General features: G+C 32.9%; 4 protein-coding genes across 5 annotated transcripts; all 4 read left to right on the forward strand.

Annotated features, from left to right (window-relative positions):
* The first annotated feature begins 13,279 nt into the window (after window positions 1–13,279).
* On the forward strand, window positions 13,280–19,211 carry LOC100806656 (ATP-dependent zinc metalloprotease FTSH 10, mitochondrial). Its single transcript, XM_003539614.5, has 8 exons — window positions 13,280–13,697; window positions 13,798–14,020; window positions 14,149–14,220; window positions 14,863–15,002; window positions 15,821–16,294; window positions 16,493–17,257; window positions 18,131–18,358; window positions 18,606–19,211. The coding sequence occupies exons 1-8, from the start codon at window positions 13,647–13,649 to the stop codon at window positions 19,083–19,085; spliced, it is 2,433 nt and encodes an 810-aa protein (XP_003539662.1). The 5' UTR covers window positions 13,280–13,646; the 3' UTR covers window positions 19,086–19,211.
* A 4,923-nt stretch (window positions 19,212–24,134) lies between these two features.
* LOC100807717 (uncharacterized protein C24B11.05) lies at window positions 24,135–27,607 on the forward strand. The gene is made up of 9 exons (XM_003539616.5): window positions 24,135–24,418; window positions 24,852–24,933; window positions 25,039–25,104; window positions 25,352–25,449; window positions 25,558–25,595; window positions 25,694–25,784; window positions 25,896–26,195; window positions 26,824–26,889; window positions 27,222–27,607. Exons 2-9 carry the CDS (start codon window positions 24,873–24,875, stop codon window positions 27,369–27,371), a joined length of 870 nt encoding a protein of 289 aa, XP_003539664.1. The 5' UTR covers window positions 24,135–24,418; window positions 24,852–24,872; the 3' UTR covers window positions 27,372–27,607.
* Window positions 27,608–35,156: 7,549 nt separating this feature from the next.
* Window positions 35,157–45,617, forward strand: LOC100807188 (ATP-dependent zinc metalloprotease FTSH 10, mitochondrial). 2 transcript variants are annotated; one of them, XM_003539615.5, is made up of 8 exons: window positions 35,157–35,485; window positions 35,586–35,808; window positions 35,937–36,008; window positions 36,650–36,789; window positions 37,614–38,075; window positions 38,274–39,038; window positions 44,526–44,753; window positions 45,008–45,617. In XM_003539615.5, the coding sequence occupies exons 1-8, from the start codon at window positions 35,435–35,437 to the stop codon at window positions 45,485–45,487; spliced, it is 2,421 nt and encodes an 806-aa protein (XP_003539663.1). In that variant the 5' UTR covers window positions 35,157–35,434; the 3' UTR covers window positions 45,488–45,617. The 2 variants fall into 2 exon arrangements, with proteins under 2 accessions (XP_003539663.1, XP_006592191.1); XM_006592128.4 differs by lacking the exon at window positions 35,937–36,008.
* A 9,270-nt stretch (window positions 45,618–54,887) lies between these two features.
* Window positions 54,888–57,983, forward strand: LOC100812375 (ATP-dependent zinc metalloprotease FTSH 3, mitochondrial). Its single transcript, XM_006592130.4, has 4 exons — window positions 54,888–55,813; window positions 55,914–56,136; window positions 56,574–56,713; window positions 57,538–57,983. Exons 1-4 carry the CDS (start codon window positions 55,577–55,579, stop codon window positions 57,895–57,897), a joined length of 960 nt encoding a protein of 319 aa, XP_006592193.1. The 5' UTR covers window positions 54,888–55,576; the 3' UTR covers window positions 57,898–57,983.
* Window positions 57,984–63,884: the final 5,901 nt, after the last annotated feature.

Genomic DNA, 63,884 nt, shown 5'->3' on the forward strand with positions numbered 1-63,884 from the left:
AGACGGTTTTTTGCGTAATCGACTTAGAATTTGATTTTTTTTTGTGCTATCATAGCTTATACTACTGGCTTTACCTCGGTCCATCAATCCAAAAGATTTGGAGGAATAAAAAGTATGATAAATACAATACACACACGCTTGCGTAGTATACAAAATTTATGGACCTCTATTGTGGTCTCAATTTCCTAACTAGATAATGTAAGAAGTTCAAACAATATATTCAGATTCCTCTAGCATAATTGTAGAAACACATAAATACAGGGAGAGAGAGACCTGCAAGGTTTTCCTGAAGCCATTTTGAATTCTTTGGTAGGTGGATATCCCACCACCAAGAATACAAGTGTCGGGACTCGGAATGAGACAAAGTTGGCATGACTCTTATACTCTGCTGAATCCTCAAGCCAAGGGAAAAAAGGGGGGACTTTTTTCATCCTTCGTCAAAGAATATATAACTCACCTCTGTCCCCAAAAGGCATAGTAGGGTGCAGTAGTATACACAGAGAAATCAATCACCTCCACGCACATAAGATCACTCACTTTGTTCAGCAACGCTAAACCATGGGTGCCCTATAACAAATAAAAAAAATAAAGTAAAACCCTAAACTTAAAATCCTAAACTAACAATTCTTATAATTCCCTTTTGGCCTCTCTTTATTACTTCCTTCTTTTATCAATAAATGTTAATAATAATTAGTTTTGGCAGAAGATTCGAATGTGACATACTTAGGACTTGTTCTACCGAGAACTTTCTAGAAAGCTCTTTACATAGCATCCTACGAAGAAGATCCTTGGCCGCAGGTGAGATGGAGCAGAAAACACGAGTCGGAAACCTCAAATTGGCTCGAAGCATGGCCTCGAAAATCTCCATGGGAGAATCGCCCCAAAATGGCACAAATACGACCAACATTTGATACAAAACAACGCCGGATACCTTTCACTGAAAAAAGAAAAAAAAAACTCTATCTATCATCCAACAAATGCAATGGCTAATAACAAACACAACAATGACATTGCCGGAGTAAAATGCATGCGGATGCGCACTTACCAGGCTGTCGACAGTCGAAGAACACAACTAGACTCACAGGAATGATGCGCCTAAGTAGTCTTCTCCACGCAGTATGTTTGAGTGCAGCAGCTCAATGTAGCTCAACGCAGTATGTTTGAGTGCAGAATGCCACAACAAGCCACCTGAGTTAATTAGGGTTACTTAAACGAAGACGGCCCTTCAGTAAACCCATCTTTGTTTAAGTTTCCCATAATTACAAAAATGTCATGGACTACCATTCTAAGACGATTATGTATGACTGTCTTAGAATTCGCGATGTAAAAACAAAAAACATTGTTCCTAATTACAAAAATCACACCGTGCCACATTCTAAATCGATTATGAATAACCATCTTAAAATATGCGTCGTAAAAAGATAATTTTTTAGTAGTGGTAAGTTTTTGAGGTAGCCAAAAATGCAGCTAAGTTAATAAAATAAAAAGTCATAATTAATTTGATAATTCTTAAGATTGATATAAAGTCATATAAATTTAAATTGTTTTATGATTAAACTTAATTTAAGTGGATTTTAATTTATATATGTTTTGATGTAATTGATTTTAAAATTAAAAAGTAAAAAAAAAAACTTTATTAACTATAAGTGAGAAATCTCTACTATTGTATTTTAAAATATAAATATCAATCTCTTTGAAATTACAAATTGGGCCCTCTCGCACTTTTACATCTGCATTAGTAAAAAAAAAAATTATGGATTCTAATCCTATTATTTTCCCCAAGGGGCAGTTAGTCCTCTGGTTGATTTATCACCCAAAAAAAAAGAGAGAGGATAAATAATTGAACATGGGATTAAAGTTAAAAAAAAAAAAGAAGAAGAAGAAAGATAGATTGAGAAAAAGGGTGCTGGTGGAGAGGATCAAATTCCTAGCTTTTACTGAACTCGTCCTAAAGTCTGCAATCAAGTTTTTTTTTAAATAATAAAAGATATATTGGCGAAAGAAGAATTCTAGTGACACTATGGATCTGTTTGACGCGCAAACCCAGTTACAGCACACGAAGAACAACATAGCACAAATCCAAGAGTTATTGGACAACTTTTTTGTTATATGAATTATTTAGTAAACAATAAATAACACAAACAAAAGAATATAAAAATCACCAAAATAATATTTTTATTATTAATTATCTTAATGTGATTCATAATAATAATATTATAAAATAACATGCATTATGAAATATATAAATATATTTTATAATATATAATTAATATAATTATTATATATTTAGTAAATTATAAAAATCACATATATAAACATATAATAATATATACTATATATAATATTTTATTACATATATATAGTAATATATAATATTATTATATTAGATGAATATAAAAAAATATGTTTATTATATTATACTTACTAGAAGCAGTAAACATCATGAATAAAAAAAAGGCCATAAATAAAACTGAGATCTCCAAAGAAAAAGAAAAACTGAGAACCGAAAGAATTTGATGGAGAAAGTGACTGTTATTAAAAAAAAATAGAAAGAGTGCACTCGTGAGATAATGGGGTGGGAGAGAGAAAAGAGAATAAAAAATGGATGTTTTGATCTTTTAAGTAGTTTGTATTGGGACAAAAAATTGTCCCATGAAATCAAGTAATAAATTATCAGAGTTTTGTGGTGTTCATCAACATTTAAATTGTGGTGTCCCATGATATATTTTAAAATCAAACATTGAATAATTAGAATTGTTCAATCTCACACTTTTTTGTGAATCAACCCGACCTTACGTCCGACACTTTTTTTTCAAAATAAAAAAAAAAAAGTTTATTTCTCTTCTTTTTTCTTATTTTTTCCGAGGTGTAGACACCCTTATAAGTATGCCAAGTATATTTTCCCTTCTAATGATAAAGGGCACATGTTTTCCACAAGTGATTTTGGGTTTTGGTGAGCATGTTGCATTGGGATTATACTATTTATATACATGAGGAGTCCACATGGAGACATGTGAGTTGCAAGTAATGGTGAGGGAATGACTTTGGCACCACACTCTTCAGAGGCCAAGTAAAGCAATAATTAGCCGTGACATACATTAAAAAAATATATATTTCTTTTTTATTAATATTTTATTAGTATGAAATATCTATCAATTACATAAAATTAACCCTTCTCAAAAAATCTAATAAAACTTTACTTAAAAATATCAAATTTAACACCAATTCAGATCACCTACAACTTGTTGGTACAGATACAATACACTACATTAAATTAGTTAGGTGTCCTGTTTTTAATTTTCTTCTTTCTTTCTTAGTTTCTTGTTTTTCTGTTAATTTTGTGGCTAATACTAATTAAGATATCTTGAGGTTGAGTGTTTCAGGGTTGATCGCACCATGTCATGACATATTCTGTAGGATCGACGTTTAAATTTGGCAATGGGAAATGTGTTCTTTGACCAGTGATCAGTGCATGGCATCACTATATAAAGCAAAGACCATAAATATTTTTTTATTAGTTATACTCTGATTTCTGATTTGTACCTCCATTATTGTAGTATTTCTTTTTCTTTTAGATTTTCATATTTTATATATATATATATATATATATATATATATATATATATATATATATATGAGTAGTGATAAACATAAATCCAATTTTTGGTGAATGGATAAAAAATAAAGGAGAGAGATAGAGAAGAGGAAAAATAATGGAAGAAAAAAAAAGATAAATGTAACAAATGATATGATGAAAAATAAAGAGAGATATAAAAGAAGAAAAAAGAGAGAAAGTTAGATGAAAAAAAAGTCGATATATGTTTAATTTTTTTTTTCTTTGGCAGTTTACCTCCAACTCTAGGGAACATCAATCAACAAGCACAAAGTCCTACATATAAATCGAGCCAGAGAGATTTGTTAAATAAGGTTGTTCTATTTATAATTTTTTCAATATATATTTATGAAAGAAAAAAAAATCAAATTCAATTTAATTCCCATACATTAAAATCAATTTGTGCACTTAAGTTTTATAGAAATTCTCTCGTTTATTTTCTCTTAAATTGTTGAACAAGCAGGCTCATGCAGACTTGCCCAGAGCCTCCTTCCTCCCATATCTTCTCTGCCACCAAAATGTGTTGCATTATTCTCCTTCCACTACATTATTTAGATTACAAAAAGAGAAAATATTACACAAATTCACTATTATAAGAAGATTGCAAGATCTATTGAACTTTTCACTATTGAGGACAAGAATTATTTTTTAAAATATTTTAAAATTAATTTTTATTTTTCAATAAATATCTATGACTATCTGCGGATACCCACATATGTATAAGACGGAAATTTATCTAATAGGACGAATATTGAGTAGCTACTATCCATGTCCGTCCCACCTCGTCATCCCTACGAATAAACAGTAGGTCTAAGTTAAATTAGACTATAGATTAAAACTTTCTAAATCTTATTTAATTAAAAAAATAGATTTAGATCATTTAAAAAAATTAAACTTAAAAAATTGATTTTGTTAATAATAATAACAATAATATAATATTTTGATATTATATATTTATCAATTTGTTTAATTTTTTAATTATTTGGCCTACCTAAGTTTAGGCCCATTATTAGATCAATTAAAATTAAATTTTTTATACTAAGTTCTTAAATAGGTTTTTAGGTGAACACAAACTTTCAATTATTGACCGTATGTATGGATACCACAACACATAACTTTTGTGTCTTTCGATAAAATTGACGTGAAAATTAGGATGTACATGATTAACATGTTATCAAACATTTATTGTATGTATTACTTTAAAAGTTAAACTCAAAATCACTAATTAAATTAAAAAAACTTCATACTAATTGATTCACACATTTAATGTTATTGAAATCTTTCGATTTTGTCTCATGACAAAATTACATTAATTAGTTCTCCAGGTAACATTTTATTATTTTAATAATATTTTGAATGACAAGAGAAAAAAATGGGACACGTAAAAATGTCTCAAAAGATACAAATATCGTAAGTAGAACATTTTCTTGTTATTATGCAAAAAAAAAAAAAAAATGGTAAGGGAAGAGAACCACCACAAAAGTTATCTTGTGCACAAATTTTACGTCAATCTGTGTCCTGCTCATGAAGATCCAATAGGCCGAGCGATCGATTGGGCCTTTTCAAGTCCGCAGGCAATTTATTTGTGAATTTTGCTTTGCCCACTAGTCAATTTACTATACCTAGTATGAGATGAACAATTCTAAAATTATCCTTTCATAAAGTTAATACGTACTGTTAATCTGTAATAAACATACCAATTGTTGATTCATAAAAAATTAATTATAATAAGAACAAAAAATATATTAGTAGATTTATGTTAATAATATATTTTTTTACTTATATACATTTTTATTAAACTTGTGATTTTTATTTATAATTTATATATATAAACAAATTAATTATTAGATCAAAAATATTTATCACAAAATTTATTATGTAAATTTACATGTACATTAAATATATATTATAAATTTTAGTGTTATATATAATAATATTAATTATTTTATAACATAATTGACCTATTAGCTTGATTAGTTAAAATGTCATACTAATAACCTCATAATAATATTATTAGATAATGTCTTAATAATATTTTTTTCGAATATTTTTTATCAGATAATAATACAAATAATAATAATATTATTGTTAGGTAATGTCATAATAATATTTTTTTCTCAATTAGACAAAATTTGTATTAGAACTTAGGCCATGTTCGGTTGTTGAAGAAAGAAATGAAAATGTGGGGAAAGTTTCAAAATTTTAGCATGATCCCACATTTTCATACATTAGTATAATTTAAATTTTTCTTCTCCATTTCAAACTCTTTTTCTTTAGGTTCTACCGAACTACATTAGAAAAACTGAAATAGTAAGTTTCTTATACTGTACGGTTATTTTAGATGGGCTCTGATTCTGAGGGTGTGGAATGAATTGCTTTTTTATGACAGCAGAGTGATTTTTGAATGACATTTCAACAACTTGTACAGTACACGCATGGCAACAGCTACCTTACCTAGCACATCCGAAACTACTTCCAATGCGAATACTGTGCATGATCCATTACCAATAATTGAAACTACCTTTTACTTATTACAGTATCTATTTCATGAAGCACTTAATTTTGTTAATGCTGACGTAGAGTAGAGATGTTGGCCTATTTTACTGGTTAAACAGATACATGAATATCTTTTTATTTTAAATATTTTTTAATATATATATATATATATATATATTTATTATATCATAAATTTTATAAAATTTATATTTTTTTATTATTGTTCTCTCTTACTAGGTGTTTAATAGCATTTTTTTTCCGCCGAATGGACTCGGACAAGCACCCCCAAATCACAAATCAATTAATGATCATTAGAACAAGCATACATAAGTTGTCACCTTTGACAGAGGCAAAAACAAAGTCTGGAACATAAGGAAAAAGAAGAGAATCAACCCTAAGGTTAATACCATGTCTAGCGAAAACATCAGCAGAGGTATTAGCCTCACGTATTACATGAGCAAAATAAATAGTGACAAAACTGCTATCTCTTGATTTCTTGCACCAGATGGAACAACAGGTGGTTATCATATGAGTGCTCCATAAGGTGATTAACTGCTTCCGCAGAATCTGACTCCATTATAATGTGTTGAACCCCACAATCTTCAGCAAGTCTCATTCCATAAAATATCGACCAAAGTTTTGCTTCAAGGATGGAGCAAGAAGCCATACGACGCGAGTAGGCTTGAATAAAATTAGTCTTTTCGTCTCTGATAATTCCCCCACATACACGTTGCAATTGCTTCATGGATAAACACAACACCATCACAGTTAACTTTGAAGACCCCTGGACATGGCGGCGACCAATAGGATTTGCTAGTTGAATCATTCACCATCATAGAAGATTGCAGAACATCCAATTCCTCATTCAACCTCCTTAGATCATGCATCATGGCCTGAACGTTGTTGATTATCCCTTCCTCTGAGGTCCACTTTTGTCCGAAAACATAATCATTTATCCTCTACCAGATCCTATCCAGAGTTACACCAAAGCATTGAGACCAATTCGAAATTCTATTATCATAGTTGCCTTTTGGATTAGCTGTCATCCATGTATTCATATCACCATGGAAGAAAGTAGGAGGTTTTCTACCACTCCAAAGCGAATCCCAAACCTTTCGCACTCTATCACAATCGCGAAAGCAACGAGTGAGAGTTTCAATCTTCTTCTTACAAATAGGGCAGAGACTTTCCTGAGTCATATGACGGTGATATCGAAGAGCATTGGTAGGTAAAATATTATGCACAATCTTCTACATGTGAGTGTGTATCTTCTCTAGCGCTCTCCAACGCCAAACAAACTTGAGAAGACAACTGTTATGTGATTAGAGATAGTCTTGTAGACTTCTTTAGTCGAAAAACTCTCATATGGGGAAGAACCCCAGATCACTGAATCCTCATTTCTTGACCCAGTTGGAGGATAGAGTTGCTGGAATTTTGAAACAACATGCATGGGAACTTGACATCGAAGTCGATCCAAATCCCACTAGCCAGACGCATTAACGAAAAAACAAACAGGAATATCATCGTTATGAACTACAACATTCAACCTTTGGTCTATAAGTATCCCTTCTTGAAGGACCCAAACATCCTTCCAAAAACGAACCGATCGGCCATTGCCTATCTTTCGAGCAATATTATCATGAGTAATCTTATCCCAACCATGAACTATACCCCGCCAGAAGTTTGTTCCAGTTTTCTTTGGGTCAATTCAAGGAAGAATATCCTCCCCTCATTTATATTTGCTTCTCACAACCCGCACCTAAAGATCATTTGGTTTTGTACACATGTTCTAGGTAGACTTCATAAGGAGAGATTTGTTCATATGACTCAACATTCGCAAACCAAGACCACCACTTTTCTTAGGGGAGCATAAGGCTTTCCAACTCATCCAGTGAACTTTCCTACTGTTATTTGAATCTTCCCAAATAAAAATGCAACATCTCTTATCAATTTCGTCACAAACGGAAGCTGAGATATAATTAGACTGCATGGCATAAGTAGGTAAAGCTTGAATCACAAACTTTGTGAGGGTGACCCTCCCAGCAAGAGAGAGGTTCTTAGCCTTCCAATTGCCCAGAGGCTGGTCCACCTTCTTCGTGATAAAGCTGAAGCTCTTGGAGGAAACCCTTTGAAGATGCATAGGAATTCCCAAGTAATTGCCAAGATCAACAGTTCTTTGGTAACCCAACTGAGTAGCAATGCTATCTGGAACCTGCCAATGAACATTATTTGAAAAAAGAATTTTGGTCTTTTCAAACTCACTTTCTAACCAAAACTCTCACAAATAACATCAAGATACCTTTAATAATGTTTTCCTGATCTATGGAAGCCTCCGCAAAGAAGAGCAGGGTTGTCTGCAAAAGCAAGATAAGACAGTCTAGGACCTACTCTAGATAGTTGAATGGGCTGTGTCATTCAATTTGCTCAACAAAAAGAATAATTAAATGGAGCAATCTTTCAATGCATAACAAAAATAAATAAGGAGAAATTTGGTCACCCTGTCTGATTTCCCTAGATGGCTTAAAGCTCTTCAATGCTTTTCTATTCCACATGACTTGCATCTTGGAAGAGGAAATGCAAAATCCCACCTTATCAATGAAGTTGTTGGGGAAACCAATGTCAGTTAGAGTTTCAACAATGAAATCCCACTTTAGCCTATCATAGGCCTTTTCGGGATCTATTTTGATGGTCATCGAACCCTTGCTGCCTTTTTTATTTTTCATGGAAAATAAACAACCTCCTGGGCAATGATAATGTTATCTCTAGTGCTACGATGTAGGATGAAGCTACTCTGACAAGAGCTATCAGGTCCTCCATCACTCTCCTAAGCCTCGCAGTCATAACCTTTGTAAATATCTTGTAAGATAGGTTACATAGGATAATAGGCCTAAAATGCTTCATAGAAGTAACAAAATCCGAAGAATCATCAACGAATGGAGAAGTACCAAGAAACTAACCTTTCAAGGTCTGCACCGTTCGTTACCCAGCTGTTTTTAGCATCTTGAATAACTTCATAAGTGTTTTTATGTCTCCTTATAGCAGTGACCCCATGAAAGTAATGTGTATTTTGAACACCAAAGGAAAGCCATTTAGTTCTAGACCTTAGGAACCAAAGGAGCTCCTCGTGTCTAAGAACTTCTTGGTAGTCATGCCAGATAGACCTTTGTCTTTCCTCTAGGTAGTGCATACCTTGGTGAGTAATCTTATGAGAAATAGCATCAAGATCTCTAAGAAGTTTCTTCTTATACTTAAAAATGTCCCCAAACACATTTTCATTCTAACTATATAAGGCACCTTGAAACTCACAAATCCTTTCATTCCAACCGAAATTTTGTTTCCATAATTGTTGAAGAAAATGACTAAAGTCCTTATACGTCATCCATTCCGCCACGAACTTGAAAGACCTTCGTTTCTTATTTGGAACATAAGACTTTGTCAGCTTAATAAGCAAAGCCCCTATATGGTCAGACTTAAAGTAAGGGAGATGGAGGACCAAGGCATTAGGAAACTGAAGGCGCCACTCAATATTAAAAATGGCTTTATCGAGGCGCTGAACCAAATTTCCTCTCATCCATGTAAATGTTGGTCCCTGAAATCAACATCAACTAAATCATAAACCTGCATCATATCACGAAAGTCATGCGCACCTCGCCAACAAGGGTTTTCAGAGCCACCAATTCTGTCATGAGCATAGAGGACAGTATTAAAATCTCCAATCACCATCCAAGCCTTCCTCAACAATGTTACACAGGGCTTCCCAAATTAGTTTGTGTTTTTGAAACATGGGACTTTCGTAAACCACTGTTAATAACCATTATTCTTGATTTTTCCATCCCACACATAAATGAACATATTGATCATCACTACGAAGAATTTCCACTTTCCAATTCTCAGATTTCCAGAGGCACCAAATACCCCTTGACTGAACACGGGTCTCCTTGACAAAACTTACATTGAAACTTGTTTTTGGAATAATACGAGTAGCAACTGCATTAGAAGCATGTGTTTCAACCAAGAACATACGGGATGATTCGTATTTCCTGCAGAGATTTTTAACAAGACCAGGAAATCCTCAGGAATTTGTACACCTAAAATTCTAAGTTGTGATATTCATCTAAACCTGAGGGGGTTTTGTGGCTTTTAACAAGCCCATATCATCAGTTGGGAAATTCATCACGTCCAAAGAAGCTTTTAATGCCTCCTCCGATTCAAGAATCTTATTGGCATAGTCCACTGCCTCCTAATCCACATGAACTTGGATGATTGGAAATTCACACTCTCGTCGTAGCTAGGTTTAACTTCAGTTATTTTTCCTTTTGAACTCGCATTTGCCACAACCTCTGCATCTGCTCGCTCCTTATATTTTATTTAGGAGTGTTTATCTTTTTAAAATTAGCCTTTCCACCTTTAGAAACTTCAATGGCTCTACCTCCCTATGAATTCTTGCCACCATTTGCATTACATACTTTCACTTGCTTCATTGTATCTCCCTTGTTCATATTAGCTTGCACCATATGAGCTGTTAGATTTGGTCCTAGGCCCACCACTTTTTTTCCTCCTGAAACTTTTTTGAGCAATCATCCACACCCCAAATTGGTTATCTTTATCATTAATGTCATTATTGTCATTAATAATATATGGATTTGTTGTCTCCTTAGGGCTTACGTCAGCCCTCACCTCATGGCTTTTCTCCTCCTCCTAACCACCCTAAGCATCTTTGGTCTCCCTCGATTTCCCATTTTGACTCGCCACTGGCAACAATGTTATCTCTAAGCATTGAACTTTTTTGTGACCAAAGCGCCCACATTGAAAACAAATGGAATGAAGGCCCTCAATTTGTAGCTTATGTCTTCTGACATAAATATGGAACTCTAGCGGCTTTTCCAAATCCAGTTTGACACAAATCCTTATGAACTTCCCTCTTGAATGAATCAATGTCAGTTTATCCACCTTAAGAAATTTGCTTAAATTGGATCTGATTCTCTTAAGAAAGACATCATTATAAAGTTCGATAGGCAGTCGTTGAATTCTTATCCAGACTGCGACATTTCTCATTTTCTCCGAATTGATAAAAAGAACGGCCTCCAACGTTGAACTAGGAGGTAATGATCCGCTACCATCCACGGGCCTTCAAATAAGGCAAAATTGTAGTCCTCATGGCCGCTAAAGACAATATGATAATATCCATCATGAAGATCAACGATTTGGATAGTATCGTTATGCGCTCAGTCCCTTAGAACCTTCATTTCTATTGTGTGAAAATTCACTCTTCTTCCCAGGACATCAACCACAAAGGTGTTGAGCCATGGAGACGACCACCTTAACAGTTCCACATCAGACAGTGGTATCCTATGAAGCCCGGATACGTGAAAAAAGGAAAAGTATCGATGTCGCACCCGTATCCGATACCGATACTCCACGGATATGGCCGGATACATATACTAGGAGTATCCAATTTTTATTTTTTATTTTTTATTTTTTAAAATACAAGATACCGGGACACGACTTAGATACGGCTTCCTAAGACTAGACACGGCTTCAATACAACTCCAATACGGCTCGAATACGGGACTGTTGAGCAGCTTGCAGATCCTCGGACACAGCTTCTGAAACGCTGCCACCGGCACCACCTCCCCTCCTTCGCCGCCACCGCCACACTCCACCATCTTGGCCATGCACACCGCCGCCCCCGCCTGCACCCCTTTGTTCTGCTCCCCCATTGCCTCGAACAGCGGCTTCACGAACAGCCCCACCATCGTCCCTACACCTCCCCCGCCACCCCCTCTGTCGTCTCCCTACAAATACCGCGCGGCGAGGGCGCCCACGATGTCGTGGCAAGCGTTGCGGACTGCGGAGTCAACCCCTTGGGTGCTTCATTGTGTGAAGTGAGTGAGTGAGAGAAAAAAAAATGGTTTTGTTGAATGAAATTAGAGAGAGAAAGGTGGAAGAAGTAAAAGTAATGTGTGAAAGGAAAATATGAACTGATTTGAAGGGGAGTGAGGGAGGTGGAAAAGAATGGTGGATCTGTGAGTAGTAGTGATGAAAAAAAAAAGGTGAAAGACAAGTTTTGTTCTAGAATAGTTAGATTTTTCATTGGAATAGCTTTAAATTCATATTAAAAAAATTTTAGATAAGTCTAGCCTTAGATCCCTTATTTTGTCTAGAAAAAAAAAATATGAAATTATATATAACTTTTTATATATTTTATTAACGTATCCTAGACATATTGTATTTTTAATTTTAAAAATTTGACGTGTCTCCGTATCGTATCTTGTATCTAGGCTTCATAGGTGGTATCACTAGTCCATCTTTCGTTTCATTCACATCCCCCTCCTTCTCCTTAGGCACCTCTTCCACAATCTATTTATTCACGTTACTATCCAACTCCATAGAATTTTCTCCACTCCTTGCTGGATGTAGAAGTTTATTTGTAAAGGGCACATATTCCTGGCATAAAAACCTTAGAACCTTCCCTAATTTTCGTGGTACTTCTATGGAGGAGATCGTCTTCCTCAATAGTTGACCCTTCATCGCTTATTTTACAAACTCTAGCAGAGCTCACCATATTTGAACGGTGGTGGCTACTAAACCCTACACCGCCAATCACGCAACACACTTGTCTAATAACAATAGCATTTGGGGGGAAATTGGTTTCTCTACTGTCCTTTTCTCAGCTGGCTATCCCTGTGCTGTTCATGTAGTTGTGTTAATATTTAATTTTGTGATTCAATTTTAAAACTGTGTGATTTTCAAGGGGCAGTACAAGAATAACTGCAAAAGGAACAACTGAGAAACCATTTGGGGGTGTTCATTTATCTTTTTTCAATAATATAATACTACACAATTCTTAAAAAAAAAGAATTAAAATTAAGATTGATTAGAATTACAATAATATTTTTTTTTAAAAAGTATTTTAAAATTGATATAGTAAATTAAGATTCAAAATCTAAAATTTAAATTGAAATTATATCCATTTAATAATATTTGAAAGAAATAAAAAAAACACTATAAAAAATACATACTAAATGCAAGAGAAATTATGTGATTTTTTTTCCATGATATTAATATGAAATATCTATTAATTTTATTGATGATTAATTTTTATTAAGGAATCCAGTTGTTCACCTTTGGTGAAGTGTTCCCTTTTAAATATGGGGGCTTGTACCTTGTTTGCCAAGAAATTTTTGAGAAAACAACACCTAGCCAACGTGCTCTTTTGTTGACCTCAATCTCCAAGGCATTGTGTTATAAAGAGATATAAAGAGATGGCGACCTCTCAGCCAAACTTAGCTTTAAACCGCCCCTGACCCGACCCAGTTCGCACAAATCATGTTTTACCATTTTGTTCTATCCAACGTCGACGACAAAAACAAAAACACCAACCTTTTTATCGTTTCACTTGCGAACTAGATTACGTTATTTCCCATATTTATTAGCTTCAGATCTAATCGATTCACTCTTTTTTTTTTCTCTTTAAATTATTTTTACTTCAATTTAGTTATCAGTGTTTCGCACGCTCTCTGTTTCCTCGATAAGCATGATTTTTTCAAGGATTGCACGCTCCGTTTCGCGGTCGTCTCGCGCTAGAGTATGCTTTCGTTTTTCTTTTCCCTTCAATTCAATTCATTTTCTTATATAGGAGATCTTAAAGGGGCTAATTTTGATGCTGCTTTTAATTGGGGTGATAGAATTTATTACACGGTGATGGGAGATTGGGAACCCATGTCGGATTGCCACGGACGAATGCGTGTTCTGAAGGAGCCGAAGGGGTATTAGGGTTTGTTAGGGGCTACGTATCTTCTGCCAGAGCTCGCAGTAATGGCCTCGTTTCCAATTTGCCTGATTTTAAATCTGTTGCAGCAAACCCTAGGATTCGCCGATTGTTTTGCAGCAAAGCTCCAAAGAAGAAGAGTGAGTTTTATTCGGTGATGTTGTGTGTTTCGCGTGTGATTGAAGCTGCTTCGTTTTAATTTGGTTTTGGCTTGCTGTGCTGCTCTTTAGTTAAGCGTTTTGATTGGTATTTTCTCGGTTTTTGGCAGATTATGAGAACTTCTATCCCAAGGAAAAGAAGGAAGTTCCGAAAGGAAACGACAAAAAATACGAGTCCAAAGGTAAAAGAAGAATCTTTTGTGCACATCCTATTGTCGTCTGAATTAGGAAGCTATCATGGCAAATTGTTGGAACATGGTGGTGACTACTGGTGTCATGAGTAAACTGGAGGGATGTCTTTCTTGTAATTTATATGTTGTTCAAGTGCTGTGCATAACAATTGACTAACTAGTTTTGTGTGTTTTGCTTTGTATATGCTCGAGGGAGGTTTTGTTAGTCATTACTTGCTACGATTTTCTATTGTTTTGTAACTTGTTGAGTTGGTTTGCTTGTCTTCTGTTAGATTAGATTTTTTTTTTTAGTGTTGAGCTATTTTTTATTGCATTTAACTTAATGCCTGAACTTTCTTTATGATGTGAAGATGGAGAATCTGGTAGTCATCAGTTCTTCTTGCCCACATCCAAGGTTTTATTTTCTGTTGAGTTCAAACTTCAATTACAACTTTACTGTGGATGGGGCATTTCGGGTTTTGAAACTTAAGTTCCAAACCTAAAATACTCTCTCTCTCTCTCAATGGGCTGCAATTATTTACTTGTGGATCTTTATGGTTGTTTTTCAAGAATTAGTCATATGCCTGCATTCCAGTTTATCAAAAGGGGTACCACTAACAACTTTTGATGACTGGATTCTCCTTTTAACTTCAGATAACTCGAACGCAAACACAGAGGATAGTGGAAATTTTCAGGAAGCTTTCATGAAGCAAGTTCAAAATCTAGTCACCCCATTATTGTTGATGGGGCTATTTCTTACATCCTTTTCGTTTGGTCCTCGTGAACAGAAGCAGGTAAGCACAACTACTTTGTATTACTAGGGCTAGTCTTTGTTTTAATTTGCTTATGTGGGTGAAGTTGGGTTGAGAACTCAATATATGAAATTATGAATATCTGCATTCTATATGATGAAGATGAATGCTATGGTTTCTAACACTTGAGAAATGAACATTCTACTGTTTGATTCCACACTTATCATGATTCTCTTGATGAAGGGGAAAATGGAAATATAAGAGAGATTATGAGAAATAAGATTTTGAGTTCTGTATTGTGTAATATACTACTATATTTGCTGAGACCTTCGTCTAGTACTTTCTTAGGTATCGCTCTATGGTTTCGTTTCTTCTTGTTTTCCCTCTGTGTGTGTGTGTCTATGTGATTTACACTACACCCTGTCCCCCTCTTTTTTGAAGTTTTTCATATTAATTGATAAAATATAACTCATGTTTGTTAGTAAATTTATCGTTCCCTGCTTGAGTGGTTTTACAACTGAAAATTTGTGTATATCTATGTGCTGAGCTTTATGCTGCTGAAATTGACTGCTCAGATTGTAGCTCCATTAAACAAGAGTTCTTTTAAGATAGGCTTTTATACCCCATTGCTTTCCAACATCTGGTTGCAAGTCTTAAACAGCTTGGTTTTTGAAAAATACTTTATTTTTTTTCTAGATCATACTTGTTCAGAGGGTGTCTTTGCATTATAATTAGGATGTGAATGCAAACCATGCGCCTTTTGGCAACAAGATACCTGTTCATTTGTGTCTGGTTTTATGGTTTCTTTTATTTCATTGTTATCATCTTTCTGACATGAATCAGAATTTGATTCTTTGCAGATTAGCTTTCAGGAGTTTAAAAACAAGCTTTTGGAACCAGGATTAGTAGACCATATTGTTGTCTCAAATAAATCAGTTGCCAAAGTATATGTAAGGAACACTCCCCTCAACCAAACAGATAATGAAGTAGCCCAAGGGACCCAACCTGCAATTGGATCTGGAGGCCAGTATAAATATTATTTCAATATTGGAAGTGTTGAGTCTTTTGAGGAGAAGCTAGAGGAAGCGCAAGAAGCTCTGGGCATTTACTCTCATGATTTTGTGCCTGTCACATATTCTTCTGAAGTGGTTTGGTACCAGGAATTGATGAGGTTTGCTCCAACACTGTTGCTTTTGGGATCTCTCTTGTATATGGGAAGGAGAATGCAAGGTGGAATTGGTGTTGGTGGCAGTGGTGGCGGCAAGGGTGCCCGTGGAATATTCAACATAGGAAAAGCACCAGTTACTAAAGTAGACAAAAATGCCAAAAACAAGGTTGGGAGATTTCTTTTTCTTCTACCAATGAGATGGCTGCTGATGTTTGTGTTTGTTTTAATAGCATGTTCCCCATTTGCCATTGTTATCTTTCCAGTTTTAGTTATTTCCTCCAGGCAGGAGTGCTGGTAAATAACTTGACAATAAGTTCATTTAAGAGACAATATTTATCTTCTTGTTTTGTTTCATTTTGTTCAGATCTATTTTAAAGATGTTGCTGGCTGTGATGAGGCAAAGCAAGAAATTATGGAGTTTGTCCACTTCCTCAAGAACCCAAAGAAATATGAAGAACTTGGTGCAAAAATTCCAAAAGGTGCTCTCTTGGTTGGTCCTCCAGGCACAGGAAAAACCCTTTTAGCAAAAGCTACAGCAGGGGAGTCTGGTGTGCCATTTCTTTCTATATCTGGTTCTGATTTCATGGAAATGTTTGTTGGTGTTGGACCATCTAGGGTGAGAAACTTGTTTCAGGAAGCAAGGCAGTGTTCACCTAGTATAGTATTTATTGATGAGATTGATGCAATTGGTCGAGCAAGGCGGGGTAGTTTTTCTGGTGCAAATGATGAACGTGAAAGTACTTTAAATCAATTGTTGGTCGAGATGGATGGTTTTGGAACCACTTCTGGAGTTGTTGTGTTGGCAGGAACAAATAGGCCTGAAATCTTAGACAAAGCTCTTCTTAGGCCTGGGCGATTTGACCGCCAGATAACAATTGACAAACCTGATATTAAAGGTCGTGACCAGATATTTCAGATCTACTTGAAGAAAATCAAACTTGATCATGAGCCTTCATATTATTCTCCAAGGCTTGCAGCCCTTACACCTGGATTTGCTGGAGCAGACATTGCTAATGTCTGCAATGAAGCTGCTCTGATTGCTGCAAGAGGTGAAGGAACACAAGTCACAATGGAACATTTTGAGGCAGCCATTGATAGGATCATTGGTGGTTTGGAAAAGAGGAACAAGGTATGTCTTTTTAAGTTTTATATTACTATTAGGTAGGCTTGTGAGATGGGAGGGGTGGAGCTGGGTGTTTTTTAGTTTATAAAATAAGAATCTGCATATCATTGGAAGTTATAGCCTTCATTTTTCTCATTTCTTTCCGTCATTATCATTAGAGCAAATCTTTTAGCATAAAATATAGTTTAGTTGTTTTAACTTTTAATACATTAATTACACATTTTTGATAAATTTCTACTTGAGAATGAAAATGTTTGCCTTTACTCACAAGTCACAAGTTACAGTGGATATATATGTAATAGGAAAACAAGGAACGTGGAGAAAAAGTTTAGGGGTTCAGTTTTTTTAAATATATTTTTTACTGTAATTATTCAATTACATATATAATCCTATACGTTTTATTTGTTTATCTAATAAACATACTAATGAAATGACATTTCTAGAACTTTAGACAGAAAAGGTGAATTAAATATGCTTAGGGATTCTCTTAATTCATAGTGAAGATCTGATTTCCTTCCCACTATATGGTGTGAAAAAGCTGTTCTTATCTCCTGAAATAAGACATTTCACAGAAAACTTATCCGGCCAAAGTTGGCTTTAATGAATGTGAGCAATATGATGTAAGCTGAATCTTCCATATATCAACCTTTCATTTTTATGTCTGAAAGGACCATCCGTAATACTCCGTATGCTTTAGTCTATTGGTATCTAATGTGCAGAAATAGTTGATCTTAGGATACTGTTGTAAGTTAAGACTTCCTGATGTTGAAGCCATATGCCGCATTCGAAAATGTTGAACTAACTGAGATTTGGAACCCTCTCTCTCCACCTTTTCCTCTACTAGTTAGAGTTTCTCTAATATCTATGTTTCTTAACCAGGTAATAAGCAAGCTGGAAAGGCGGACTGTTGCCTACCATGAAGCAGGCCATGCTGTTTCAGGTTGGTTCTTGGAGCATGTTGAGCCCTTGTTGAAAGTAACTATTGTTCCACGTGGCACTGCTGCTCTTGGGTTTGCCCAATATGTTCCCAATGAGAACCTTCTCATGACAAAGGAGCAGCTTTTTGATATGACTTGTATGACACTTGGCGGTCGGGCTGCTGAGCAGGTAGTTTTGACATTTCCTTTTTTTTTTGTTTACCTTTCTCTCTCCTGTTTTTCTTCTATATTCTTTGCTGTATGTATGGCTAGATCTTTCTGTTGAAAGAATGGAATATCTCTCAGTGCACTTGTATTTTTCAGTTGTAAATGCTATTACTGCTTTGTTATGTTTAATGGATTTTCCTTATCTGATGTTTGATACTTCCCAAAGTTCAAAGGTATGAAAATGATGTTTCCCTTCCTTGTCACTGCAGGTTCTTATAGGGAGAATCTCAACAGGAGCACAAAATGACTTGGAAAAAGTGACCAAGCTGACGTATGCCCAAGTAGCAGTTTATGGTTTTAGCGACAAAGTAGGCCTCCTCTCCTTCCCTCCAACTGAGGGCTCATATGAGTTTTCCAAACCATACAGCAGCAAAACTGCTGCAATCATTGATAGCGAAGTGCGTGATTGGGTGGACAAAGCATACAAACATACGATTCAGCTTATCGAGGAACACAAGGAGCAAGTTACTCAAATTGCAGAGTTGCTGCTTGAAAAAGAAGTACTTCACCAGGACGACTTGCTTCGAGTTTTGGGCGAGCGGCCGTTCAAGGCTACTGAACTCACCAATTATGATAGATTTAAGCAGGGTTTTATAGAGGAAGAGGAAAAGGTCGTGGAAAGCACCGTAGATACGCCTGAGGAAGGTGGTGGGTCTTCACCTCTAGAACCCCAGGTTGTTCCCACATAGACAGTTATTTAATTTGTGTTTGTTATTGTACATGGCTTTCTTGTTTTTTCAATTTGCTGACAGAGGAACGAACAAAACGCTTATGGTAACTGCTGAATAAAAATTATTCGTTTCTGATTTTTCTTATATGGATATGCCATAGACCGGCCAATCCAAATACTATTTTCAGTTGTTCGAGCCTAGTTACTGTTACATTGATTTTTAAGATTGTAAGTGTGTATTATTTTAATTTTTTGTTTACTTAATTTTATGAAAGTTCATTCCTTTTAATTTTAATGAAGTGGAATAAGTAAAAAGTAACGACGACGATGGTCTCAAATTTAATATCAAAGCTTTGTTGTTGTTGTTGTAAAATTTATTAGCAAACTCTATTCGTATCAAAATGAATAATTTTAAGTTTGCTGCAACAAAACTAGTGGCACGTCATCAGTGACTGCAAAAACGAGTACATTTAGTGGTTATACTTATACCAAGCCTCATGCTTTAAAAATTGCATTACAACAAATTAAATAAGTAGAAACGTTAATACTATGTTTAAAAAATAATAATGATCATTATTCTTGTCTTGTTCTCTTCGTTACAGTTAAGTAATCTTCAACGGTATGACTCAAGTGATAATCCTATTATTGGTTTTTTTTAGGAATTGTTGATTGCTTTTATTAAAATTATACTTTGTATTTTGGTCTAATTCTTTAAGACTAGCTACAATTAAGTAAGTAATCGTCAACAATATGATCAAAGAAGCAATCCGTATGATTGATTGTTTTTAATAAAATTATACTTTATTTATTTATTTTAGAGTTCCCAGAGTTTGCATCACGTGGATCTTTAAAATTTAAAACATATATACGTGTGCTTCCTCTTTCTTTATTTTAAGTTCACACACATCACGTGGATTATTAAAACTTGGAAATGAAAATAAAATATGCATTGCTACTTTTAGTTTTTTTATTTAAACCTGAAAGTAAAATTGACAAAATAAAATAAGAACAATTTGGATGTACTGCCACTCTCTCAGTATAAAAAATTATATACAGTCAGCTAATTAGAAATTATTAGCTGATAAAAAATAGAATATGATTTTTAAAATAATAATTAAGAATATCAATAAATTTATTGTCCATCATGCATGAAATTTTTTAGTCGAATAATGACTTAAAAATTCTTTACATTATTTTCGCAATAAAAATTGAGTCAACTCGTGAATTTAAAAGAAAATTTCTGCCTTCCAAAATCTCATTGGTCGTTTGATGAACATCTCTCTCAAGAAAACCTCCCAATAGTTAAGTATTAGTTAAATAACTGCGACTAATATATTTTTAGGTTGAATCTTTCGTGATTTCCTCAGCATGTCCTTGATTTCTTGTAAGATAGAGACATATATTATTAGTGTAAGTTTTTTTATATTATTAATTACTAATTATAAATTATTTTTGTGGACGAAATTTTCAATAAACACATATAAGAGAAAAAAAAATAAGAATGTAAAATAAATTAAGTTTATCTTATAAATTAAAATTAGCTTATGTAGAAGTTAAATCAACTTTTCAAAAGAAAAAGTTAAAGTAAACTTTTAGAGAAGTTAAAACAAATTTTTATAAGCCAATTTTAACTCATGGAAGAAGCTTAAATTTATTTCATATTTTTTTCTTTCTTTTATAAATATTTATTAAAGGTTGATTCAAACATTTTTTTTTTTGCTGTAGTATAATTATTAGCAAACCTTGAAACCTCTTGAAAAGCAAACACATCCTAGATTTTCCTTTAAGGCATTACAAATAATAAAATTTGGATCGAAATAAAAAACATGATATTAAGTGTACATTTACATCCCATATTTAACTAAAAAGGTCTGCAACCTAATTAAACTCTCTCAGCACATGAACCCAATAAACTTTACTTTCATATCTATGAATATCATGGACAGCTTTAACCATGCTAGAACACAGGTGCGTTTAAAAACATTCTTTAATAAGCAAGTTAATAACGCATTGGGAGTTTGAACTCTGAATACATCTTGATGTTCCTAAATCCCCTTGGTATTAATTTATAAATTACATAATTCTAATTCATAAATAAAGATAAAAGCGGGTGGTTTGAGTTTTTTTTTTTGGGTTTGAGATAGTTATGGAAAAAATTTGGTTAGTTTCAAGGAAATGTGAAATTTACATACCAAAAAGTTATTGGTATTAAATTTGGGGTCTCTTTAAATAAATTTTGGTGTTCAAGTCTAATGGATAAAAAAAATGTGATTAAAAGAGAAAATCGTAATAGAAGTGATAAATTAGATTTTTCGATAGAAATAGTTATTAACACATTAATGTCATAGTAATTAAAATAATGTAAAATATACCTTTAAAGTAAGAGACTAAAATATTCTAACTGAGAGAGTAGAAAATTGAAAAGAGTGTTGCTCATTCTTCTAATTATGAGATTATAACTTCATAAAGTAAATTAATGCATTAATCTAATACTACTATTATGTAATCTTTTATCTTTTATATAATATAGGCAAAAAAATTTCCGTTTAAATAAGACGCATTTTAGATATATTTTCTTCTCTAATTATTTTTTATTTAATAAATTATATTAATTATTAAGTTATTTAATATATAGTAGGCTTTTAATGCACACTTTATAAAATATTTTATTTTCCAATTTTATAATTATTAGGAATTGGGGAAAAGATATTAGGTTTTAATGTTTGATGATTGCATATTTGAAATTCTATGTTTATTTATTGGTTATTATGAATTTATTTATTATATTTATAAATGATTTTTAAAATAAAATATCAGATGCAATAAGTGAATAAAAATATTTTATTTTCATTTTTTGTAATTTTTAAATTAATTAAAGTTAGAATAAAATAATATTTTTACAATTACAGGTATTTAAAATTGTTCATTCAATTTTTTTTACTGCATGCATTCATTTATTATATTTATGGATTTTGATTTTTTAAATAAAAATATCCTTAAATGTATTCAGGAATTTTGAAAATAATTAAAGTTTAGTCTGAACAATATTTTTTATTATTAAGTGTAAAAATAAAATAAAAACATCCCCAAGTTTGGGACACTTTAATTATTTTTGTTATTTATTGTATTTTTCATTTATTTAATAAACTTTATTAATTACTAGGACATTTTTTTGGCTTACCATCACTATGTTTTTGTTTCAATGTCAAATGCAAAGTATTCACAATTCACCCGTGTTTTACCAATGATTAATTTGTGTTATAAAATTTGTAAAAAAATATTTTGTAAACCATTAACTTGTTGACCATCATTGAGTCATTTAATATATAACAGTTTTTAATAAATATTTTGTAAAAAAATATTTTTATTTTTATTCATTATTTAGTATTTGAAATAATAAGTATTATCTGTTTTAATATCGGTTTCTTTGAATTCATTCATTTATTTACTATATCTGTGATTTTTATAAAGATAACATATTAAAAAAATAAATTAAATATTTATTTTAATTATTTTTGTTTTTAATGTTGAGAAACAATTAAAGTCAAAATAAAATGATATTTTACAAATATAAATGTTTGAATATGTGCATTCATTTATTATATTTATGATTTTTAAAAATTTTAAATAATAATATTAAGCGCAGAGAATAAAATAAAAATAATACTTTATTATTTAAAATAAGATAAAATATTCTTTAAAAGATTTTTTAATCTAAATGTTATTGTTTAATGAGTGATTGAAGAGTTTTTGTTATTGTAATCAACATATTTTATTTTCAACATTATTTAATGTGTTTATTACATTGGAGCCCTTTTCGTAATTTACAAATTATTGTTTGATTAGTCATTTGGAAAAGTCTTTATTACTATAATTAATGTATTTTACTTTTAATATTAAATTGTTTAAATAAATTGTCTCATGTTGCTAGTAATGAATTTCAATTATTGAAAAGTCTTCCTAATACATGTATTTATTTTTTTTGAAATTTTTTTTATGACCTGACTGTTTTATATTAAAAATATGTTAGTGGTGTAATATTTTTACATTTCTTTTAAGTATATTGTTTAATATATTATTTCTTGACTTATTTATGGTTTATTTATATTAATCATCTATGTGTTTTTTAATCTTTTATTAAAACTTATTGAACATTCTTTTACAATTTATTTTTTATACTAGACAGAAGATATTCTTAAAAAAAAAAATCGTTGTACTATTTATGTCTATTAAATGTAATTTCTAATCTAACCGACTATTATAATTTACATTCAAGTGAAGAGAGTGTGATGCAATCCATCAAAAGAATCTTAAATATTCATGTAAAATGTTCTTACTATAACATTGTTTGGTTTAATGTTTAAAAATTACTTTTACGAATTCTGATACATAATTGCAAATTCCGGCATAAATAAAGAAAAAAAATAAATGTTTAAATTAAATTTAGGAGAGTTCAAAAATACTTTTATTCTAAAAACAACAAAAAATTTCTTCTCAATTCATTATGATTTAGAACGTATAACATTGTATTAAAATTCACAAAAATACGACAAAATTAACAGACAAAAAATTTACTTTGAAAGAAAAAAATACTTTTAGTTCTCCTAACTTTAATCAAAACATACATTTTTTCCTAGATAAAGAATATTTTTTAAAAAAATTTAGTGGCATTCGATGTATTTATTTCTATTTATTATTTTCTTCATTGTTAAGTATTGACTAAAAAAATTGTAAGAAAACTTGTCAAAAATATAATATAACATTAAGTGAAGAAGTGTATAAATAAAAAAAGCAGTGAAGAACGTGTCAAAAGGTGATAAGATGAGATCATACAAGTAAGAAAGGATGGCTTGAGAAAAGTAATCATTATTGGATGTTTATTTTACTTTTAGCTTAATGTGACTTTTTGGTTAAGTATGCTTTTATAATTGTTTTAGGTAGATTAGCTTTTAAAGTTTTATTTTATTTATTATATTTTTTGAATATATGGTTTTAGTCTCTTTTTTTTTAAATTTTGTTAGAAATATTAGTGTTTTTAGAAGTATGGCTTTATAATTTTAGTCTTTTTTGAATATATGGTTTTGGAAATATTAGTGTTCCTATTATGTTAACTTAGTGTTTCTAGATCTTCAACGCACTTAAAAACGTCGTCGTTGACGTGTCGAGATTCTACAATTAGCACCTGCAACAAACACGATTCTGTATTCATTCCCCTCAACGCTGTTTCCTTTTCTATTTAGACTCTCGCCACTTCCCTCTTTTCCTCATTCTCTTTCTTTCATTCGTCTTCTTCTTCTTCCTGAGCTGTTCGTTCGTTGCATCTTCCTTTCTCGCTTTTGCTCTAAGCTAACAGTAATTTCTCATTCTCTCTTCCATTTATGATTTTGCTTCGCGTTTACTTTAACATTACCAAACACTGCCAGATCCCCACTTTTGTTTTCTCCATAAAAATTAAAACTTTTTCGTTTTCAACCATTGCCCTTTGTTTCTGAAACTTTTTTATTTGCAACGGTTTAGTTTTCTCCCCCTTCTCTACCATGTTAATTTTGATTTGACTGTTCAGTTATTATCACTTTTTAATCTGCATTCCCTGGTATCTGCATTTTTATTTTTTTCGGACATTGACTTGACTTGAATGTTAAATTTTGATTTTTTCTTCCTTTGGGGTAGCAGAACACATCTTTCAGACAACAATTTTGGTTCTTTGGCTGTTTCATTTCATGTTTCTGTGTTGGGGTTTTTTTGTTTTCTCTCACTGTGTTTTGACTTTTGTAACTTTAATTAGGTCTAAGAAATTCAGGTCAAAATGGAAGACGGGCATAAGTTCCAGGAAGTTTCAAAGCCAAAATATGATTGCCTTTTATTTGGTGAGCTTTCACGATCCATGCTGAATTTGTTCTCTCTTACTTTGCTTTATTGTCTTGTCCTGCCTATGTTATATATGTGTATAACTTTTTTTTTTTTAATTTCAGATCTTGATGACACCCTTTATCCTTATAGTTCTGGAGTTTCAGTGCAAATAGCAAAAAATATTGATGGTAATGAATTTACCAGAGTTCCATTATTTGAATGTTAAAAATTTGATACAGTATACGACAATTATCTCTATCTCTCGCTTTCTATGTTTTATCTTTTTCATAACAAAATGTAGTTCCACATATTCACAAAACATATCCTTTACCAAATACTGGCCTTCTATATGCGAGGGTTCAAACGTGGGTAAAATTATCTAGTATCGAAGCTGAATTTATTTTTAAAAAAATTGGGTTTATTTTAATATTGCAGAGTATATGATTCAAAAGCTTGGGGTGGAGGCTGCCAAAGTTGCTGAATTGAACTATTCATTATATAAGACTTATGGGACAACGATGGCTGGTCTAAGGGTATGGTTTAATTAACCTTTAAATGAATTGTAATTCATTTCAAACATTTTTTTAGGCAAAACCGATGTTTAACAAGAACCATCATTTTGTCTCTTGTCCTCTCACCAGGCAATTGGCTATGACTTTGGCTATGATGACTTTAACAGGTAAATTGTCTGTACACATTTTTTTTTTTCTCTTTCCATTTTTCTATTTTGGCCATTCATATCAATCCATGTTAAATGAGGCATTTTGTTTTGAGCAGTTTTGTTCATGGGAGATTGCCATATGATGTGCTGCTGAAACCAGACCCTGTTCTCAGGGGCATTTTGCAAAGCCTGCCTGTTAGGAAACTTGTAAGTTTCTTGTTATTATCTTTTAATGGTGAAATTAGTACTTTAGAGAAGCCACTCTTCACTCCTTGATGTATGTATGATGATATGTCTATTCTTGGCTTCCCTCTTCAGATTTTTACTAATGCAGACTCGAAACATGCAATTCGAGCGCTTAAAACCCTTGGACTGGAGGACTGCTTTGAAAGTATTATAAGCTTTGACACTCTGAATCCCTCCAACACCACCAATCCTTCTCATAATAAAGATGGCAGTGAATCCCGATCAACCACTGCAGAAATTTTTGACTTTTGTGAGCACATACGCCGGGCGGAATCTGATATGGTGCTTCCAAGGACCCCAGTTGTCTGCAAACCCTTTGATGATGCATTTGGAAATGCTTTCAAGTTAGCAGATATTGACCCTCAAAGAGCAGTAAGAATATGGACCTTTCCCTCATTTTGGTGTAGCTGTTCAAATTTGAGGACACACTTGTACAAAATAACTAATTACTTATATGATTCATACAAAATTACTAATTACTAAGGCTGGTTTCACAACTGTTTTAAAAGGTATTCAATTTAGTTGTTCTTAAAACTGAAAAATATAAATAGGTATGGGTTGTTTCTGTTTTTACTTTTGATTTTTAAATCATGAAAAGAAGAAATCACGAACATATTCTCAAAATAAATTTAACAACCAAGTATTTGTTTTATTTTCTCATCTCTAAATTTGATTTCAAATTAATATACTTACCAAACATTTCTTTTCCTTTTATTTTCTTTTGAAAAACAGTTCTTCAATATAGAATAATTTTTTAAATTAAAAAACAGAACACATTCCAACTGACCCAAATATTTTATATTCACACGATGCTTTAGTTATTAATAACCAAATTATGCAAAGAAAGGGCATTAGAGAAACCTCTGTTAATGTTCTTATTTTTTGCATTTTCAGTATGTGCCTCTTCGGCCTAAAGTGATAATTTCCCTTTCTATCCTTCAGATATTAACTAATGACATTATTTATTCACTTGTTTTTTTATTGCTTTTGCCCTTTTCAGTTGTTTTTTGATGACAGCATCCGCAATTTATTGACAGCCAAACGCTTGGGCCTCCACACAGTTGCGGTAAGTAATGAAATATTAGTTATTGGAACATATTTTAAGTTACATTTTTTTTCAAACCAATTAAGTTAGACCCCTTAACATTTTAAGTTGCATTTGGATACACGCACACACTTAGAATTTGAGCTTTCTAATTTCTATATAGTTAGTTGAATGGAACGAACTTAAAGTATTCATATTCATTTGTTAATTAAAGTCACGTGTTCTTATTCTTGCATTAGGACAGAAATATTTGTAAAGTTTGACATTGTGAGGTCTTTTTTTTTTTCTCCCTTTGAAATACATACATTAGAATTAAAATAAAATGATTTCATACAAATGCGACGTGCATGCAGATTGGTACATCTGTTCGTACCACTGGAGTGGATCATGCATTAGAGAGTATTCATAATATCAAGGAGGCATTTCCTGAGCTTTGGGATGCTGAAGTGAAGCATGAATTTGTGCAATACAATGTTGGAATTGAAACATCGGTAAAAGCTTAGTTTTAGAAGTTTACCCCAGGGAATTGGTGCTGCCTTGTACTGTTATTTAAATTTATTCTATTTACTGTTTGTTATAAATAGCCCTAGTTGGACATGCGTTTATCATATGTTTCTGTTACTGTCTCAAGCTTGGTGGATAAGTTCAATTTCATCATGTTGGATCTGTTCCTGTTATTTTTATCCACAAAATGTGACTCATGCGACATGATATATAAAGTATATGAATCTTTATTCAATTTTTGGTCTTTCTTTCATTGTAACGATGTATGATAGCATGGAAGCATGGTGAGGTAGCGCCCCTGCGTTTCTTTGATTTTAAGTTAGTTAAGGGGATAAGATAGTAACAGTATTAAAAAGTTTTATATATTTATTCACTTTAACAGAGTTGAGATTTTTGTTTAATTCATATAAGCAGTATAAAATATATTCGTAGTTTTTCACTTTATATATTTATTCACTTAATTTTCCTTGAAAGCACTATAGGATTTTGGCTTTTGACTAAGGCTTTGTAATGAAAATAGCAATTTAAATTTCATAGGCAATTTGTTATTTAATTTTATTAATATGCCTTTCTTTTATATTTTATTTCTATAAGTATCCTTTTCTGAAAAAGTACTTTTTAGGAGTGTAAAATTTTTAACATTATGAAAAGTATTTTCTGGAAGCCAATTTTTGAATAAAAAAAGTGAGCATTTAAAGTTCTTCTATACATTTATTAAGCGTTGATTTACTCACTATCTGACAAAAAAAATAAAATTATGAGATTATGGAAGCAATGATACATGGTTGGTAATGAGATTTTTAGTACAATGGACAAAGCAAAAAAATTTAATAACTCATAATTATTAAAATATTGTTCATCTTAAATTTTTTTGATGTAGAACACTCATTTTCATAATCAATATTATTTAAAACAGGGATAGCATTGCTAGTTAATATTATTCTTAGAGTTGCTAAAAATAAAATATTAGACTACACAAAAATATTTGTATGACGTTTTGTCTAGCGTAAAAGTACAAAATTAAAAAATGATAGATGAAACAAATATCCAAAAACTTGTAATTTATTAAAATCTTTTTTGTCCAATATCTAATAAAAGTAAACGTACAATACTATACTATTGGTGTTCCTTTTTTACTCGTTATTATTTTTTTTAAATTTATTTAAATATTCTCATCGTCATCTTCCTTATGTTTTTTTTTCTTTTGGTCAACTCCTGCAAGACCACGTTGGGCCGTTGCCATCACTGTGACTCTGTGGCGGCCTCATGCCACCCGACCCTACCCTCGTGACATCAGGGTCACATCTCCTCCTTGGATGTGTCTCTTATTTGTTGCGCTGTCAAGGTGTTGTTAATACACCTAGGGTTTTACACTAAAATTTACTTATTTTGTCTAGTACATAAGTACATCAAATAAGATACAATACAAAATTACTTATTTAGACTGTGTATTGACCACCAAATAATGTACATTACAAAAAATTATCTTGTGACTCGACTACTTGTCATCATCTTTTTAGCAAATCAAACACACCCTAAAAGTTGTTATTAATGATAACATGAATAATTAATAATCCATACAAAATCATTTAAAGCAAAACAAACTTATTAAATCTATCTGTGATATAATAGAACACAAATGTAATTGTTGTTTTCGTGGACATGGACAATTACAAAATGACAATGTTGCTTTTGTTGCTAAAACAGGTACACCTCTATTCAAATATTAAATACATATTAGCAATCATTTTGTCACTCTGATACTTGACATTGAAGTACAGATTCTAAGAAGTGTAGTAGAGTAAAATGGAGACACACAACAAACGAATCTGTTGTCATAAGAATATAAATCTCATTGCAATTGGAAGGATGAGGAGAGCACTGGATGAGCACCAACATGGTTTGTGGTCCCCAAATTGCCCAAGGCTTCATGCAAAGAACATTCAGAAACAGAATTTGAAGGTATGACTATTTCTTCCGGATAATGACCCTTGTATGCTACTAATAATTCCTCTGCATTTTCTCTAAACTGTGATATATACTTGTCCAAGAACACCTCCTCAGACAAGCATAGCAAATAAGGGGACTTTCTTGCATAGATTTTTTCTACCAAAAGCTGGAAGACTCTAGATCGAGGAAGAACATAACCCTCCATGCTATACATTAAAGTACTTGGCTGATGAACAAGACTGACTTGGGCAGCATAACTGTGTGCAATAAGAATTCCATTGCAGCCTTCAACTTCTTCTCTGATGTTCTAAGTAAAGTTGGGGAACTTCTGAACATTTGCAAACACTCATTGAGGGAAAACCCAAAACAAATAATTAGCTCCAGCGCTCTCCTAAATGTTTTATAACTCAAGCTACTTATTGAATGGATTACATGGACAAGCATCCTTCAATTTCAATTTTCATTGAAACCCATATATACAGCGCGCGAAACATAGTTTCCTATTGTAGACTGCTGTGTGATGAAAATACATGGCTGTAGTTTGAGTAGCATTACAACATTTATTATTTTGATGATATTAAATATATATATATATATATATTAATCATCTTAGTCCAAAAATAATACAACTGTGCTTGAGTTGTCTGCATCTTTCAATTAGTAACGGTTAATATACCCTTCATACTTGCTCAATCTACCATAAGCGACGTATTTTTTGAATATGTTTTTCATAATGATTTTTTTTAAAATTAAATCTTAACATGAAATCCAATAGTAAAACAAAATAAATTGCGGACATACAGGCATAGGCATGACATGCTTGTGTTCTCACTAGTAATAATTAATAATGTTGTCAAAATAATAATAATAATAATAATAATAATTTATATATTAAATAATAATAATATTTTTTCGAATATTTTTTTATCAAATAGTAATACAAATAATAATACTATTGTTAGGTAATGTCATAATATTTTTTTTCTCAATTAGACAAAAATTGTATTAGAACTTAGGCCATGTTCGGTTGTTGAAAATGAAAATTGTTGAAGAAAGAAATGGAAATGTGGAGAAAGTTTCAAAATTTTAGCATGATCCCACATTTTCATACATTATAATTTCAATTTTTCTTCTCCATTTTAAATTCTTTTCTTTAGGTTCTACCGAACTACAATAGAAGGACTGAAACAGTAAATTTCTTGTAATGTAGTTTATTTTAGATGGGCTCTGATTCTGAGGCTGTGGAATGAATTGTCTTTTGATGACAACAGAATGATTTTTGAATGACATTTCAACAACTTGTATAGTATACCCATGGCAACAGCTACCTTACCTAACACATTCGAAACTACTTCCAATGCAAATACTGTGCATGATCCATTACCAATAATTGAAACTACCTTTTACTTATTACAGTATCTATTTCATGAAGCACTTAATTTTGTTAATGCTGACGTAGAGGAGAGATGTTGGCCTATTTTACTGGTTAAAGAGATACATGAATATCTTTTTTATTTTAAATATTTTTTAATATATATATATATATATATTTATTATATCGTAAATTTTATAATATTTATATTTTTTTATTATTGTTCTCTCTTACTAGGTGTTCAATAGCATTTTTTTCCGCCGAATGGACTCGGACAAGCACCCCCAAATCACAAATCAATTAATGATAATTAGAACAAGCATACATAAGTTGTCACCTTTGACAGAGGCAAACAAAGTCTGGAACATAAGGAAAAAGAAGAGAATCAACCCTAAGGTTAATACCATGTCTAGCGAAAACATCAGCATAGGTAATAGCCTCACGTATTACATAAGCAAAATAAATATTAACAAAACTGCTATCTCTTGATTTCTTGCACCAGATGGAACAACGGGTGGTTATCATATGAGTGCTCCATAAGGTGATTAACTGCTTCCACAGAGTCTGATTCCATTATAATGTGTTGAACCCCACAATCTTCAGCAAGTCTCATTCCATAAAATATCGACCAAAGTTTTGCTTCAAGGATGGAGCAAGAAGCCATCCATGTTGCAATTGCTTCATGGATAAACACAACACCATCACAGTTAACTTTGGAGACCCCTGGACATGGCGGCGACCAAAAGGATTTGCTAGAACATTCACCATCATAGAAGATTGCAGAACATCCAATTCCTCATTCAACCTCCTTAGATCATGCATTCATGCATCATGGTCTGAACGTTGTTGATTATCCCTTCCTCTGAGGTCCACTTTTGTCCGAAAACATAATCATTTATCCTCTATCAGATCCTATCCAGAGTTACACCAAAGCACTGAGACCAATTCGAAATTCTATTATCATAGTTGCCTTTTGGATTTGCTGTCATCCATGTATTCAAATCACCATGGAAGAAAATAGGAGGTTTTCTACCACTCCAAAGCGAATCCCAAACCTTTCGCACTCTATAACAATCACGAAAGCAACGAGTGAGAGTTTCAATCTTCTTACACTAGGGCAGAGACTTTCCTAAGTCATATGACGGTGATGTCGAAGTGCATTGGTAGGTAAAATATCATGCACAATCTTCTACATGTGAGTGTGTATCTTCTCTAGCGCTCTCCAACGCCGAACAGATTTGAGAAGACAACTCTTATGTGATTAGAGATAGTCTTGTAGACTTCTTTAGTCGAAAAACTCTCATATTGGGAAGAACCCCAGATCACTGAATCCTCATTTCTTGACCCAGTTGGAGGATAGTGTTGTTGGATTTTTGAAACAACATGCATGGGAACTTGACATCGAAGTCGATTCAAATCCCACTAGCCAGACGCATTAACGAAAAAACAAACAGGAATATCATCGTTATGAACTACAAAATTCAACCTTTGGTCTATAAGTTTCCCTTCTTGAAGGACCCAAACATCCTTCCAAAAATGAACCGATCGGCCATTGCCTATCTTTCGAGCAATATTATCATGAGTAATCTTCTCCCAACAATGAACTATACCCTGCCAGAAGTTTGTTCCAGTTTTCTTTGGGTCAATTTAAGGAAGAATATCCTTCCCTCATTTATATTTGCTTCTCACAACCCGCACCTAAAGATCATTTGGTTTTGTACACATGTTCTAGGTAGACTTCATAAGGAGAGATTTGTTCATATGACTCAACAATCGCAAACCAAGACCACCACTTTTCTTAGGGGAGCATAAGGCTTTCCAACTCGTCCAGTGAACTTTCCTACTGTCATTTGAATCTTCCCAAATAAAAATGCAACATCTCTTATCAATTTCGTCACAAACGGAAGCTGAGATATAATAGGACTGCATGGCATAAGTAGGTAAAGCTTGAATCACAAACTTTGTGAGGGTGACCCTCCCAGCAAGAGAGAGGTTCTTAGCCTTCCAATTGCCCAGACGCTGGTCCACCTTCTTCGTGATAAAGCTGAAGCTCTTGGAGGAAATCCTTTGATGATGCATAGGAATTCCCAAGTAATTGCCAAGATCAGCAGTTCTTTGGTAACCCAACTGAGTAGCAATGCTATCTCGAACCTGCCAATGAACATTATTTGAAAAAAGAATTCTGGTGTTTTCACAACTCACTTTCTAACCAAAACTCTCATAAAAAACATCAAGATACCTTTAATAATGTTTTCCTGATCTATGGAAGCCTCCGCAAAGAAGAGCAGGTTGTCAGCAAAAGCAAGATAAGACAGTCTAGGACCTACTCTAGATAGTTGAGTGTCATTCACTATGCTCAACAAAAAAGAATAATTAAATGGAACAATCTTTCAATGCATAACAAAAATAAATAAGGAGAAATTTGGTCACCCTGTCTGATTTCCCTAGATGGCTTAAAGCTCTCCAATGCTTTTCTATTCCACATGACTTGCATCTTGGAAGAGGAAATGCAAAATCTCACCATATCAATGAAGTTGTTGGGGAAACCAATGCCAGTTAGAGTTTCAACAATGAAATCCCACTTTAGCCTATCATAGGCCTTTTCGGGATCTATTTTGATGGTCATCGAACCTTTGCTGCCTTTTTTATTTTTCATGGAAAATAAACAACCTCCTGCACAATGATAATGTTATCTCTAGTGCTACCATGTAGGATGAAGGTACTCTGACAAGAGCTAATCAGGTCCTCCATCACTCTCCTAAGCCTCGCAGTCATAACCTTTGTAAATATCTTGTAAGATACGTTACATAGGATAATAGGCCTAAAATGCTTCATAGAAGTAAGAAAATCCGAAGAATCATCAACGAATAGAGAAGTACCTAGAAACTAACCTTTCAAGGTCTGCACCGTTCGTTACCCAGTTGTTTTTAGCATCTTGAATAGCTTCATAAATGTTTTTATGTCTCCTTATAGCAGTGACCCCATGAAAGTAATGTGTATTTTGAACACCAAAGGAAAGCCATTTAGTTCTAGACCTTAGGAACCAAAGGAGCTCCTCGTGTCTAAGAACTTCTTGGTAGTCATGCCAGATAGACCTTTGTCTTTCCTCTAGGTAGTGCATACCTTGGTGAGTAATCTTATGAGAAATAGCATCAAGATCTCTAAGAAGTTTCTTCTTATACTTAACAATGTCCCCAAACACATTTTCATTCTAACCATATAAGGCACCTTGAGACTCACGAATCCTTTCATTCCAACCAAAATTTTGTTTCCATAATTGTTGAAGAAAATGACTAAAGTCCTATTCCGCCATGAACTTGAAGGACCTTCTTTTCTTATTTGGAACATAAGACTTTGTCAGCTTAACAAGCAAAGCCCTATATGGTCAGACTTAAAGTCAGGGAGATGGAGGACCAAGGCATTAGGAAACTGAAGGTGGCACTCAATATTAAAAATGGCTATATCGAGGCGCTGAAGCAAATTTCCTCTCATCCATGTAAATGTTGGTCCCTGAAATCAACATCAACTAAATCATAAACCTGCATCATATCACGAAAGTCATGCGCACCTCGCCAAGAAGGGTTTTCAGAGCCACCAATTCTGTCATGAGCATTGAGGACAATATTAAAATCTCCAATCACCATCCAAGCCTTCCTCAACAATGTTACACAGGGCTTCCCAAAGTAGTTTGTGTTTTTGAAACATGGGACTTTCGTAAACCACTTTTAATAACCATTATTGTTGATTTTTCCATCCCCACGTAAATGAACATTTTGATCATCACTACGAAGAACTTCCACTTTCCGATTCTCAGATTTTCAGAGGCACCAAATACCCCTTGACTGAACACGGGCCTCCTTGACAAAACTTACATTGAAACTTGTTTTTGGAATAATACGAGTAGCAACTGCATTAGAAGCATCTGTTTCAGCCAAGAACATACGGGATGATTCGTATTCCCTGCAGAGATTTTTAACAAGACCAAGAAATCCTCAGGAATTTGTACCCCTACAATTCCAAGCTGTGATATTCATCTAAAGCTGGGGGGGTTTTGTGGCTTGTAACAAGCCCATATCATCAGTTGGGAAATTCATCACATCCAAAGAAGCTTTTAATGCCTCCTCCGATTCAAGAATCTTATTGGCATGTGTGAAAATTTACCCCTGCAACCCCTGCAACTGTTTTTTTTTTTCTTGTTCCTCGTGGATAACATTTTTGGAGGAAAAATCTGTGAGCTTGTACCTTGTTTGGCATGAAATTTTCTGAGAAAACAACATGATAGGGAAGAAACAGAGCAGAGAGCAGGGGTGCAAGCAAGGTGCAGATAGAGGAAAAGCCCAAAAGGAGAGTTACCTCAGAGATTATGCTTAGGGGCAGGAAGGGGAATTTAGCAGTGAGATGCTGTTGAGAGAGCAGGGGACCAGCCTAACTAATTTGATTCTGTAATATTCCTTTTGCACAAAAAGATAGGAATTCTGTTATTAGAGGAATAGCATAAATAAGCATGTAAATAAGCCAGATTCAGGAATGCAATAGTTCTTTCTTCTTCTTCTTCTGTGGAGGCCCTGTCCCTCAAACCAGATTTTGTTCTATCCAACGTTGACGACAAAAACAAAAACACCAACATTCTTATCGTTTCACTTGCGAACTAGATTACCTTCTTTTTACTTTCTTTCTTTAAATTATTTTTACTTCAATTTAGTTATCAGTTTTCGTACGCTCTCTGTTTCCTCGAAAAGCATGATTTTTTCAAGGATTGCACGCTCCGTTTCGAGTTCGTCTCGCGCTAGAGTATGCTTTCATTTTTCTTTTCCCTTCAATTCAATTCATTTTCTTACATAGGAGGTCTTAAAGGGGCTAATTTTGATGCTGCTTTTAATTGGGGTGATAGAATTTATTACACGGTGATGGGAGATTGGGAACCCATGTCGGATCGCCACGGACGAATGCGTGTTCTGAAGGAGCCGAAGGGGTATTAGGGTCTGTTAGGGGCTACGTGTCTTCTGCCAGAGCTCGCAGTAATGGCTTCGTTTCAAATTTGCCTGATTTTAAATCTGTTGCAGCAAACCCTACGATTCGCCGATTGTTTTGCAGCAAAGCTCCAAAGAAGGAGAGTGAGTTTTATTCGGTGATGTTGTGTGTTTCGCGTGTGATTGAAGCTGCTTTGTTTTAATTTGGTTTTGTCTTGCTGTGCTGCTCTTTAGTTAAGCGTTTTGATTGGTATTTTCTCGGTTTTTGGCAGATTATGGGAACTTCTATCCCAAGGAAAAGAAGGAAGTTCCGAAAGGAAACGACAAAAAATACGAGTCCAAAGGTTAAAGAAGAATCTTTTGTGCACATCCTATTGTCGTCTGAATTAGGAAGCTATCATGGCAAATTGTTGGAACATGGTGGTGACTACTGGTGTAATGAGTAAACTGGAGGGATGTCTTTCTTGTAATTTATATGTTGTTCAAGTGCTGTGCATAACAATTGACTAACTAGTTTTGTGTGTTTTGCTTTGTATATGCTCGAGGGAGGTTTTGTTAGTCATTACTTGCTACGATTTTCTATTGTTTTGTAACTTGTTGAGTTGGTTTGCTTGTCTTCTGTTAGATTATATTTTTTTTAGTGTTGAGCTATTTTTTATTGCATTTAACTTAATGCCAGAACTTCCTTTATGATGGGAAGATGGAGAATCTGGTAGTAATCAGTTCTTCTTGCCCACATCCAAGGTTTTATTTTCTGTTGAGTTCAAACTTCAATTACAACTTTACTGTGGATGGGGCATTTTGGGTTTTGAAACTTAAGTTCCAACCCCAAAATACTCTCTCTCTCTCTTTCTGTGGGCTGCAATTATTTACTTGTGGATCTGTATGGTTGTTTTTCAAGAATTAATCATATGCCTGCATTCCAGTTAATCAAAAGGGGTACCACTAACAACTTTTGATGACTGGATTCTCCTTTTAACTTCAGATAACTCGAATGCAAACACAGAGGATAGTGGAAATTTTCAGGAAGCTTTCATGAAGCAAGTTAAATATCTAGTCACCCCATTATTGTTGATGGGGCTATTTCTTACATCCTTTTCGTTTGGTCCTCCTGAACAGAACCAGGTAAGGACAACTACTTTGTATTGCCAGGGCTAGTCTTTGTTTTAATTTGCTTATGTGGGTGAAGTTGGGTTGAGAACTCAATATATGAAATTATGAATATCTGCATTCTATATGATGAAGATGAATGCTATGGTTTCAAACACTTGAGAAATGAACATTGTACTGTCTGATTCCACACTTATCATGATTCTCTTGATGAAGGGGAAAATGGAAATATAAGAGAGATTATGAGAAATAAGATTTTGAGTTCTGTATTGTGTAATATACAACTATATTTGCTGAGACCTTCGTCTAGTACTTTCTTAGGTATCGCTCTATGGTTTCGTTTCTTCTCGTTTTCCCTCTGTGTGTGTGTCTATGTGATTTACACTACACCCTATCCCCCTCTTTTTTGAAGATTTTCATATTAATTGTTAAAATATAACTCATGTTTGTTAGTAAATTTATCGTTCCCCAATGTTACTGCTTGAGTGGTTTTACAACTGAAAATTTGTGTATATCTATGTGCTGAGCTTTATGCTGCTGCAATTGACTGCTCAGATTGTAGCTCCATTAAACAAGAGTTCTTTTAAGATAGGCTTTTATACCCCATTGCTTTCTAACATCTGGTTGCAAGTCTTAAACAGCTTGGTTTTTGAAAAATACTTTATTTTTTTCTAGATCATACTTGTTCAGAGGGTGTCTTTGCACTATAATTAGGATGTGAATGCAAACCATGCGCCTTTTGGCAACAAGATACCTGTTCGTTTGTGTCTGGTTTTATGGTTTCTTTTATTTCATTGTTATCATCTTTCTGACATGAATCAGAATTTGATTCTTTGCAGATTAGCTTTCAGGAGTTTAAAAACAAGCTTTTGGAACCAGGATTAGTAGACCATATTGTTGTCTCAAATAAATCAGTTGCCAAAGTATATGTAAGGAACACTCCCCTCAACCAAACAGATAATGAAGTAGCCCAAGGGACCCAACCTGCAATTGGATCTGGAGGCCAGTATAAATATTATTTCAATATTGGAAGTGTTGAGTCTTTTGAGGAGAAGCTAGAGGAAGCGCAAGAAGCTCTGGGCATTTACTCTCATGATTTTGTGCCTGTCACATATTCTTTTGAACTGGGGTACCGGGAATGGATTACGTTGGCTTCAATACTGTTGCTTTTGGGATTTCTCGTGTGTGCGGTAGGGTTTATAAAAGGTGCAATTGATGCTGCTCGCGGCAAGGGTGCCCCTGGAATATTCAACATAGGAAAAGCTCCAGTTACTAAAGTAGACAGAAATGCCAAAAACAAGGTTGGGAGATTTCTTTTTCTTCTATCAATGAGATGGCTGCTGATGTTTGTGTTTGTTTTAATAGCATGTTCCCCATTTGCCATTGTTATCTTTCCAGTTTTAGTTATTTCCTCCAGGCAGGAGTGCTGGTAAATAACTTGACAATAAGTTCATTTAAGAGACAATATTTATCTTCTTTTTTTGTTTCATTTTGTTCAGATCTATTTTAAAGATGTTGCTGGCTGTGATGAGGCAAAGCAAGAAATTATGGAGTTTGTCCACTTCCTCAAGAGCCCAAAGAAATATGAAGAACTTGGTGCAAAAATTCCAAAAGGTGCTCTCTTGGTTGGTCCTCCAGGCACCGGAAAAACCCTTTTAGCAAAAGCTACAGCAGGGGAGTCTGGTGTGCCATTTCTTTCTATATCTGGTTCTGATTTCTTGGAAATGTTTGTTGGTGTTGGACCATCTAGGGTGAGAAACTTGTTTCAGGAAGCAAGGCAGTGTTCACCTAGTATAGTATTTATTGATGAGATTGATGCAATTGGTCGAGCAAGGCGGGGTAGTTTTTCTGGTGCAAATGCTGAACGTGAAAGTACTTTAAATCAATTGTTGGTCGAGATGGATGGTTTTGGAACCACTTCTGGAGTTGTTGTGTTGGCAGGAACAAATAGGCCTGAAATCTTAGACAAAGCTCTTCTTAGGCCTGGGCGATTTGACCGCCAGATAACAATTGACAAACCTGATATTAAAGGCCGTGACCAGATATTTCAGATCTACTTGAAGAAAATCAAACTTGATCATGAGCCTTCATATTATTCTCAAAGGCTTGCAGCCCTTACACCTGGATTTGCTGGAGCAGACATTGCTAATGTCTGCAATGAAGCTGCTCTGATTGCTGCAAGAGGTGAAGGAACACAAGTCACCATGGAACATTTTGAGGCGGCCATTGATAGGATCATTGGTGGTTTGGAAAAGAGGAACAAGGTATGTCTTTTTAAGTTTTATATTACTATTAGTTACGCTTGTGAGATGGGAGAGGTGGAGCTGGGTGTTTTTTAGTTTATAAAATAAGAATCTGCATATCATTGGAAGTTATAGCCTTCATTTTTCTCATTTCTTACCGTCATTATCGTTAGAGCAAATCTTTTAGCATAAAATATAGTTTAGTTGTTTTAACTTTTAATACATTAATTACACATTATTGATAAATTTCTACTTGAGAATGAAAATGTTTGCCTTTACTCACAAGTCACAAGTTACAGTGGATATATATGTAATAGGAAAACAAGGAACGTGGAGAACAAGTTTAGGGGTTCAGTTTTTTTAAATATATTTTTTAATGTAATTATTGAATTACATATATAATCCTATACATTTTGTTTGTTTATCTAATAAACATACTAATGAAATGACATTTCTAGAACTTTAGACAGAAAAGGTGAATTAAATATGCTTAGGGATTCTCTTAATTCATAGTGAAGATCTGATTTCCTTCCCACTATATGGTGTGAAAAAGCTGTTCTTATCTCCTGAAATAAGACATTTCACAGAAAACTTATCCAGCCAAATTTGGCTTTAATGAATGTGAGCAATATGATTGATATAAGCTGAATCTTCCATATATCAACCTTTCATTTTTATGTCTGAAAGGACCATCCGTAATACTCCGTATGCTTTAGTCCATTCGTATCTAATGTGCAGAAGTAGTTGATCTTAGGATGCTGTTGTAAGTTAAGACTTCCTGATGTTGAAGCCATATGCCACATTCGAAAATGTTGAACTTGTTGGAAGAAGAAGAAGATTTTATTTCATTTGACACACCAAATACAAGAGTATGATCCCCTATTTATACTAAAATAGAGTGACCACTCACATAATTTACTTATTCAAAAATACTAAATGCTCACATAATTGCTTATTCAAGACTTTGTAACTCACAACCTTACAACTTTCATCTTCCTCAATTTAAGGCTCATAAAATTTGTTATTATTATTTTTCTAATTAATATCTAACATCCTCCCTTAATTGAAAAATTCTTCTGCACACCAAGTTTTGTTCGCAATCTTCGAAAATCTTTAAATTTGAGAGGCTTGGTGAAAATATCCGCAACTTGATCTTGATTTTTCACATGAGTCAATTTTACTTCTTTCTTGGTAATGCACTCTCTAATGAAATGATACCTTGTATCTATATGCTTACTTTGTTCATGGAACACCGGATTCTTAGCAAGCTCTTGTGCAGATATATTATCAACATAGATCTTTGTGCTTTCCTTTTGCAACAACTGAAGTTCCTCCAACAATCTTCTTAGCCAAATGGCATGACATGTGCAAGAAGTTGCAGCTACATACTCGGCTTCACAAGTAGAAAGTGTCACAATGCCTTGCTTCTTAGAACTCCATGTAAAAACACAATCACCCATAAAAAATACAAATCCGGTAGTACTTTTTCTATCATCAACATCTCCAAAAAAATCACTATCACAAAATCCCACAAGCTTATAGTTATTGGAGAGAGAATAAAACAATCCAAAATCAATTGTACCTTTCAAGTAACGAATAATTCTTTTTGCGGCTTTTAGATGAGGAGAGGTAGGAGCCTCCGTAAAACGACACATAACTCCCACCGCATATAGAATATCGGGCCTTGTATTGGTTAGATACCTTAAACTCCCCACAAGACTCTTGAAGACCGTGGAATCTACCTTCTCTCCTTCATCAAACTTTGATAGCTTCAAGCCACCTTCCATAGGTGTGTTCACGGGATTGCAATCAAGCATATTAAATTTCTTCAACACTTCTTTTGTGTAGCTTTCTTGTGAGACAAAGATACCATTCTCCGTTTGCTTCACTTCCATTCCCAAGTAATATGACATGAGTCCCATATTTGTCATATCAAATTCACGAGACATGGACTCCTTGAAGTCTTCAAACAAATTTGGGTTATTGCCGATAAAGATAAGGTCATCCACATAAAGACAAATAAATAAGACATCACCATTATTAAAAGTTTTAACATAAAGAGCATACTCATTTTGACAACGAACAAACCCATTGTCTTGGAAGTACTTGTCAATGTGAGTATTCCATGCCCTCGGTGCTTGCTTTAGACCATACAACGCCTTGTTCAATTTCAAGACTTTTCCTTCTTGACCTTCGATGACAAAACCCATTGGTTGTTCAACATAGACATCTTCTTCAAGATAGCCATTTAGAAATGCCGATTTTACATCAAGCTGAAAAATTCTCCACTTCATTTGAGCTGCCAAGGAAATAAGAAGACGAATGGTTTCCATGCGGGCAACTGGTGCAAACAGTTCATCATAATCAACTCCATATTGTTGCTTATAACATTTAGCTACAAGTCTTGCTTTGTGTCTCTCAACCTCTCCTTTTGCATTCTTCTTGATTTTGAACACCCATTTGACTCCAATTGCTTCATGACCTTTGGGAAGGCTTGATAACTCCCAAGTGTTGTTCTTCTCAATGGCTTTGATTTTTTCTTCCATGGCTTATCTCCACCTTTTGTCTTTCATTGCTTCATCAAAGTTTAAGGGCTCACTGTCAACAAAAAGACAAAACAAATCATTTATAACTTCAGTTTCATCATATAATTCTTGAATATTTCTCATTCTTCTTGGCCTTTCACTTGAACTCCCTTCGGAAGATGATGAGGCTTCATTGGTTGAAGGAGTTGGTGAAAGTGTTGGAGTTGAATCATTTGGAGTCAAGGCTTCTTCATCTATTTCTTCAAAGTACGGGAAAAAATCATAAGTGTCTTCTTTCTCCTCCTAATTCCATGTGCCTTCTTCATAGAACTCGACATCTCGACTCACAATTGTCTTTCCATTGTTTGGATTGTACAATTTGTAGCCTTTTGAACTTGCATCATAGCCAATGAACACATGTTTCTCACTCCAATCATCAAGCTTGAATCTTCCTTGGTCGGGTACATGAGCATATGCAATGCTCCCAAATACTCTCAAGTGATCAACTCTTGGCTTCACTCCACTCCATGCTTCTTGTGGTGTTTGATCTTTGACATTCTTTGTTGGGGAGCGATTGGACAAATAAACGGCACATGCAACAGCTTCTGCCCAAAATTCCTTTGGCATATTTTTAGCCTTCAACATATATCTAGTCATATTAAGAATAGTTCTATTTTTTCTCTCCGCTACTCCATTTTGTTGTGGAGATCTAGGAACTGTTAGAGGGCGACGAATCCCATATTTTTCACAAAATTCATTAAATTCTTTTGATGTGAATTCATCACCTCTATAGGATCTTAGAACTTTGATTATATAACCACTTTCCTTTTCCACAAGAGCTTTAAAATTTTTAAAAGCTACAAATGCCTCAGATTTTTGCTTTAGAAAATAAACCCAAGTCTTTCTACTATAATCATCAATAAAAAGCAAGAAATATTTATTGTTACCACATGAAAGAGGATTGATTGGGCCACACACATCGGTGTAAACAAGTTGGAGAGGCTCCTTTGCTCTTGAATTAGCTTCTTTTGGAAAACTCATTCTTGCATGCTTTCCAAGGAGACATGCTTCACATTAGGATGGTTGATGTGAGGCATCCCTTTCACCATCTTCTCCTCTCCTAAGGATTTTAGTGCTCCAAAATTCAAGTGCCCAAATCTCATATGCCAACACCATAATTCATCTTTTATGCTAGCCTTCAAACATTTTGCTTCATTGGTTTTAATGTTCAAAGTGAACATTCTATTTCTTGACATAAACACCTTGACAATCAAATTAGAATTTTGATCTCGAACCCATAAACAACAATCTTTCATATGAATTTCATACCCCTTTTCAACAAGTTGTCCCAAACTCAAAATATTGCTTTTTAGTTTAGGAACATAGTAAACATCCGTGATTAATTTGTGAGCACCATCTTTTAAAAAAATTAAAATGGTACCTTTTCCTTGAATTTGCACCTTGGAAGAATCTCCAAAAGAAACATTTCCTTTCACCTTATCATCAAGTTCTACAAATTTCTCTTTGCATCCACACATGTGATTGCTTGCTCCATTGTCAAGATACCATAAGCATTTGTCTTCCTTCTCACCATTATTAAGTGATAGTAGTAGCGTTGACTCTTCAACTTCTTTATCTTCTTTATCATCAACAAGATTGACCTTCTCTTCAACATTTGTTCTACACTCCCAAGAGTAATGGCCATATTTATGACAATTAAAACATTCAACATTAGATTTATCATACCTCCTTTCATATGCTTTTTCATAATTGTTTCTACCTCTTCCTCTTCCACGACTTCTAGTGGATTGATGGCTCCTCCATTCATTATTGTCAAAATTATCACGATCTCCTCTTCCTCCTCTTCCTTGGCCATGACCATGTCCACGACCACGTCCTCTTCCATGTCCACGTGCTTTTTGACTACTTTCTCCTCCATTTTCTTTCAAAGAAGTTTTGGCTTTGAGGACTTGCTCCAATGGCTCATCATGTTTTCTATTGAACCTCTCTTCATAGGCTTGAAGAGAACCCATCAATTGGTCTACGGTCATTGAGTCTAAATCCTTCGACTCTTCAATAGCACAAACCACATAATCAAATTTAGCGATTAAGGAGCGAAGGATCTTTTCCACCACACGAACATCTTCCATATTTTCTCCATAACGCTTCATTTGGTTCACAATAGCCAACACCTTGTTGCCAAAATCTGAGATAGATTCGGATTCCTTCATATGCAATGATTCAAACTCTCTACGTAGAGTTTGTAGGCGCACCTTTATTACCTTATCAACACCTTCAAGGGAGGTTTTCAAAATCTCCCATGCTTCTTTGGATGTGGTTGCATTTGACACCAACTCGAACATAGCTTCATCCAAACCTTGATGAATGAAAGTAAGTGTTTGTTGATCCTTCTTCTTCGACTTCAACAAAGTCTCCTTCTCATTTGGTGACAAAATAGCCTCATTTTGAGGTTGGGTATAACCTTTCTCTACAATCTCCCATGCATCTTGAGAACCTAACAAGGCTTTCATGCGACGACACCAATTATCATAATTTTCTTTGGTAAGACGACGGAATTGAAACATACTCAAGCCATTGCTTGCCATCTCTCAACTCACAAAGTGTTTCTCTCTCAACACTCTAGAACTCAAGCTCTGATGCCACTTTGTTGGAAGAAGAAGAAGATTTTATTTCATTTGACACACCAAATACAAGAGTAAGATCTCCTATTTATACTAAAATAGAGTGATCACTCACATAATTTGCTTATTCAAGAATACTAAATGCTCACATAATTGTTTATTCAAGACTTTATAACTCACAATCTTACAACTTTCATCTTCCACAATTTAAGGCTCATAAAACTTGTTATTATTATTTTTTTAATTAATATCTAACAGAACTATCTGAGATTTGGAACCCTCTCTCTCCACCTTTTCCTCTACTAGTTAGAGTTTCTCTAATACCTATGTTTCTTAACCAGGTAATAAGCAAGCTGGAAAGGCGGACTGCTGCCTACCATGAAGCAGGCCATGCTGTTTCAGGTTGGTTCTTGGAACATGGTGAGCCCTTGTTGAAAGTAACTATTGTTCCACGTGGCACCGCTGGTCTTGGATTTGCCCAATATGTTCCCAATGAGAACCTTTTCATGACAAAGGAGCAGCTTTTTGATATCACTTGTATGACACTTGGTGGTCGGGCTGCTGAGCAGGTAGTTTTGACATTTCCTTTTTTTTTTTTTTTTTACCTTTCTCTCTCCTGTTTTTCTTCTATATTCTCTGCTGTATGGCTAGATCTTTCTGTTGAAAGAATGCAATATCTCTCAGTGCACTTGTATTTTTCAGTTGTAAATGTTATTCCTGCTTTGTTATGTTTAATGGATTTTCCTTATCTGATGTTTGAATGTTTGATACTTCCCAAAGTTCAAAGGCATGAAAATGATGTTTCCCTTCCTTGTCACTGCAGGTTCTTATAGGGAGAATCTCAACAGGAGCACAAAATGACTTGGAAAAAGTGACCAAGATGACGTATGCCCAAGTAGCAGTTTATGGTTTTAGCGACAAAGTAGGCCTCCTCTCCTTCCCTCCAACTGAGGGCTCATATGAGTTTTCCAAACCATACAGCAGCAAAACTGCTGCAATCATCGATAAGGAAGTGCGTGAATGGGTGAACAAAGCATACAAACATACGATTCAGCTTATCGAGGAACACAAGGAGCAAGTTACTGAAATTGCAGAGTTGCTGCTTGAAAAAGAAGTACTTCACCAGGACGACTTGCTTCGAGTTTTGGGCGAGCGGCCGTTCAAGGCTACTGAACCCACCAATTATGATAGATTTAAGCAGGGTTTTATAGAGGAAGAGGAAAAGGGCGCGGAAAGCACCATAGATACGCCTGAGGAAGGTGGCGGGTCTTCACCTTTAGAACCCCAGGTTGTTCCCACATAGACAGTTAGTTATTTAATTTGTGTTTGTTATTGGACGTAGCTTTCTTGTTTTTTCAATTTGCTGACAGAGGAATGAACAAAACGCTTATGGTAACTGCTGAATAAAAATTATTCGTTTCTGATTTTTCTTATATGGATATGCCATTGACCGACCAATCCAAATACTATTTTCAGTTGTTCGAGCCTAGTTACTGTTACATTGATTTTTAAGATTGTAAGTGTGTATTATTTTAAGTTTTTGTTTACTTAATTTTATGAAAGTTCATTCATTTTAATTTTAATGAAGTGGAATAAGTAAAAAGAAACGATGACGATGGTTTCAAATTTAATATCAAAGCTTTTTTGTTGTTGTTGTAAAATAAATAATTTTAAGTTTGCTGCAACAAGACTAGTGGCACGTCATCAGTGACTGCAAAAAACGAGTACATTTAGTGGTTATACCAAACCTCACGCTTTAAAAATTCCATTACAACAAATTAAATAAGTAGAAACGTTAATATTATGTTTAAAAAATAAAAAAAGGTCATTATTCTTGTCTTGTTCTCTTCGTGTCATACAGTTGAAGATTACTTAACTGTATGACGCAAGTGATAATCCTATTATTGGTTTTTTTTTTTTAGGAATTGTTGATTGCTTTTATTAAAATTATACTTTGTATTTTGGTCTAATTCTTTAAGACTAGCTACAATTAAGTAATCGTCAACAATATGATTAAAAAAGCACGTACTCCGTATGATTGTTTTTAGTCTAATCATGACTTAAAAATTTCTTACATTATTTTCGTAATAAAAATTGAGTCAACTCATGAATTTAAAAGAAAATTTCTGCCTTCCAAAATCTCATCGGTCGTTTGATGAACATCTCTCCCAAGAAAACTTCCCAATAGTTAAGTATTAGTTAAATAACTGCGACTAATATATTTTTAGGTTGGACCTTTTGTGATCACCATATCCTTGATTTCTTGTAAGATAGAGACATATTAGTGTAAGTTTTTTATATTATTAATTACTAATTATAAATTATTTTTATGGATGAAAATTTCAATAAACACATAAGAGAAAGAAAAACTAAGAATGTAAAATAAATTAAGTCTATCTTATAAATTAAAATTAGCTTATGTACAAGTTAAATCAACTTTTCAAAAGAAAAAGTTAAAGTAAACTTTTAGAGAAGTTAAAACAAATTTTTATAAGTCAATTTTAACTCATGGAAGAAGCTTAAATTTATTTCATATTTTTTTCTTTCTTTTATAAAAATTTATTAAAGGGTTTATTCAAACATTTTTTTTCTTTCTTTGAATATGTGCATTCATTTATTATATTTATGATTTTTAAACAATTTAAATAATAATATTAAGCGCAGAGAATAAAATAAAAATAGTACTTTATTATTTAAAATAAGATAAAATATTCTTTAAAGATTTTTTAATCTAAATGTTATTGTTTAATGACTCATTGAAAAATTTTCGTTATTGTAATCAACATATTTTATTTTCAACATTATTTAATGTGTTTATTACATTGGAGGCCTTTTCGTAATTTACAAATTATTGTTTGATTAGTCATTTAAAAAAGTCTTTATTACTATAATTAATGTATTTTACTTTTAATATTAAATTGTTTAAAATAGATTGTCTCATGTTGCTAGTACTGAATGAGCGCCAGCATGGTTTGTGGTCCCCAAATTGTCCAAGGCTTGTAAAGAACATTCAGAAAACAGAATTTTGAAGGTATGACTATTCTTCCGGATAATGACCCTTGTATGCCACTAATAATTCCTCTGCGTTATCTCTAAACTGTGATCTATATACTTGTACAAGAACACCTCCTCAGTCAAGCATAGCAAATAAACATAAATGGGGACTTTCTTGCATAGATTTTTTTCTACCAAAAGCTGGAAGACTCTATATCGAGGAAGTACACAACCCTCCATGCTATACATTAAAGCCCTTGTCTGATGAACCAAGACTGACTTGGGCAGCATAACTGTGTGCAACAAGAATTCCATTGCAGCCTTCAACTTCTTCTATGATGTTTTAAGCAAAGTTGGGGGGAACTTCTGAACATTTGCAAACACTGATTGAGGGAAAACCCCAAACAAATAATTAGCTACAGCTTTCTCCTAAATGTTCTGTAGCTCAAACTACTTATTGAATGGATTGCATGGACAAGCATTCTTCAATTTTCATTGAAACCCATATCTACACCCAACAATGTGTGATGAAAATACATGGATGTAGTTTGAGTAGCATTGCAAGATGAGACCCAACAATGCCACAATATTTATTATTTTGATGATATTAAATATATATATATATATATATATATATATATATATATATATATATATATATATATATATTAATTAATCATCCTTAGTCCACAAATAATACAACTATGCACAGTTTTAATTTTGTAACTTCCTATCCAGGATTCTGATTCTCTGAACTCCTCATATTATCTTTTTCTCCTCACAACTTATTCTACTTTTTCAGCGGTTTCTATATCTTTATCTTGAGTTTTCTACATCTTTCAATTAGTGACACAGTTAATATACCTTCACACTTGCTCAGTTAATATATACCATAAGCCACGTATTTTTTGAATATGTTTTTTATAATGATTTTTTTTTAAATTAAATCTTAACATAAAGGAATCCAATTGTAAAACAAAATAGATTGCGGACATACAGGCATAGGCATGATCATGCCTATGTTCTCGCTAGTAATAATAAATAATGTTGTCAAAATAATAATAATAATAATAATTTATATATTAAATAATAATAATAATAATAATATTTTTTTGAATATTTTTTTATCAAATAGTAATACAAATAATAATACTATTGTTAGGTAATGTCATAATATTTTTTTCTCAATTAGACAAAAATTGTATTAGAACTTAGGCCATGTTCGGTTGTTGAAAATGAAAATTGTTGAAGAAAGAAATAAAAATGTGGAGAAAGTTTCAAAATTTTAGCATGATCCCACATTTTCATACATTAGTATAATTTCAATTTTTCTTCTCCATTTTAAATTCTTTTCTTTAGGTTCTACCGAACTACATTAGAAGAACTGAAACAGTAAATTTCTTGTACTGTACGTTTATTTTAGATGGGCTCTGATTCTGAGGCTGTGGAATGAATTGTCTTTTGATGACAACAGAGTGATTTTTGAATGACATTTCAACAACTTGTATAGTATACGCATGGCAACAGCTACCTTACCTAACACATTCGAAACTACTTCCAATGCAAATACTGTGCATGATCCATTACCAATAATTGAAACTACCTTTTACTTATTACAGTATCTATTTCATCAAGCACTTAATTTTGTTAATGCTGACGTAGAGGACAGATGTTGGCCTATTTTACTGGTTAAAGAGATACATGAATATCTTTTTTATTTTAAATATTTTTTAATATATATATATATATATATATATATATATATATATTTATTATATCGTAAATTTTATAATATTTATATTTTTTTATTATTGTTCTCTCTTACTAGGTGTTCAATAGCATTTTTTTCCGCCGAATGGACTCGGACAAGCACCCCCAAATCACAAATCAATTAATGATAATTAGAACAAGCATACATAAGTTGTCACCTTTGACAGAGGCAAACAAAGTCTGGAACATAAGGAAAAAGAAGAGAATCAACCCTAAGGTTAATACCATGTCTAGCGAAAACATCAGCATAGGTAATAGCCTCACGTATTACATAAGCAAAATAAATATTAACAAAACTGCTATCTCTTGATTTCTTGCACCAGATGGAACAACGGGTGGTTATCATATGAGTGCTCCATAAGGTGATTAACTGCTTCCACAGAGTCTGATTCCATTATAATGTGTTGAACCCCACAATCTTCAGCAAGTCTCATTCCATAAAATATCGACCAAAGTTTTGCTTCAAGGATGGAGCAAGAAGCCATCCATGTTGCAATTGCTTCATGGATAAACACAACACCATCACAGTTAACTTTGGAGACCCCTGGACATGGCGGCGACCAAAAGGATTTGCTAGAACATTCACCATCATAGAAGATTGCAGAACATCCAATTCCTCATTCAACCTCCTTAGATCATGCATTCATGCATCATGGTCTGAACGTTGTTGATTATCCCTTCCTCTGAGGTCCACTTTTGTCCGAAAACATAATCATTTATCCTCTACCAGATCCTATCCAGAGTTACACCAAAGCATTGAGACCAATTCGAAATTCTATTATCATAGTTGCCTTTTGGATTAGCTGTCATCCATGTATTCATATCACCATGGAAGAAAATAGGAGGTTTTCTACCACTCCAAAGCGAATCCCAAACCTTTCGCACTCTATAACAATCACGAAAGCAACGAGTGAGAGTTTCAATCTTCTTACACTAGGGCAGAGACTTTCCTGAGTCATATGACGGTGATGTCGAAGTGCATTGGTAGGTAAAATATCATGCACAATCTTCTACATGTGAGTGTGTATCTTCTCTAGCGCTCTCCAACGCCGAACAGATTTGAGAAGACAACTCTTATGTGATTAGAGATAGTCTTGTAGACTTCTTTAGTCGAAAAACTCTCATATTGGGAAGAACCCCAGATCACTGAATCCTCATTTCTTGACCCAGTTGGAGGATAGTGTTGTTGGATTTTTGAAACAACATGCATGGGAACTTGACATCGAAGTCGATTCAAATCCCACTAGCCAGACGCATTAACGAAAAAACAAACAGGAATATCATCGTTATGAACTACAAAATTCAACCTTTGGTCTATAAGTTTCCCTTCTTGAAGGACCCAAACATCCTTCCAAAAACGAACCGATCGGCCATTGCCTATCTTTCGAGCAATATTATCATGAGTAATCTTCTCCCAACAATGAACTATACCCCGCCAGAAGTTTGTTCCAGTTTTCTTTGGGTCAATTTAAGGAAGAATATCCTTCCCTCATTTATATTTGCTTCTCACAATCCGCACCTAAAGATCATTTGGTTTTGTACACATGTTCTAGGTAGACTTCATAAGGAGAGATTTGTTCATATGACTCAACAATCGCAAACCAAGACCACCACTTTTCTTAGGGGAGCATATGGCTTTCCAACTCATCCAGTGAACTTTCCTACTGTCATTTGAATCTTCCCAAATAAAAATGCAACATCTCTTATCAATTTCGTCACAAACGGAAGCTGAGATATAATAGGACTGCATGGCATAAGTAGGTAAAGCTTGAATCACAAACTTTGTGAGGGTGACCCTCCCAGAAAGAGAGAGGTTCTTAGCCTTCCAATTGCCCAGACGCTGGTCCACCTTCTTCGTGATAAAGCTGAAGCTCTTGGAGGAAATCCTTTGATGATGCATAGGAATTCCCAAGTAATTGCCAAGATCAGCAGTTCTTTGGTAACCCAACTGAGTAGCAATGCTATCTCGAACATGCCAATGAACATTATTTGAAAAAAGAATTCTGGTGTTTTCACAACTCACTTTCTAACCAAAACTCTCACAAAAAACATCAAGATACCTTTAATAATGTTTTCCTGATCTATGGAAGCCTCCGCAAAGAAGAGCAGGTTGTCAGCAAAAGCAAGATAAGACAGTCTAGGACCTACTCTAGATAGTTGAGTGTCATTCACTATGCTCAACAAAAAGAATAATTAAATGGAACAATCTTTCAATGCATAACAAAAATAAATAAGGAGAAATTTGGTCACCCTGTCTGATTTCCCTAGATGGCTTAAAGCTCTCCAATGCTTTTCTATTCCACATGACTTGCATCTTGGAAGAGGAAATGCAAAATCTCACCATATCAATGAAGTTGTTGGGGAAACCAATGTCAGTTAGAGTTTCAACAATGAAATCCCACTTTAGCCTATCATAGGCCTTTTCGGGATCTATTTTGATGGTCATCGAACCCTTGCTTCCTTTTTTTATTTTTCATGGAAAATAAACAACCTCTTGGCCAATGATAATGTTATCTCTAGTGCTACGATGTAGGATGAAGCCACTCGGACAAGAGCTAATCAGGTCCTCCATCACTCTCCTAAGCCTCGCAGTTATAACCTTTGTAAATATCTTTTAAGATACATTACATAGGATAATAGGCCTAAAATGCTTCATAGAAGTAAGAAAATCCGAAGAATCATCCACGAATAGAGAAGTACCTAGAAACTAACCTTTCAAGGTCTGCACCGTTCGTTACCCAGTTGTTTTTAGCATCTTGAATAACTTCATAAGTGTTTTTATGTCTCCTTATAGCAGTGACCCCATGAAAGTAATGTGTATTTTGAACACCAAAGGAAAGTCATTTAGTTCAAGACCTTAGGAACCAAAGGAGTTCCTCTAGGACTGGAACCTTGCACTTCTTTCTCGTATCCTGTGGAGACTTTCATTGTAAGAAAGATTTTCTATGGGTTCGATGGATTCACCATTACTATTTCAGAAGGAGCGATGTGTGGAATTACAATACTTCTTCATCAGATTCAGTTTTGATAAAGAAAATCATTCAAATAAGGAACTTTATTATCTCTAAAGAGTTAAGTACGGAAGAGGCCAAAAAGAAAATTCAATCTTGGAACACCAATGAACAATTGCTTGTTGGCAAAGTCTATGAATACATTAGAGGTGTCAAGCCTACTGTTAGTTGGTGTTCTGTTATATGGAACCCAGCAATCTCCCCTAAGATGTCTTTCATTTTGTGGCTTGATAAAAGGAATCGGATGCTTACTCTTGATAAAGTTGCTTTTTTGAACAAGGTTCCATCTACCCTTTATATTCAAATGAGCCTGAGTCAAATGCTCATTTGTTCTTTTCTTGCAGGAAATCTCTCCAAGTTTGGGCTCACATTCGTGATTTGACTCCTTTCCGCAGGCGTTTCACTTCTTTACAACGCATTACTGACTTTTTAATTAGGGGCAGATCCACATCAGGTGTTCAAAGAAAATTACGTTGTCTGGCTATAGCAATTACAGTCTACTACATTTGGCTGTCTAGGAACAAGCTGATTTTTTGAAGATTATCAATTTTCTGTAATAGAGGTTATTAGCAAAATTAAGTTTCTTATGTATAGACAAGCGCACCTGTTGCATTTGTTTTAGCATCTTGATATAGGTCTTCTTGTATTAGAGAGACTTTTGATTTTTTGTAACTGCAGGGTATGTCCCGTTTATTATTGTATCATTTTGGGTTTAATATAATTTACATTTTTTCCCAAAAAAGATCTCTAAAAAGTTTCTTCTTATACTTAAAAATGTCCCCAAACACATTTTCATTCTAACCATATAAGGCACCTCAAAACTCACGAATCCTTTCATTCCAACCAAAATTTTGTTTCCATAATTGTTGAAGAAAATGACTAAAGTCCTTATACGTCATCCATTCCGCCACGAACTTGAAAGACCTTCTTTTCTTATTTGGAACATAAGACTTTGTCAGCTTAACAGGCAAAGCCCTATATGGTTAGACTTAAAGTAAGGGAGATGGAGGACCAAGACATTAGGAAACTGAAGGTGCCACTCAATATTAAAAATGGCTTTATCGAGGCACTGAAGCAAATTTCCTGTCATCCATGTAAATGTTCGTCCCTGAAATCAACATCAACTAGATCATAAACCTGCATCATATCACGAAAGTCATGCGCACCAATTCTGTCATGAGCATTGAGGACAATATTAAAATCTCCAATCACCATCCAAGCCTTCCTCAACAATGTTACACAGGGCTTCCCAAAGTAGTTTGTGTTTTTGAAACATGGGACTTTCGTAAACCACTGTTAATAACCATTATTGTTGATTTTTCCATCCCTCACGTAAATGAACATATTGATCATCACTACGAAGAACTTCCACTTTCCGATTCTCAGATTTTCAGAGGCACCAAATACCCCTTGACAAAACTTACATTGAAACTTGTTTTTGGAATAATACGAGTAGCAACTGCATTAGAAGCATCCGTTTCAACCAAGAACATACGGGATGATTCGTATTGCCTGCAGAGATTTTTAAGAAGACCAGGAAATCCTCAGGAATTTGTACCCCTACAATTCCAAGCTGTGATATTCGTCTAAACCTGAGGGGGTTTTGTGGCTTGTAACAAGCCGATATCATCAGTTGGGAAATTCATCACGTCCAGAGAAGCTTTTAATGCCTCCTCCGATTCAAGAATCTTATTGGCATGTGTGAAAATTCACTCTTCTTCCCAGGACATTAACCACTAATTAAGGTGTTGAGCTATGGAGACGACCACCTTAACAGTTCCACATCAGACAGCGGTATCACTGGTCCATGTATCGTTTCATTCACATCCCCCTCCTTTTCCTTAGGCACTTCTTCCACAATCTATTTATTCACGTTACTATCCAACTCCATAGAAGTTTATTTGTAAAGGGCACATATTCCTGGCATAAAAACCTCAGAACCTTCCCTAGTTTTCGTGGTACTTCTGTGGAGGAGATCGTCTTCCTCAATAGTTGACCCTTTATCGCTTATTTCACAAACTCTAGCAGAGCTCACCATATTTGAACGGTGGTGGCTACTAAACCCTACACCGCCAATTAGGCAACACACTTGTCTAATAGCATTTGCGGTGTTCATTTATCTTTTTTCAATGATATAATATTACACAATTAATAAAAAAAATTAGAATTAAAATTAAGATTGATTAGAATTACAATAATATTTTTTAAAAAAGTATTTTAAAATTGATATAGTAAATTAAGATTCAAAATCTAAAATTTAAATTAAAATTATATCCATTTAATAATATTTGAAATAAATAAAAAATAGATACTAAATACAAGAGAAATTATGTGATTTTTTTAGCATGTCATTGATAAGAAATCTTCATTAATTTTATTAATGATTAATGTTTGTTAAGGAATCTAGTTATTCATCTTTGGTGAAATCTTCCCTTTTAATCATGTTTTTTCATTCATAAGAATCAAATTTAAAATCTTACTCAAAGAGACCAAGTTTAATACTATGGACTAATAACTTGTTGATAGATATCATGTAATTTAATGAGAAAAATAACAATAACTCTTAAACACTCTTGTTTAATAATTATGGCCTGTGTCAATAAAAGTCTCTATAAATACTTATAAAAAAATAAAATAATTTTCTCATAAATTTTAAATAGGTTATAGAGATATTTTATTTTATTTTTTATACGTATTTACGAAAAAAATTACTTAAACATATCAAATAAGTCTATTTTAATTAGTTGAATAAGGATGGATTGTTTATTATAAATATCTAACATTTGTCGCCTATCCTACTGCTAGATAAAATTTACCTATACAAAACTTGAAAAAATAATATTATAATTTATACTATAAAAATAATTATTATCAGAAAATGAATAAAAGAACACAATTGTGATCTTTTTTATGGACGGTAGATAGTAGATTTCAGTTTATTTGGCACAAAGCAATTGTTTTTTTTCTTCTTCTTCTTCCTCGTGGATAACATTTTTGGAGGAAAAATCTGTGGGCTTGTACCTTGTTTGGCATGAAATTTTCTGAGAAAACAACATGATAGGGAAGAAACAGAGCAGAGTGCAGGGGTGCAAGCAAGGTGCAGCCCAGAAGGAGAGTTACCTCAGAGATTATGCTTAGGGGCAGGAAGGGGAATTTAGCAGTGAGATGCTGTTGAGAAAGCAGGGACCAGCCTAACTAATTTGATTCTGTAATATTCCTTTTGCACAAAAAGATAGGAATTCTGTTATTAGAGGAATAGCATAAATAAGCATGTAAATAAGCCAGATTCAGGAATGCAATAGTTCTTTCTTCTTCTTCTATGGAGGCCCTGGTCCTCGAAACCAGATTTTGTTCTATCCAACGTTGACGACAAAAACAAAAACACCAACATTTTTATTGTTTCACTTGCAAACTAGATTACGTTCTTTAAATTATTCTTACTTCAATTTAGTTATCAGGGGTGCAAGCCCACACCTGACGAATGGCCTAACTAATTTGATTCTGTAATATTCCTTTTGCACAAAAAGATAGGAATTCTGTTAGTAGAGGAATAGCATAAATAAGCATGTAAATAAGCCAGAATCAGGAATGGAATAGTTCTTTATTCTTCTTCTTCTATGGAGGCCCTGGTCCTCGAAACCAGATTTTGTTCTATCCAACGTCGACCACAAAAACAAAAACACCAACATTTTTATCGTTTCACTTGCGAACTAGATTACCTTCTTTTTCTCTTTCTTTCTTTAAATTATTTTTACTTCAATTTAGTTATCAGTTTTCGTACGCTCTCTGTTTCCTCGAAAAGCATGATTTTTTCAAGGATTGCACGCTCCGTTTCGAGTTCGTCTCGCGCTAGAGTATGCTTTCATTTTTCTTTTCCCTTCAATTCAATTCATTTTCTTACATAGGAGGTCTTAAAGGGGCTAATTTTGATGCTGCTTTTAATTGGGGTGATAGAATTTATTACACGGTGATGGGAGATTGGGAACCCATGTCGGATCGCCACGGACGAATGCGTGTTCTGAAGGAGCCCAAGGGGTATTAGGGTTTGTTAGGGGCTACGTGTCTTCTGCCAGAGCTCTCAGTAATGGCTTCGTTTCCAATTTGCCTGATTTTAAATCTGTTGCAGCAAACCCTACGATTCGCCGATTGTTTTGCAGCAAAGCTCCAAAGAAGGAGAGTGAGTTTTATTAGTCATTACTTGCTACGATTTTCTATTGTTTTGTAACTTGTTGAGTTGGTTTGCTTGTCTTCTGTTAGATTAGATTTTTTTTTAGTGTTGAGCTATTTTTTATTGCATTTAACTTAATGCCAGAACTTCCTTTATGATGGGAAGATGGAGAATCTGGTAGTAATCAGTTCTTCTTGTCCACATCCAAGGATTTATTTTCTGTTGAGTTCAAACTTCAATTACAACTTTACTGTGGATGGGGCATTTTGGGTTTTGAAACTTAAGTTCCAATCCCAAAATACTCTCTCTCTCTCAGTGGGCTGTAATTATTTACTTGTGGATCTGTATGGTTGTTTTTCAAGAATTAATCATATGCCTGCATTCCAGTTTATCAAAAGGGGTACCACTAACAACTTTTGATGACTGGATTCTCCTTTTAACTTCAGATAACTCGAATGCAAACACAGAGGATAGTGGAAATTTTCAGGAAGCTTTCATGAAGCAAGTTAAATATCTAGTCACCCCATTATTGTTGATGGGGCTATTTCTTACATCCTTTTCGTTTGGTCCTCCTGAACAGAACCAGGTAAGGACAACTACTTTGTATTGCCAGGGCTAGTCTTTGTTTTAATTTGCTTATGTGGGTGAAGTTGGGTTGAGAACTCAATATATGAAATTATGAATATCTGCATTCTATATGATGAAGATGAATGCTATGGTTTCAAACACTTGAGAAATGAACATTGTACTGTCTGATTCCACACTTATCATGATTCTCTTGATGAAGGGGAAAATGGAAATATAAGAGAGATTATGAGAAATAAGATTTTGAGTTCTGTATTGTGTAATATACTACTATATTTGCTGAGACCTTCGTCTAGTACTTTCTTAGGTATCGCTCTATGGTTTCGTTTCTTCTCGTTTTCCCTCTGTGTGTGTGTCTATGTGATTTACACTACACCCTATCCCCCTCTTTTTTGAAGATTTTCATATTAATTGTTTAAATATAATTCATGTTTGTTAGTAAATTTATCGTTCCCCAATGTTACTGCTTGAGTGGTTTTACAACTGAAAATTTGTGTATATCTATGTGCTGAGCTTTATGCTGCTGCAATTGACTGCTCAGATTGTAGCTCCATTAAACAAGAGTTCTTTTAAGATAGGCTTTTATACCCCATTGCTTTCTAACATCTGGTTGCAAGTCTTAAACAGCTTGGTTTTTGAAAAATACTTTATTTTTTTCTAGATCATACTTGTTCAGAGGGTGTCTTTGCACTATAATTAGGATGTGAATGCAAACCATGCGCCTTTTGGCAACAAGATACCTGTTCATTTGTGTCTGGTTTTATGGTTTCTTTTATTTCATTTTTATCATCTTTCTGACATGAATCAGAATTTGATTCTTTGCAGATTAGCTTTCAGGAGTTTAAAAACAAGCTTTTGGAACCAGGATTAGTAGACCATATTGTTGTCTCAAATAAATCAGTTGCCAAAGTATATGTAAGGAACACTCCCCTCAACCAAACAGATAATGAAGTAGCCCAAGGGACCCAACCTGCAATTGGATCTGGAGGCCAGTATAAATATTATTTCAATATTGGAAGTGTTGAGTCTTTTGAGGAGAAGCTAGAGGAAGCGCAAGAAGCTCTGGGCATTTGCTCTCATGATTTTGTGCCTGTCACATATTCTTTTGAACTGGGGTACCGGGAATGGATTGCGTTGGCTTCAATACTGTTGTTTTTGGGATTTGTCACATATATAAGCTTTTAAATTTAGACACATGATATCTTTTTTCACTAATCTATTGTAAAGTAAATAGTTTTATTTGGTATCATATTTCTTTTTAGATGGTTTTACCCTCAACTTTTATAGATGATTACAACATTTTATTTTAACCTCTACTAATAATCATATCTTTTAAAATAAATTACACTAGTAATAGTAATCTATACCATTTACACGAACTATTTTTTATCTACACTTTTAAGATTATTTTATTTTGATGATATTAAATATGATATATATATATATATATATATATATATATATATATATATATAGTAATCATCCTTAGTCCACAAATAATACAACTGTGCTCAGTTTTAATTTTGTAACTTCCTTTCTAAACTCCTCACCCGTTATTTGATTTTATATTTTTCTCCTCACAACTTATTCTACTTTTTCAGCCGTTTCTTTATCTTTACACTTGCTGACAGAAGAAAGTGTTAGTTACGGCGAGAACCTGTTGTTTGGTTTTTAGTTTTTGTTTTTCCAAATTAATAATTGGTTGAAGAGAAAAACTTAACAACTCTTGCATTTTATATTTTTTAATATTATTTTATATAAATTTTTTAATGGACTAATATGTCTAATTTTAATAGATGACTTATTAGAAATTTAAATTCGTTTTTAATTATGAAAATTGATGATCTAGGTTATTTTATTTTATATAATTTTTACCATCTCCTTTTTTTATTTATTTCTTTCCCTTCATCCATATTCTTTATATATTAATTAGTCAAAATTATATTTTTGGTTCCTCGGATTGTCTCTAAATTTGATTTTTATTTCCCTTTAAATTTATTCACCCCCAACCAATCACATAAATGTAGTCCTCAAATTCATATTTATTGCAAAATAAGGTCATTCCTAAACTGAGATTAGATATAATGGAAGGACTAAAATTATAAATAAATTTAAAGAAAAATTAAAATTGAAATTAGAGAAATAAAAAAAAGTAATTGTCACTGTTAATCACCACCAACCCACCTATCAGTCTCCCATATATATATATATATATAACATGACATTATCTACCGGATACAGCTTACATGATAGAAATTTTTTAAAAACCAAAATTAAGGATATGTTTGTTTTTAATTATCACCAGCACACATGCCACCATCCCATCTACATAACATGTCATTATCAACTTGATACAACTATTCAACTTTGTTTTCTTAGCAAATATCTGATTTTTATTTATTAATAATTCTATTGAGAAAGATAAAGTTTAATGTGCAATTTTGCTAACAAAGTTGGAGCAGTATTGGTAAAAAAAAAATTAAAAACCAAAACTAAAGATATGTTTGTTTTTAATTTATAAAAAATATTTTTCAATATAAAACTTACATATTATTTTTTACAACTTCTTTGTCTCATTTATTTTTAAATAAATTTAAAGCGTATTAGTAGCTCGATGTGCACGTATTATAATAATGAGGGTGAAACCTTGAAGCCTTTGTACTATAAGCCACGTATTTTTTGAATATAAGTTTTTCATAATGATTTTTTAAAAAATTAAATCTGAACATAAAGAAACCCAATAGTAAAACAAAATAAATTGCGGACATACAGGCGTAGGCATGACCATGCCTATGTTTTCACTAGTAATAATTAATAATGTTGTCAAAATAATAATAATAATAATTTATATATTAAATTAAAAAAAATAATCTGTGTTAAAATTGAGAGGAAAGGAAAAACTAAACTAGGACCCATTACTTCAAATCTTCAATGTGTTAAAATTAGACAAAAATATATTTACTTTATGTTTATCTTTTACTTATTATTAATTTAGTTCTTTCAAATATTTTTAAACAAAGCTATTTTTATTAATTAAAATAATTTAGTATGTATTTCATGATAAAAATATTAAGTTTAATTGTCATGTATTATCCATGTAAACTTTTAGTTATGTTAGAAATTGCTCTCACTCTTACTATAAGATGGTTATTATAAAAATAAAAAATATATTATATATGACAATTTAAAATCCATAGTAAAAAAATATTTTTAAACATATAAATTATATTTTTGAATTTATAATAAATAATTCATATTGTGAATCTTTTTTTTAATATTAATAATTTAAAAAAAATGTTGAAATTCAATGTAGAAAGTAAGATGAAAAAGATAGAGAAAAAAGATAAGAAAGTAAGAAAACCAAGTAAACAATTACAGATAAAGATAAAGCATAATAAGTTGAGATGATGGAAAAATAAATTGTTAGGCTAATAGTTTAATGAAACTAAATTTGGAATTAAAAATAAATAAATATTTAAAAGTAGTGAAAAATAAAATAAAAATTAAATGCTTAATACAGGAAATCAGGATAAGACAAGTAACTCAATGAGAGTGATAATAATTTTTAAAATTAGTTCCATGTAAGAAAATCTGCTAAAAACATTATAGTCGTTAGTGAAAATATTCTTTTAAAAATGAAAGTTATGCATATATATTGTCTGAGTTTTTTTTTTTTTTACAGCTACATATTGTATGAGTTAAAATACAAATATCATGATATAATTCTTTGAGCAATTAAATACAAATTACAAAAAACACAACTAAAAAATTGAACACACTAAAAAATGGAATATTTTTATTGGATTAATTTTTTAATTTAATTTTAAAAAATAATTCAATCTAGTCTAAACTGAATTTTTATATACATATAATTTTACCTATGAAATTAGAATATCACCCATGAGTAAGCTAGTGAATTAACCCGAGTTCAGTGTATTAGTCACCCCTAGTGTTGGTCCTTCTTGTCAATTGCCACCCCTATTGTTTATGTGTGATTGTTATTGCAAATTTATTGAATTACTACTTTCTTCTTTCTAATTTTCTTTCCTCCTTCATGGCTCCAAATCACTTGTGTCCACCGATTTGACCTTGACTCTACTTTCTCTCATTAGTTATTTCTTTCTTTCTAGTTGCCGATTTTGACATGCTTTGTGGCTGTTAATTAAGCTTCGTGTTTTTTCTCTCTTTTTTAGTGTTTTGGTGTGCAGCTTACGGGAAGCCACATAAAGTATGAAGTATCCTCCCTCTCATTTACTATTTACTTTTAAATAGGTTGGTGCATGTAACTTTCTGGAATCCGCGTAAGAATATTTTATTAATTTTCATTTTATCATATTCTTTAACCTACTTGTAAATTGTAAACCAAAAAAATAATATCCATTTCAAAATTATTGTCTTTTAAGGTTACAAGATACAGATTAAGATATATATTTAGACAAAAATAGCCTCAATTTCTCAACTATTATTGTCATAAACTATCTCATTGTCTGCCAATAAAAAAATTTATATTATTTAACAACTTATTTTTATAACATGTGTCTCTTTTTAATGCAAATATTAATTGATCTTCTAAAATTTGGAAACCTAGTTGATTACTCTGACTCCAATGCCATTAATTTCTTTCCAAAGGTTGCGGTGATTCCCATTCATTCTATAATTTGGTGACCTCTATTCAATATTCACCAGTAATCCAATATCTCACGTTGTGAAATCGTGTTTATAGAAAAATAAATCAAGTTGCTGATAAATGTTAAGTTTGGTGACATTGTTCATAACTTTCATGCGAACGCCTTAAGGCATGCAGAATCTGCTTGTATTTTTTTCTTTTTTCTTTTTAGATTTTTAGTTACTTTTTTTTTTCCTTTGATAATATATTTGTGGTTTATGTTAATATATTTACTTAAAAAAATATAATTATACGTTTGAATAAAAAACCACGGAAGAAATTTTTTTCCTTTTTATATTCTTCAACATATATTACATTATCAACATTGCTATTTGGAACAAGAATATCTGCACAAATTACACGAAAAATAATGTGAAACGCTCTCCTTTTTTTCTAACAAATATCAGCTGAAAAATTAAAAGCATATAAAATGAGATTTGATAGAGTAACAAGGTTCGTCATTCGTGTGTTTCTTACGAAAATCCTTTCGTAACTATTAGCATTTTCCTTACATTATATACTACCAAATAAACAGATAAATCTATATTCTTTCCTAAAAGTCAAGCTAATCAACTGAGTTCGTTCATAATTTCGTATTCATTTCTTAATTAAGTATTAGAAGCAATACTATATATTGTTATATATTACATTAGTTTTATCTTTTGAAATCAATGCACATTATTACTGTCTCTCTTTTTTTTTGAAATTATTTTTTATTTCAACCATTATAAACTCAAATATTTTAGTTTTAATATATAATTAGGAATAATTGTTCTAAAACTTAAAATTATACGTAATCTAAATTAATATACTTCAGTTAAAATAATTCAATCGTAAAATTAATATAATGGTATAAGATTTTGTTATATTTAAAATACGAAAAAATGATTTATTTAAAATGAAAATTGTATTTTAATTTTTTTCCGTATACCTATTATATGTGAAATTAGTCTAAGTGGGTTGAGAAATACTCGATCATATCGGACCCATAAAAAATTCAAATAATATTTAAACTTTAGAAAGAAATACAAAACTATTAAATCAATTTCCTCGCATATTAATATAAAAAAGTATTTATATAATTTATTTTCATAACCTATTTTCATCTTTAATTACTATGAACGATAAAATTCTTAATATGAAATAAATGTTAAAAATCTTAAAATCACCTATATGACTGACTTAACTTGACAGTTAGCAGCTTACATTAACCCCTTTTTATTTTCAAAATAAGTCAGTTACTTGGCGTGACCGGTGACCCAATCTATTTTTTCAATTTCTCGCCCTTAATAATTACAATAAAAAAAGTATATAGTAATGTTTTAAAAGAAAAGAAAACAAAATCAAAAGACAACTAGTCAAACTTAGGACGCACAAAAAAAAAAAAAAAACATATGCATTATGCAAAACGCGGTTCTAACTGAACAAGTCAACAATAATATTCAAAAAAGAAATTCTAAGGTGTATTAGATTAGGATTTTTAAAAACTTAAAAGATATATTTTTTTATAAAAAAATATTGTGATATATAATTAAGATTTTAAAGATTTTTTAAGATAGACAACAAAATCTTTTGATATTAAAACATATAAAAATTTAATTATTTTTTAAAAAGAATTTTGATGGTTTTTCATAAAATGAGAATGAGACCATACTGTTTCAACAAAGGTTTAGCATAGAAAAACATAAAATTGGAATTAATATAACTATTAAAAAGATTTAAAAAATTATATTAATTTTATTTTTTTATCCAAATCTCATTATTTTTTATATTTTTAGTAAGCCTTTTACTAATTTTTCATCTTTACGGTTCTCTTTCACTGTAAACCTATTATTGCATCTATTTAAATATGTTATTAAATTTATTATGAAATAATTATAACAATTAAAAAATCAAAAAACTAATATATAATTTTAAATTTATTGTTCAAATGTAAAGGTGAAGATGAGAAGTTTGAAAAAAAATAAGTATAAAAAGATATAAAATTAGAATTAATATAATTATTAAAAAATTAGATTTTTTTTATTTAAACCTTATTATTTTTTATTAATTTTTATAATTCCGAATCTGTTTTAAACATTCATATCATTTTTTCGAATCTTATAAAAATCTTTTAAATTCATTAAAACTCAAACTATCATAAAAAATTTATAAAAAAATCTAATAAATCATAATATTTTTATCTAATCTTTAAAATTTACTATATCTTTTGAATGTTAAAATATTTTTTAAAAATCATAATCCAGTATATCATAAAGAAACGGAGAAAAAGGATAAATGGAAAGCACTAGCTATATATACGTCAATGCCAATCTTGTTTTTTCTCACACCCTTCTCTTTTCTCTCTCACTTCCCTCCGATAAATTCTTGAGAGAATAGAATAGAAAAGTTTTGAACTTTTGACAGAGAGCAATAGAATAGCTGCATCATGGGGAAACTGGTGGAGATTCTTGACCAAGGGTTCAGGATTGCTACTCCTTTTCGTTATGTCCGTTTACAGTGAAGT

The sequence above is a fragment of the Glycine max genome, chromosome 12 (assembly GCF_000004515.6).
Source record: "Glycine max cultivar Williams 82 chromosome 12, Glycine_max_v4.0, whole genome shotgun sequence".
Taxonomy (NCBI): domain Eukaryota; kingdom Viridiplantae; phylum Streptophyta; class Magnoliopsida; order Fabales; family Fabaceae; genus Glycine; species Glycine max.

What these genes read in the sequence shown, in the direction of transcription:
- LOC100806656 (XM_003539614.5), top strand. Translation starts at nt 13,647, where the DNA reads ATGATTTTTTCAAGGATTGCACGCTCCGTTTCGCGGTCGTCTCGCGCT. An exon ending in CAAAAAATACGAGTCCAAAG is followed by an intron (nt 14,221 to 14,862) that starts GTAAAAGAAGAA and finishes TTTTAACTTCAG; the next exon opens with ATAACTCGAACGCAAACACA. An exon ending in GTCCTCGTGAACAGAAGCAG is followed by an intron (nt 15,003 to 15,820) that starts GTAAGCACAACT and finishes GATTCTTTGCAG; the next exon opens with ATTAGCTTTCAGGAGTTTAA.
- LOC100807717 (XM_003539616.5), top strand. Translation starts at nt 24,873, where the DNA reads ATGGAAGACGGGCATAAGTTCCAGGAAGTTTCAAAGCCAAAATATGAT. An exon ending in ATATGATTGCCTTTTATTTG is followed by an intron (nt 24,934 to 25,038) that starts GTGAGCTTTCAC and finishes TTTTAATTTCAG; the next exon opens with ATCTTGATGACACCCTTTAT. An exon ending in GCCTGCCTGTTAGGAAACTT is followed by an intron (nt 25,785 to 25,895) that starts GTAAGTTTCTTG and finishes TTCCCTCTTCAG; the next exon opens with ATTTTTACTAATGCAGACTC.
- LOC100807188 (XM_003539615.5), top strand. Translation starts at nt 35,435, where the DNA reads ATGATTTTTTCAAGGATTGCACGCTCCGTTTCGAGTTCGTCTCGCGCT. An exon ending in GTTTGGAAAAGAGGAACAAG is followed by an intron (nt 39,039 to 44,525) that starts GTATGTCTTTTT and finishes TTTCTTAACCAG; the next exon opens with GTAATAAGCAAGCTGGAAAG. An exon ending in GTGGTCGGGCTGCTGAGCAG is followed by an intron (nt 44,754 to 45,007) that starts GTAGTTTTGACA and finishes TTGTCACTGCAG; the next exon opens with GTTCTTATAGGGAGAATCTC.
- LOC100812375 (XM_006592130.4), top strand. Translation starts at nt 55,577, where the DNA reads ATGGAGGCCCTGGTCCTCGAAACCAGATTTTGTTCTATCCAACGTCGA. An exon ending in CGAGTTCGTCTCGCGCTAGA is followed by an intron (nt 55,814 to 55,913) that starts GTATGCTTTCAT and finishes TTGGGGTGATAG; the next exon opens with AATTTATTACACGGTGATGG. An exon ending in CAAAGCTCCAAAGAAGGAGA is followed by an intron (nt 56,137 to 56,573) that starts GTGAGTTTTATT and finishes TTTTAACTTCAG; the next exon opens with ATAACTCGAATGCAAACACA.